Raw genomic sequence first — 70,427 nt, forward strand, 5'->3', positions numbered from 1 at the left:
GCTGATGACCACGTGCAGTGAGTATTTTATTTTATCGTCAAGGTGTGCAAGTCTGTTTGTCAGCACATGTTTATAATTTAAATCCATTATGTAAAGGTGCTGTAGATTCGGGCGGGTCAGTGACACTGCAGTGGACGTTCTCCTCTGAAATAGCCCTTAAACCACTGAACATCAGCTGCAAACAGAACCTCCCAGAACAAACTCACACCTCCAGGGAGCTCTTCCTTCAGTTTAAAGACAAAGAGGACATGGGTCACCAGAACCAGCACTTCAGTGACTGGGTCCAAGTGGAGCGAGCCACTCTGGGAGATGGGCTGGACTTTACTTCTCTGCTCTCTGCCTGAAAGACTGAACTCTCTGTGTCTGGTGAGTGCACACACCACAACACTGTTCTACCTGTAAAAGACCATGCTAATATTAACACATGAATATAAAAGGCCTCAGGCTGATAAAAGGCCAAGCACAGACACAGAAGATGAGGGTTTACAATATTGAACTTAATTAAATTACTCATGTCCCTCTACTAATCATGTTTTTATTCTCTGCAGCTCCCAACCAACCTCCACAGTGGTTGCTGTCAGCAAAAGATGAATTAAATGATTTAAATCTGTCAACTCAGATCTGAGCCAGAGAAAAGAAATGGTTTGAGAGGAAAATTAAAGAAGCTATTTCTGAAAGGAAAGAGAATCCTTCCTAAAACAGGAACAGGGGCCTGAGACATAATCTCTACCCCATCTATAACTCCTTCCTCAGACCCAGAACAAAGAACAATAGCAGGGTCGTTAATGATTGAATAGGGCAGTTTCAGGTGAAACTGGAGACAGTAGATGTTTCCAGTTTCAGTGTAGTTAGCCCCTTCCTTCAGACAGATATAAGGCAGTGTCCAGTAGTAATCTGACTAGAACTGAAGAAGCGGCTTAGACGAGCAGAGAAACATCTTAACTCCTACAACAATTTGTCCAGATTTAAACATTGTGTTTTGCAGTGGATCAGACCTGGACGACTGAGGGATGACACAAACGTGCCTGCTGTCAGTAAAGGTTCTTGTTCATTAATGGAGACCACATTGCACTGCTGTAAAACCAGTTTCCCAGACAAGCTCTGGGAGTTAATGCAGGGGAACTGTCCGGGATGTGAAGAGTGAGGTGCATGAGCTGTGCTGATATCATGAAGTCAAATTTGCGCAGATGACTCTGACACTCTATGTCCGCTCTAGCTAAGCTCAAGCTCTGATTGGTTAAAGCGGTCACATGGTACAACATGGACAAGCATGTGAGTGATGTGAACGAGCCAAACTGTTCAATTCATTTTATTTTTGTAACGCCCAAAATCACAACAACATTTGTCTCGAAGGGCGTTCATGTTTTGGTTGATGGGGAAACCGGAGGAAACCCATCCAGACACAGGGAGAAACATGCAAAACTCCACACAGAAAGGCCTGGGTGACCCGGGGATCGAACCAAACCTTCTTGCTGTGAGGCATGAGTGCTGCCACTCAGCCACTGTGCTACCTACACACAAAAACAAACAGGAAAATCAAACAACAGGAAAAATCAGACCAGGCGAGGAGGAGAGGAAGGCGGGTGGAGGAGGAGAGGGAGGTGGGCGGGTGGAGGAGGGCCAAGCGGGGAGGAGGAGAGGGTCCAGCTGTCATCGGGGCATCTGAAAGAGTTACACTCCACCGGGGGAGTGGGACAGGGGACAACATGTGAATAGCACTGCTGATGAGAAAATAGGAGGAAGCAGAGGATAGTGCTCAGGTTGCCATACTTCCCCCAGCTTGTTATCTCCTACTGCAGCCTGTCTTATCCCGGGTTTTAATGTCCCTAACTCCCTCACTAAGTAACCTGGTCATAAGCTATACCCAAGAGGAAGGTTTTAAGCCTGGTCTTAAATACAGAGACTGTGGGGGCCTGTTTAACATCAGCAGGGAGTTGATTCCATAGCGCAGGAGCTTGGTAACTGAATGCTCTCCCTCCCACTGTACTTTTGGACACTCTAGGAACCACTAATAGTCCTGCATTCTGAGAGCGGAGTGCTCTGTTTGGCTGGTACGGGACAATAGCATCTTGCAGATAGGATGGGGCCACACTGTTTAGGGTTTTGTATGTCAGGAGGAGGGCTTTGAATTTAATTCTAAGCTCGACAGGAAGCCAGTGCAGATATTTTAGTACAGGACTGATGTGGTCTCTTCTTTTAGTTCCTGTTAGGACTCTGGTCGCTGCATTTTGGACCAACTGGAGGCTCCTTATAGTACTTTTGGGGCAGGCGGCGAGCAGAGAATTACAGTAATCAAATCTGGAAGTAACAAATGCATGGATGAGTTTTTCAGCATCGTTTTTAGGTAAAATATTTCTAATTTGAGTTATATTTCGCAGGTGAAAGTATGGGGTTTTACAAGCTAGGTTTATATGGGCTGTGAATGAGAGATTTTGATCAAATAGGACTCCAAGAGGGGCGGGTGCAAAGAGATCCGGGCGGCAGTCGAAGGCGGGGACCTCGACGACCGGATCTCCGGACATGGAGACTAGCTCTGGGGACGTGGAACGTCACCTCGCTGGGGGGGAAGGAGCCTGAGCTTGTGCGGGAGGTTGAGCGTTACCGGCTAGATATAGTCGGCCTCACCTCCACGCACAGCTCGGGCTCTGGAACCCAACTTCTTGAGAGGGGTTGGACTCTCCATTTCTCTGGCGTTGCCCACGGGGAGCGGCGGCGAGCTGGTGTGGGCTTGCTCATTGCCCCACAGCTCAGCCGCTGCGTGTTGGGGTTCACTCCGGTGAACGAGAGGGTCGCGTCCCTGCGCCTTCAGGTCGGGGACAGGTCTCTCACTGTTGTGTCGGCCTACGGGCCAAACAGCAGTGCAGAGTACCCGGCCTTCTTGGAGTCCCTGGGAGGGGTACTAGACAGTGCACCAACCGGGGACTCTGTTGTTCTCCTGGGGGACTTCAACGCCCATGTGAGTAACGACAGTGACACTTGGAGGGGCGTGATTGGGAGGAACGGCCTCCCCGATCTGAACCCGACCGGTGTTTTGTTATTGGACTTCTGTGCTAGTCACAGCTTGTCCAAAACGAACACCATGTTCGAGCACAAGGGTGTCCATCGGTGCACATGGCACCAGGACACTCTAGGTCGGAGGTCGATGATCGACTTTGTTGTCGTGTCATCTGACCTCCGACCGCGTGTCTTGGACACTCGGGTGAAGAGAGGGGCTGAGCTGTCAACTGATCACCACCTGGTGGTGAGTTGGATCCGCTGGCGGAGGAGGAAGCCGGACAGACCTGGCAGACCCAAGCGCATTGTGAGGGTCTGCTGGGAACGTCTGGCGGAGCCCTCTGTCAGGGGGGTCTTCAACTCCCACCTCCGGGAGAGCTTCTCCCTGATTCCAGGGGAGGTTGGAGACATGGACTCCGAGTGGGCCATGTTCTCCACCTCTATTGTTGATGCGGCTGCTCGTAGCTGCGGTCGTAAGGTCTGTGGTGCTTGTCGCGCGGCAATCCCCGAACCCGGTGGTGGACACCGGAAGTAAGGGATGCCGTCAAGCTGAAGAAGGAGTCCTATCGAGCCTTGTTGGCTCGTGGGACTCCTGAGGCAGCTGATGAGTACCGGCGGGCCAAGCGTGCCGCGGCTCGGGCAGTCGCAGAGGCAAAAACTCGGGGTTGGGAGGAGTTCGGAGAGGCCATGGAGAAGGACTATCGGACGGCCTCAAAGAGATTCTGGCAAACCGTCCGACGCCTCAGGAGGGGGAAGCAGTGCTTCACCAACACTGTTTACAGTGCGGGTGGAGAGCTGCTGACCTCGACTGGGGATGTTGTCGGGCGGTGGAAGGAATACTTTGAGGATCTCCTCAATCCCACTGTCACGTCTTCCGAGGAGGAAGCAGAAACTGGGGACCCGGAGGTGGACTCGTCCATCACCCTGGCTGAAGTCACTGAGGTGGTTGGCAAGCTCCTTGGTGGCAAGGCTCCGGGGTGGACGAGATCCGTCCTGAGTACCTCAAGTCTCTGGATGTTGTGGGGCTGTCTTGGCTGACACGTCTCTGCATCATCGCGTGGCGGTCGGGGACAGTACCTGTGGAATGGCAGACCGGGGTGGTGGTCCCTCTGTATAAGAAGGGGGACCGGAGGGTGTGTTCCAATTACAGGGGAATCACACTCCTCAGCCTTACCGGTAAGGGCTATTCCAGGGTACTGGAGAGGAGAATCCGACCGATAGTCGAATCTCGGATTCAGGAGGAGCAGTGTGGTTTTCGTCCTGGTCGTGGAACACTGGACCAGCTCTATACTCTTCATCGGGTCCTCGAGGGCTCATGGGAGTATGCCCAACCAGTCCACATGTGTTTTGTGGATCTGGAGAAGGCATTCGACCGTGTCCCTTGTGGTGCCCTTTGGGGGGTGCTCTGGGAGTATGGGGTCCGGGGCTCTTTGCTAAGGGCTGTCCGGTCCCTGTATGACCGGAGCAGGAGCTGTGTTCGCATTGCCGGCAGTAAGTCAGACCTGTTCCCAGTGCATGTTGGACTCCGCCAGGGCTGCCCTTTGTCACCGGTTCTGTTCATTATATTTATGGACAGAATTTCTAGGCGCAGCCAGGGGCCGGAGGGGGCCTGGTTTGGGAACCACAGGATTTCATCTCTGCTATTTGCAGATGATGTTGTCCTGATGGCTTCTTCGAGCCAGGACCTGCAGCAGGCACTGGGGCGGTTTGCAGCCGAGTGTGAAGCGGCTGGGATGAGAATCAGCTCCTCCAAATCCGAGGCCATGGTTCTCGACCGGAAAAAGGTGGTTTGCTCTCTCCGGGTGGGTGGTGAGTCTCTGCCCCAAGTGGAGGAGTTCAAGTATCTCGGGGTCTTGTTCACGAGTGAGGGAAGGATGGAGCGGGAGATTGACAGGCGGATCGGTGCAGCGTCTGCAGTGATGCGGTCGCTGTATCGGTCCGTTGTGGTAAAGAAGGAGCTGAGCCGGAAGGCGAAGCTCTCGATTTACCGGTCAATCTACGTTCCTACCCTCACCTATGGTCATGAGCTCTGGGTAATGACCGAAAGGACAAGATCGCGGATACAAGCAGCTGAAATGGGCTTCCTCCGCAGAGTGGCCGGGCGCACCCTTAGGGATAGGGTGAGGAGCTCGGTCACACGGGAGGAGCTCGGAGTAGAGCCGCTGCTCCTACTTGTTGAGAGGAACCAGTTGAGGTGGCTCGGGCATCTGCTCAGGATGCCTCCTGGACGCCTACCTATGGAGGTGTTCTGGGCATGTCCCACCGGGAGGAGGCCCCGGGGAAGACACAGGACACGCTGGAGGGACTATGTCTCTCGGCTGGCCTGGGAACACCTTGGGGTCCCACCAGAGGAGCAGGAGGACATGTCCGGGGTGAGGGAAGTCTGGGAGTCCCTGCTTAGACTGCTGCCCCCGCGACCCGGCTCCGGATAAGCGGAAGAAAATGGATGGATGGATGGAGGACTCCAAGATTTTTTACAGTAGGGCTAGAAGCTATACTCACATTGTTGAGTGAGATTATCTGGTCCGACAGAGAATCTCTTTGACCTTTGGGACCAACGACAATGACCTCTGTTTTTTCAGGATTTAAGAGCAGGTAATTCAAGGTCATCCAGGTTTTGATGTTCTTCACACAGGCACTGAGTTTATCTATTTGATCAGTCTGATTTGGTTTCATTGATAAGTACAGCTGAGTGTCATCAGCATAGCAGTGAAAATTAATGCCATGTTTTCTGATAATGTTACCCAATGGCAACATATACAGAGTAAATAGGATTGGACCAAGCATAGATCCTTGTGGAACACCACAGGCTACTTTAGAACAGGGAGAGGTGCTCTGGTTTATACTAACAAACTGGTACCTATCTGATAGATAGGATTTAAACCATTTGAGGGCGGTCCCTCTGATTCCAATGTCACATTCTAACCTCTGCAGTAGAATGTTGTGATCAATGGTGTCAAACGCTGCACTGAGGTCCAGTAGGACCAGGACTGAAGCCAGTCCATTATCAGCAGCTAGTAGTAAGTCATTTGTTACTTTAAGCAGTGCAGTCTCTGTGCTGTGGTGAGCTCTGAATCCAGATTGCAATTTTTCAAATATATTATTTATTTATTTATTTATTTATTTAGAAAAGGGACAGTGCATATTAATGAACATAAGATACATATGTAAATATGCCAGATTTTAGCCACAGGCTAGTTTCCATCTGTTGTCCCTGGACAGGTTGATGGTCACATTTAACATAAAATACCACATACACAAAATACAGTCAAATACAGAAAAAGGACAGAAGCCAAGTCAAAAACATAAACTCAGGAGGGTTACTACAACTTTTAAAGTGCTGTGTGTATTGCACAAGTCCTAAAGTGCTGTGTGTATTGCACGAGTTCTAAAGTGCTGTGTGTATTGCACGAGTTCTAAAGTGCTGTGTGTATTGCACGAGTTCTAAAGTGCTAAGTGTATTGCACGAGTTCTAAAGTGCTAGGTGTATTGCACAAGTTCTAAAGTGCAAAGTGTATTGCACATAACCTAAAGTGCAAGGTGTATTGTACAAGTCCTATAAGTCGAGTATTTTATGTAAAGCTAAAACTGAGTAACTATGAATTGTGTTCACATGTTTGTGTTGATCTAAGCCACTCCTTTAAATACCTTTTAAATGTAGTAAAAGTGGGTGCCTCCCTTACAAAAGTGGGGAGACTGTTCCACTGTACACAACCTTTAAATGACAGAACATTTTGACCAAAAGTAGTTCTTCTCACAGGAACCTCACAGTCACCCCTGCTTGTGGCTCTGGTTGTTCGTGATGCAGTTTTGTATTTAATGTGTTCTTTTAGAGGCGGTGGTGCCAGCCCATGTAAGCATTTGTATATTAGACAGGCATTTTTAAATTTAATAAAGTTTTCAAAGTTCAACAAGTTATATTTTGAAAGGATATTACAATGATTTTAAGTGAAAGGTTTTTTGTCTAGAATTTTCAAAGCTTTTTTATATAAAGCTTCTATTGGTTTTAGGATTGTCACACCTGTAAGAGACCAGCTTGTTATGCAATAGCTCACATGGGATCATACAGTGATACAAGATCATACAGTGCAGAAACATCATAGCAGCTTCATCAGTCAGAGCTCTGACTGATGAAGCTGCTATGACAGGTGGCTCTGCCGCCACCTGTCCTTCAGGTGGCGGCAGAGCTGTTTCACCACCACATGTTCTAGAATTTTTAAGAGGAAGGGAAGATTAGAGATAGGTCTATAGTTGACTAGTTCATCAGGATTTAGATTAGGTTTTTTCAAAAGGGGTTTAATCACAGCATACTTAAAGGACTGAGGAACGTAGCCATTTTCTAACGACATATTTATTATGTTATGGATGGAATCTATTATTAGGGGGAGGGCTTCTTTGAGGAGTCTGATTGGAATAGGCTCGAGCATACAGGTTGATGGTTTGGACGACATGATGACTGAGGTAATCTCCACCTCATCATCAGGAGTAAATTTATCTAATATTGTTAGAGGATCTATGTGGGATATTGGCATTACAGACTGGATTAGCTCAGAGCTGATTTTTGGAGTAGGTTTGTTGATTTTGTCTCTAATGGTTGTAATTTTGTAATCGAAGAAGTGAAGAAAGTCATCACAATTAGCAGTGTGGGAGTTTGTCAGCCTGGCTACAGTGCTGAACAGAAATCTGGGGTTATTTTTGTTTACTTCTATTAGATTTGAATAGTATCTGGTTCGGGCTTTCCGCAGAGCGGCCTTATAAGTGAGCAGGCAGAGCTTCCATGCCTTCAGAGACTGCTCAGAGTGCGAGCGCCGCCAAAGCTTCTCTGTGCGTCTTACATGTTGTTTGAGTGTCCTGAGCTGTAACGTGTACCATGGAGCCGGAGGTCTTGGTTTAATGCTTTTCTGTTTTAGTGGAGCTACAACATCGAGAGCAGATTTTAAGGTGAGCATTGTTCTGTCAACTAATTGATCAGTGACAATTGGATTAAAATTATTGTCATTGTCACATGACATATCTTTTAGTAATGGCTCAATAATTTCTTTGAACTCTGTAACTGATTTATCTGATAATGTTCTTTTCATTTTTTTCTGTGGGGCTGGATAGTCTTTTAGTATAAATTGAAAGGTAATTAAGAAATGGTCAGAGAGTATAGGGTTTTGAGGAAGGACAATTAGATCATTAATCTCAATACCATAGGTTAGAACGAGATCTAGAGTGTGATTGTGACAGTGAGTCGGCTTATTCACACTCTGGGTGAAACCGATCCCATCCAGGAGCGCGCCAAAAGCATTACTGAGGCAATCACTGCCGTTATCAACATGTATGTTGAAATCTCCAACTATAACAATCCTTTTCCAATTCAAATCTAAACTTGAAATGAAATCAGAAACCTCTGTCAGGAAGTCGGCATATGGACCAGGAGGTTGGTAAATTATTATAAATATAACAGCTTTTTGTTTTTTCCAATTGGGGCACGTAATGGAGAGTGAAAGGCTTTCAAAGGAGAGGTGTGTATAAATTCTGAATGATCCACAGGTTTAGGACATGGCTCAGGGCTCAGAAGCTCCTGGAAGCACAAACATTATCATTTATGATCTGAAATGTATTTAGTATTCCCTTGTCTCCTTCACAGCCACTCCGCTCCGCTCGCTCTCGACGCTCATGAGGGGTAGTTCAACTGATGTACCTCGCCGCTAAACTAGCACCATGTGCCATTGAGCAATTGATTTCAATGGGTGGCCATGTTTAAACCACAGGCTTGGTCCTGGGTCTTCCCCGGGGCCTCCTCCCGATGGCACATGCCTGGAACACCATCCTGAACAGACGAACGAGCCACTTCAGCTGGCTCCTCTCGACATGGAGGAGCAGCACCTCTACTCCGAGCTCCTCCTGTGTGACTGAGCTCCATCCTTCCCTCACTCCTGGAGACCCGAGATATTCTCCACCCACCTGGGGAAGGCAAGCCGCCTTTTTCTGGTCGAGAAACATGGCCTCGGATTTGGAAGAGCTGATTCTCCTCCCAGCTGCTTCACACTTGGCTACAACCCGCCCCAGTGCTGCAGGTCCTGGTTCAATGAAGCCATCAGGACAACATCATCTGCAAACAGCAGTGAGGAGATCCTGTGGTTCCTGAACCAGACGCCCTCCAGCCCGTGGCTGTGCCTAGAAATTTGCCTAGAATCCCATATTACCGGAGCACCCCCAAAAGGGCCCTTGGGGACACAGTCGAATGCCTTCTCCTGATCCACAAAACACATGTGGACTGGATGGGCAAACTCCCATGAGCCTTTGAGCGCCCGATGGAGAGTATAGAGCTGGTCCAGTGTTCTGTGACCGAGGCAAAAACCACACTGCTCCTCCTGAATCTGAGGTTGGACTACTGCTCCAGTCCCTGGAATAGACCTTACCGAGGAGTCTGAGGAGTGTGATTCCCCTGTAGTTGGAACACATCCTCTGGTTCCCTTCTTAAAAAAAACTAGACAAAACTCGACTAGCCCAAACTAATCTACACTAGACTAAACTAAACTAAAATGATGATGAGATGTGGTGAGATGCGGTGAGATGTGGTGAGATGTGGTGAGATGTGGTGAGATGTGATGAGATGTGGTGAGATGTGGTGTCTTTTACATGGAGTAGTGTGCGGTGTGAGCTTGAGTGAGTGGTTGTGTGCGAGCCCCTGTGGCACACGCCTATGAACGAGCCCACAGAGCTGTGTTACTGTGTGTTAAGTATCACATGAAAAATCTACTGAAGTAAAAGTGTTAAAGTAACTGTTTAAATAGAGTAAAAAGTAAAATAATTTTGCGCCGGTTTTAAGGACTAGCAAGGCTTCAAATGCAGTCATTTCAATAAAGATTTATGCTGAGTTTTGTTCAACAGAAACAACTGAATAAATATTTCATTCAGTTCCTGTTAGATAAAAACTGTTTTTATTTGGATATTTTTTCTCAAACTATGAATGTGTTACAAATAAACCCTCAGCCTTTTCAGCACATCTCAAAATAAAAAAAACAAAATAGTTAAATGCAGTGGAGTAAAAAGTACAGATATCTGCTCTCAATTCTGATCCCCACTGTCCTCTGTCATCTGTCCTGTGTCCTCTGTCCTCCATGTGTCCTGTGTTCTATGTCCTGTGTCCTGTCCTCAGTCCTCTGTACTGTGTCCTATGTCCTGTGTCCTATGTCCTATGTCCTATGTCCTCTGTCCTGTGTCCTATGTCCTATGTCCTCCGTCCTCCGTCCTGTGTCCTATGTCCTATGTCCTCTGTTCTCTGTCCTCCGTCCTCTCGGGTGTCCGTCTGAGCGACAGTGCAGTGCTTTGGACTCCGGAGGGCGCTGTCCTGAAGAGTTGCAGTGCGCATGCGCCGAAGAGCAGTCATGGCGCCGTTGTAACCAAAACAAAACCACGCACCTCGTTTACGCGCAAAACCTTCGCTCTGGGCCCGCCACGGCACAGATCTGACCCGGTTTGACCCGAGTCTGACCCGAGTCTGACCCGAGTCCCGCGCAGTTTAACTCAAAAAACAGAGACACGGGGCCAAAGGAACGGAACAGGTACAAACACGAGGACTAAACCGGGACTAAACCGGGACTAAACCAGGTCTAAACCGGGTCTAAACCGGGACTAAACCGGGACTAAACCAAAATAGGACTTAAGGAGCACTAAACCAGAACTGAAGCGGGACCAAACCAGGTCTTAACTGCAGTTCAGTTTCTCCTGTTAAAGATCATTTGAGATCTGTTTTTTTTTTGTTAGAACTTGTCCTTTATCATAAAGACACAGAATTGTACCTGTTGTTTGTTGTTTTCATGGTGAGCAGTCCCTCGCAGAGGCTCTGTGGCTCTGTCTGTCTGTGCACTTTAGTTTCATGTAAATGTGCAGCTGTGGTCTTCTTCGTGAACATGGGACATTCTTCTCCTGATGTGTCTCATTTAGGGATGCACTGACACAATACTGACATTGGATATATTGGTGCCGATGTTAAAAATGCTGATAAGATATTGATTCAGTCGATATTCCACTTAGATTTACAAACTGGTGCAAAGATGATTTACCAGTGTTTGCTCAAAACACCTAGTATTTTTACAAATATGTCCTGTAGTCACTTTAAATGATAAATTACAGGCACAAGCCACATTTGGATCATTTTTTGCCACACTCTCTTTGTGTTTGAAGGAAATAAACACTGATTTCAGCCTCTGCTCTGGCACTGTTTAGGTTTAACGGGTTTATTACATCAGTATATATGTCCTGCCAGGTTATCGGCTGAACTGATATTTTGGAGTCGATATCCAACCCAGTAATTTTTTCAACATTGTTGTAAATATCCAATATCAATATTGGATTGGTGCATTCCTTGTTTTTGGACTTGTTTCTGTGGTTATGAAGCCCTCGCATGTTTCAGGAGCCAAAGGACCATGAGTTTGTTTATTCAGGAAAGTATTGTGTTCCACTCAGCATCTACTCAGCTCATACCTCCACCCCGTTATCCAATCAGCTGAACTCTCCTCCTGTTCATCCAATCAGATGAGCCCTCCTCCTCTTCGTCCAATCAACGGAGCCCTCCCCCTATTCGTCTGATCGACTGAGGTGTCCTCCTGTTCATCCAATCAGCAGGCTTCTTAATGATGGCAGGGCGTGGCCGAGGGCGGGGCTTCAGGGCCAATTTCAGTTTGGACTCAGATCAGCCAACGCCTCTATACCCGGTAAGACCCAAACCTAACCCCCTCTGACCCCTCTGTACCCCTCTGACCCCCTGTATCTAGTAACAATCCCCCTTCACTCCTTCTAATTTAATATGCCGACAGTGTATTGATTGGAAACACTGACACAACTGACTCTTAACTCCACCAGGTTAAAATGACCCTTTGACTTCCCTGACCTGTACCTAGTAACAAAAAGACTCTGACCCCACACTGTCCTGCCCTGTCCCCAGTCAGACCTTAACCCCTGACCCCTGACCTCTGTACCAGGTCAAACTCTCTAACCTGTCTCTGACCCCTGAAGAGAAGAAGTCTGTTTTGGACCTGTAAAGTAATTTGTTAAAGTATCAGCTTAAGTCCATCCCCCTCTCAGGTGTGTGTGGAGGTGCTGGAGCAGAAGCCCCTCCCCCTCTCAGGTCTGTGTGTGGCCGTGTCCCAATTCGCCAAATGCTTTTGAAAGTACCCTTTGAAGTACTCCTCAAAGTGTAGTTTGAAGTTTCCGGACGAGAATGTGTCCTCCTCATTGTAGCCGCCATCTTGCTGAAGTGGGACAGGCCCACACCACGGACCGCACTTCCACCGCTGTCTTTGAGCGTACGATACGTACATTACGTACATTATTTTTAATTATTTATTATTTAATAGAAGAAAAGTCAAGATGTCGTCGTCGCAGCCGTTTCTTCTTGTTTAGATTGAATATCAATAGGCAAATATAAGTTTCAAGGTGATTTTTTTCTCAATTGTAGCTACTTCATAACTTTAATAAAATATACCTTGTGAAAACGTAATAACAGAGACAGAGGTAATAGTATCATTTTTACATTCATAGTCTATAAACCAGAGAACACTGATTAGTTGTACATATAGTGGGATATTGCAGTTTAACGATTCGGTATTTTGGCAAGTGGCTACACCACTTTAATAACAGTAGAGGGCACTGTTTCCCTTCTATGCTGTGCCAGTTCTTTTCATCTTATCATTGTAAAGCAGGACTGTCAAACACATTTTCACCGAGGGCCACATCAGCAAAATAGCTTCCCTCAAAGGGCCAGATGTAATACTTTTTGAACTTGTTAATTAACTACCTCTGTATTTATTACTTACTTAGTTACAAATACTACATATACATTTGCCTCGATGTAAAAATATGGCTGTGTAACTGTGTATCTACTAATAACACGACATTTTAAGACCATCATACCTTTTAATTTACCCTGTCTGAGGGCCACATAATATAATGTGGAGGACCGCATTTGGCCCACGGGCCTTGAGTTTGACATGTGTTGTAAGGTATTTTCTAGCAGTGCAGCGCTACATCAAGCTAGTATCTTGATTTACTAACTTGAAGGTAAATGACACGTGCCCACCAGGGGGCGCAGACCTATGGAATGTACCGGAACTTATGAAGATTTTGTGCACGTCTCAGGACTCTCTTCTATCCTTTCTGGAGAGTCCGTTGCTTCATTGTTCACATTACCTGTGTGGATCATTAAACTCTTCTGACTTTGTTTGTCTTGGTCTTTGACCCTTACAATAGAAACGAACATTCTTACATTGTTCTTATTGCAGTAATAATTTTTAATGATAATAATGTCTTCTTATTGTGTAGCAATAACTGCACATTCCTTTATTCCATGTAAATCCTTTTTAATCATCAAACACACTGTACAGATCTTTATTCAGATTTAACAGTTTCATGTCGCACTGTTGTAATGAGGTAAACCAGTACAACATTTGAACGTGTATTGCGCAACAGACTCCATTTTCTTCTCTTTTTTGCGTAGTCGCAGTGCATGATGGGATATAGCAGTGCGTGAAGTGTGCACGGATGCACGCTTTGGTTACGGCTGATCTCCATGGAAACGCTGGAAACGCAGGGCACATTTTGTCTTGCTCATTCAGTAGGGTGCATTGAAATGGGACAGGCCTTGTCGCGCCGGAAATTACGTAACTGCCCTTTGATGCACACTTCCAATGGTGAATCTAAGGCCATTTTGGCTAATTGGGACACGGCCTGTGTGCTGGAGCAGAAGCCCCTCCCCCTCTCAGGTCTGTGTGTGTGTGTGTGGGCAGGTGCTGGAGCAGAAGCCCCTCCCCCTCTCAGGTGGGGAGCAGGTGGAGTACTTATTGGCTTTGAAGCAGGAGTTCAGAGGAGCCTCGAGGAACCTGCCCAGCTTCCTCCAAACCAAAGTCCAGAGACGAGACGTGGAACGTTACTCGGACAAGTACCACAGCCCAGACCAAGACCAGGACCAAGACTGGACCCCAGGTAAGACCAGAGACCAGGACAGTGAAATGACATGAACTGTTGTGAAATAAAAACATCTGGTGAATTAGAAGGTGGGAGAGGTCTAAATTTAGTGTAGGTGCTGTTTTTGAAAAATGGGAGATTTTATGAGCTCAGTCATTTTTCCATTTCAATGACATCCAGTGTGTCCTGATACATTTCTGTGTTTGGACTTTCCTACCAACTTCACTGAAACTCCAAAATGAGAACTTTTATTTACTATGCATCTCTTCGTCCTGGGCTCTTGCCTTCCAGACTGGACCAGGTTTAGTCCTGTCTTAGTCCTGGTTTAGTCTTGATTTTGTTCTATTTTACTTCTTGTTTAGTCCCAGTTCAGTCCTGGTTTGGTACTGGTTTGGACCTGACTTAGACCTGATTTAGTTCTTGTTTAGTTTCTGGTTTAGACCTGGTTTAGTCCTGCTTTAGTTCAGATTTAGTTCAGGTTTAGTTTAGGATTAATCCCAGTTCAGTCCTGATTTAGTCCTGCTTTAGTGCTGGGTTAGTCCTGGTTTAGTCCTGGTATAGTCCTTGTTTAGTCCCGGTTTAGTCCTACTTTAGTTCTGTTTTGTGTTTCAGACTGGTCGAGATTTCCGAAAGAGCTTAGAGTGCGTTCACAAAAGCTCCGCCCCTCAGGTGAGAACAATTATTTCATCAAAGACAGACAACTGTAAAGAGTAAAGGGCAAAGTCCACAATTTGAGTCAGAGCCAAGTTTGCGTCACAGTTGTATCTTCACGTGCCCAGATGCTTCTGCACAAACACTTGTCACTTACTACGGCAACACATACACGGACAAACCACATGTAATCTATTTATCTTCTTTAAATCAGTTTGAAGTTAAATCTGAGGCCAGTGTTGATGTTAACAGCACTTTTAACTGCTCAAAAGCTCAAGCAAACAGATGAGAGCAGAGAAACATCCAGGCCCGCTGATCTGAGTGTAATATTTCATGTGTTTGTGATCACAGCTGTACAGGATTTTACCAGTGTTTTATCAAAATAAACCTTATGAAGCTTTATTTGTGAGCTCTGTTTAACTGAAATGAAGGAGAACTAAGGTTAAACTGACAGAACATTTAACTGTCTCTGGAGTAAAATCATGAAAATAAAGACATGACGAGCAATTCAACAGTAAGACTGTACTACAGTACTACAGTACAATGGTAATAGAGTATTATAGTACTACAATACTACAATAATACAGTACTACAGTAATACAGTTCTACAGTACTACATGACATCAGAAGTCTAAAGTGAAATGTTTATTTCTGTCTCAGGTCTCAAAGTCAAATCTGAATCTCAAAGTGAAGCTCCTAAAAAACCCTCCAAAACCCAAGACAAAGACGTCCTACAGAAACTAGAGGTAATTGGACAAAACCAGGACTAAACCAGGACTAAACCAGGACTAAACCAGGACTAAACCAGGACTAAACCAGGACTAAATCTGGACTAAACCAGGACTAAATCTGGACTAAACCAGGACTAAACCAGGACTAAACCAGGACTAAACCAGGACTAAACCAGGACTAAACTAGTACTATATCTGGGACTGGGACAAATACATGGAGAAAATAAGGTACAGCGCCTTTTAATTCTAATGAGTGTTTTCTGTGTTTAGAGTCTGGAGCAGAAGGAGACCCACAGCGATGAAGAGGAGGAGGAGGAGGAGGAGAAGAAAGGAGAGGAGGAGGAGGGAGAGGAGGAGCAGATCGAAGAAGATGAATTTGAAGAGGTCTGTGACCCCTGAGAGAGGATAAGAGGAGTAGCACAGAAGAGAGAGTGGGAGAGAGAATGGGGAGGAGGACAGAAGGGAGGACAGAAGGGAGGACAGAAGGGAGGACAGAAGGGAGGACAGAAGGGAGGACAGAAGGGAGGACAGAGAGGAGGACAGAGGGGAAGAGAGAGGGAGGACAGAGGGGAAGAGAGAGGGAGGACAGAGGGGAAGAGAGAGGGAGGACAGAGGGAAGAGAGAGAGGAGGAGAGAGAGTGGAAGAAAGAGGGAGGACAGAGGGGAGGAGAGAGAGGAAGGAAAGGAAGGAAGGAAGTAGAGGAAGTAGAGAGGAAGGAAAGAGGAATGAGAGAGGGAGGACAGAGGGAGAGGAGAGAAGAGAGTGTAAAAAAACGGGATAATCAAGCAGTGACGAGGAGCAAGGGGATCAGGAGGAGGAAAGACAGGAAGGACAATAGAGAAGTTAAGAAAGGTAGAGAAGGAGAGAGGAGCCAGATGCTGCTCCACAGACACAGTGGACTGCACAAAACAGGATATGAACAATAATATAAATAATATTTTAAAAATACAACAATCTCAACCAAAAGGAGACAAAACTCTTAGATTCTCACTTTCCTCTGTTTTAGGAAACGGATTACATCATGTCATACTTCGATAACGGAGAAGAGTTTGGAGCCGACAGCGACGACAACATGGATGAAGCCATTTATTAATGTAGACTGGTTTTAGTGATTTTAACGTGATTTTAGACAGATTTTTATGTCATTTTTAGTGTTTATGTCTGTTATATATGTCACTTGTTTAAAAAAAACTAAAACATTTTATCTGAAAATGTAAAAAAAAAAAAGATTTTATTATGATTTTTAATAAACAACTGTTCCAACAACTGCTCCTCTGGCTCTGCTGTCTGCTCCTCTGTCTCTGCTCCTCTGTCTCTGCTCCTCTGTCTCTGCTCCTCTGTCTCTGCTCCTCTGTCTCTGCTCCTGTCTACTCCTTTGGCTCTGCTCCTGTCCGCTCCTGTCTGCTCCTCTGTCTCTGCTCCTGTCTACTCCTTTGGCTCTGCTCCTGTCTGCTCTTCTGCTCTTTTTGCTGTTTTTCCTCTTGAGGTGCGCTTGTTTCCAGCTCACTCCGCAGGGGCGGGGTTCCACGTCACATTTTACACTCAGCCACTTCCGGGTCTGTGCTGAGCGTGCGCACGTGACCCGCTTCCGGACACGCCCTTTCGCGCCGTCACTTTCATCGAAACAAACGCATCCCGAGCCCGAGCCGAAGCCTGACGGAAACCCCCGAGCCCCAAACCCCTCCTCCTCGCGCACCGGGAGCAGTGCCAGACCCGGACCGAGACCAGGACTGAGACCAGGACCGAGACCAGGACTGGGGCTCAGGATAGTTCAGGATAGTTCAGGACATTTCGGAAGGGTTCGGGATGTCTCGGCTCCTGGAGAAGAAAGCGGACAAAATGAAGGAGAATAACGCAAAGGTGAGAATTTTAACGGTTTTTACACACGCGCGGTGTCGGGACAGACACGCACTGACTTCTCCAGACCCACGGGACAGTTTGACACGGTTTTCAAACACTTTTCCCCAGTTTTAGCCTTTTGTCGCTGCTTTAATGACTCTAGCGGCTGAGTTCCGCTTTTCGCTCGCTCCCTCCCGCGGCGCAGCCCGGTTTATACTGCGCTCTGTGCCCCTCCGGACCGCTCCGCCGCGGCTCCGCTCCGGTGCGTGCGGTTCTGGTTCGGGCTGTCAGAGTTTTCTGTGTTTTTGTGGTTTTATGGTTTTTACTGCGGTCCGTTAGAGACAGAAGCGTGGCGCTTTGTTTCTCTGAAAGGAAACGAGGAAGGAAGCAGCGGGGGAGGGGCTAGGACACGAGTGAGGAGACAAATGGACAAGGAGTCAAGGAGAGAGGAGGCAAGGAGAGAAAAGACAAGGAGAGAGGAAACAAAGAGAGAGGAGACAAAGAGAGAGGAGAGAAGGGGAGAGGAGACAAGAAGAGAGGAGACAAGAAGAGAGGAGACAGGAGGCAAGGGGAGAGGAGGCAAGGGGAGAGGAGGCAAGGGGAGAGGAGGCAAGGGGAGAGGAGGCAAGGGGAGAGGAGGCAAGGGGAGAGGAGGCAAGGGGAGAGGAGACAGGGAAGGAGACACAACAGTCGCCCAAAGTGATCAGATGACGGACACATGGCGTGTGCGGGTGTGTGAGTGTGTGTGTGCGTGCGTGCGTATGTATGTATGCGTGCGTGACTGTGTGTGTGTGCGCGCGCGCGTGTGTGTTGTAATAGCCTAAATCTGAAATGGAGAGATCCCGGTCCGCTCCGTGTCTGATAGTTGCCAGTAGTAGTAGTGACGTAGGAGGAGTTGTACTTGTTGTAGTAATAGTAGTATATAGTAGAGTTGTTGTAGTAATTGTAGTATATAATACAGTTTTTGTAGTAATAGTAGTATATAGTACAGTTTTTGTGGTGATAGTTGTATATAGTACAGTTTTTGTAGTAATAGTAGTATATAGTACAGTTGTTGTAGTAATTGTAGTATATAGTACAGTTGTAGTAATTGTAGTATATAGTACAGTTGTTGTGGGGATAGTTGTATATAGTACAGTTGTTGTAGTAATTGTAGTATATAGTACAGTTGTGGGGATAGTTGTATATAGTACAGTTGTTGTAGTAATTGTAGTATATAGTACAGTTGTTGTAATTGTTGTTGCAGGAGAGGGAGAAAATGGATGATATCACTGCTAAGTTTAACAGAAGCAGAAGCTTTGACACAATCACAGACCAAACAGTCCTGGTTTAGTCCTAGTTCAGTCCTGGTTTAGTCCTAGTTCAGTCCTGGTTTAGTCCTGGTTCAGTCCTGGTTCAGTCCTGGTTTAGTCCTGGTTTAGTCCTGGTTTAGTCCTAGTTCAGTCCTGGTTTAGACCTGGTTTAGACCTGGTTTAGACCTGGTTTAGACCTGGTTTAGTCCTGGTTCAGTCCTGGTTTAGACCTGGTTTAGACCTGGTTCAGTCCTGGTTTAGTCCTGGTTTAGTCCTGGGTTAGTCCTGGGTTAGTCCTGGTTTAGTCCTGGTTTAGTCCTAGTTCAGTCCTGGTTTAGACCTGGTTTAGTCCTGGTTCAGTCCCGGTTCAGTCCTGGTTTTGTCATGGTTTAGTCCTAGTTCAGTCCTGGTTTAGACCTGGTTCAGTTCTGGTTTAGACCTGGTTCAGTCCTGGTTTAATCCTGGTTTAGTCCTAGTTCAGTCCTTGTTTAGTCCTAGTTCAGTCCTGGTTTAGACCTGGTTTAGTCCTGGTTTAGTCCTGGTTTAGACCTGGTTCAGTTCTGGTTTAGACCTGGTTCAGTCCTGGTTTAATCCTGGTTTAGTCCTAGTTCAGTCCTTGTTTAGTCCTAGTTCAGTCCTGGTTTAGACCTGGTTTAGTCCTGGTTTAGTCCTAGTTCAGTCCTGGTTTAGACCTGGTTCAGTCCTGGTTCAGTCCTGGTTTAGTCCTGGTTTAGTCCTAGTTCAGTCCTGGTTTAGACCTGGTTTAGACCTGGTTCAGTCCTGGTTCAGTCCTGGTTCAGTCCTGGTTCAGTCCTGGTTCTGTCCTGGTTTAGTCCTGGTTCAGTCCTGGTTCAGTCCTGGTTCTGTCCTGGTTTAGTCCTGGTTCAGTCCTGGTTCTGTCCTGGTTTAGTCCTGGTTCAGTCCTGGTTGATGACTCTAAATAACTGTTGGCGCCAAACTCCACATGATCCAATAAATTCAATCTGCTCCTGTTTACTCTGCAATAAATTTATATTTATATTTCATTTAATAAGACTGTCCCTGAGTGTGGACAGGGACATTTCTCCTGTACATGTGTGACAGGGACATTTCACCTGTACATGTGTGAGAGGGACACCTCACCTATACATGTGTGAGAGGGACACCTCACCTATACGTGTATGACAGGGACATTTCACCTGTACATGTGTGTGACAGGGACATTTCACCTGTACATGTGTGTGACAGGGACATTTCACCTGTACATGTGTGTGACAGGGACATTTCACCTGTACATGTGTGTGACAGGGACATTTCACCTGTACATGTGTGTGACAGGGACATTTCACCTGTACATGTGTGTGACAGGGACATTTCACCTGTACATGTGTGTGACAGGGACATTTCACCTGTACATGTGTGTGACAGGGACATTTCACCTGTACATGTGTGTGACAGGGACATTTCACCTGTACATGTGCGTGACAGGGACATTTCACCTGTACATGTGCGTGACAGGGACATTTCACCTGTACATGTGCGTGACAGGGACATTTCACCTGTACATGTGCGTGACAGGGACATTTCACCTGTACATGTGCGTGACAGGGACATTTCACCTGTACATGTGCGTGACAGGGACATTTCACCTGTACATGTGCGTGACAGGGACATTTCACCTGTACATGAGTGACAGGGACATTTCACCTGTACATGCGTGACAGGGACATTTCACCTGTACATGTGTGTGACAGGGACATTTCACCTGTACATGCGTGACAGGGACATTTCACCTGTACACGTGCGTGACAGGGACATTTCACCTGTACATGAGTGACAGGGACATTTCACCTGTACATGCGTGACAGGGACATTTCACCTGTACATGTGTGTGACAGGGACATTTCACCTGTACATGCGTGACAGGGACATTTCACCTGTACATGTGTGTGACAGGGACATTTCACCTGTACATGCGTGACAGGGACATTTCACCTGTACATGTGTGTGACAGGGACATTTCACCTGTACATGTGTGTGTGGACATATAGGGGACATGGGGCTGGGTTGGAAGGAGGACAAGGGGACAGAGTGACAGGGGCAACAGGGGCGACAGGCGGACAGGGAGCAGCTGATGGAGGACGTGGATCATGAGACATCTCTGCATAAAAGACTCTTTGAGACTCAGCCCTCAACGGTGAATAAACAGTGAATACAAATCAGAACCAGGACTAAACCAGGAAAAAAAAACAGGGTAAAAACCTGGACTAAACCAGGACTGAACCAGGACCAGGACTAAACCAAGACTGAAGAAGGACTGAACCAGGACTAAATCAGGACTAAACTTGGACTAAACCAGGACTGAACCAGGACTAAACTTGGACTAAACCAGGACTGAACCTGGACTAAACCAAGAATACACCAAGACTAACTAAGGTCTAAAACATGACTAAACCAGGTCTAAACCAGGACTAAACCTGGACTAAACCAGGACTAAACCAGGTCTAAACCAGGACTAAACCAGGTCTAAACCAGGTCTAAACCAGGACTGAACCAGGTCTAAACCAGGACTGAACCAGGTCTAAACCAGGACTGAACCAGGTCTACAGCAGGTGTGGTTCTGAGGGATAAAGGGGCATTTCAGGGTCTGAGGATCATGTTTCTGTTTTTGTTTTGGTCTCTCAATTTCATTCTCGACTTTTCAGATCTTTAACCACGTTCTAGTGGTTTCTTCTCATTGAGCCTGAAGTTGTTTTTGGAGTGATTCATGTTTGAGTAATCTTTATCCTCCAGTATTCAAGACGTCATTGCTCCTGTTTTCCCCTACCACTGTGAACTGTATCTATCCATAGTTGGCGCCATAAGCAACAGGAAGTAATCTGATTCTTTTATGAAATTGTTTTCGTTTAAAATGATTTAAAAAGTGCAAATGATAATGTTAGGGATGAGACGAGATTTTGACAAAGCCTGTAATAAATAAATTTTGTGATCCTGTTAGTTTTTGTTACGAAAATTTCAAACTCCATTTCCATACTAAGGAGTGGACTCGAGTTTCAGATGACATCACAATATTCTAATGTAGTTTTAGGATCGATTAGTATCTGATTTTCTGTACTTTTGACAACCCTAGACCCCGTTCACAATTCTGGCTAAACACTGTATTTTGGAACTTCCTTTTACCTTTTGTTCTGTAGACTACCGCTTCATAACATCACGAGGTGGAACAGAGCTTTGGAGATGTACACAGATTGGGTTCCACCTGTCTCTGGGTTCTTCTCATCTGTCTCTGGGTGTTCTTCTGACCTGTCTTTTCATTCTTCTTACTTGTCTTTTGATTCTTCTTACCTGTCTCTGGGTTCTTCTCACCTGTGTCTGGGTTCTTCTCACCTGTGTTTGGGTTCTTCTCATCTGTGTTTGGGTTCTTCTCATCTGTGTTTGGGTTCTTCTCACCTGTCTCTGGGTTCTTCTCACCTGTCTCTGGGTTCTTCTCATCTGTCTCTGGGTCTTCTTCTGACCTGTCTTTTCATTCTTCTTACTTGTCTTTGGGTTCTTCTGACCTGTCTCTGTGTCCTCACCTGTTTCTGGGTTCTTCTATCCTGTCTTTTGATTCTTCTGACCTGTGTTTTTGGGTTCTTCTCACCTGTGTTTGGGTTCTTCTCACCTGTGTTTGGGTTCTTCTCACCTCTGTTTGGGTTCTTCTCACCTGTGTTTTTGGGTTCTTCTCACCTGTGTTTGGGTTCTTCTCACCTCTGTTTGGGTTCTTCTCACCTGTGTTTTTGGGTTTTTCTCACCTGTGTTTGGGTTCTTCTCACCTGTGTTTGGGTTCTTCTCACCTGTGTTTGGGTTCTTCTCACCTGTGTTTGGGTTCTTCTCACCTGTGTTTGGGTTCTTCTCACCTGTGTTTGGGTTCTTCTCACCTCTGTTTGGGTTCTTCTCACCTGTGTTTTTGGGTTCTTCTCACCTGTGTTTGGGTTCTTCTCACCTCTGTTTGGGTTCTTCTCACCTCTGTTTGGGTTCTTCTCACCTGTGTTTTTGGGTTCTTCTCACCTGTGTCTGGGTTCTTCTCACCTGTCTCTGGGTTCTTCTCACCTGACTCTGGGTTCTCTGCTGCAGAACAAAGAGAAGGACAAAGGTCTAAAGCTGCGTGAGAAGGAGGCGCGGGAGCGAGAGGTGCGCTCAGGAAACGGTCATCTGTTCACCTCCATCACTGTGTCCTCCACCACCCTCTGCTCCTCCTGCAATCGCAGCATCACAGCTAAAGAAGCTCTGAGCTGTCCAGGTGAGGGAAACAAACACACCTCAAGCACAAATGCACCACACACCAAACCCAAACACACACACACACCAAACCCAAACATACACACACGCACACCAAACCCACACATGCACACACACACCAAACCCAAACATACACACACACATACCAAACAGTAGCAGGTAATGGTCTGAGCTGTCCAGGTGAGGGAAACAAACACACCCCACTGAGACCAGGGCTGGGACAGGGATGAGGAGCAGACTGATCTAAAGGACAGATGGAGTAGGATTACACCAACACCCCCAAAACAAACCCACGCTAGTCCTTTTGTCAGATGCCCTCTCATCCTCTTATAAGTTGGATAAATAACACGGTAAAGTAGTAGCAGTAGCTGCAGTAATAGTAGTATTAGTATTGATAATAGTAGTATTAATAGTATTGATAGTAGTAATACTGTGGTCCTGAGAAGTGGGTCATGTTGAACATGTGTTGAGTGAATCCAGGTCAAAAGGAAAAGGAGGGGTCACCTCCTTTGTCTGTGGCTCCTACATCCTAACCCCCTCACACCCCCCCCCCCTCACACCCCCACACACACACCACACACACACACACTTAAACACACATAAACACTGAGGAGTTCTCCTTCAGGCAGGTTTATTTGAATACAGACAGATACAACAAACACAGATTAACAATTAAGTACTCCAGACCAGGACCAGATTAAGATCAGGACCAAACTAGATCAGGACAAAATCAGGACCAGACCAGGACTAAACCTTGGCTAGACCTGGTATAGACCAGGACCGAACCAGACCAGGACTGGATCAGGATCGGACCGGGACCAAAAATAGGTCTGGTTTTGGGAGGGGCTCTGTTTGTGGTTTCACTTACTCTTTGGACTCCGCTAAATTAAAAGCCTGGCTCGCTCCCTGTTCACCCCAAACCGGGACCAGGACGTACCCTGGACCAGAACTAGACCAGAACTAGACCAGAACCAGACCAGGACGTAACCAGGACTAGAACTAGACCAGAACCAAACCAGGACTAGACCAGGACCTAACCATGACCAAACCAGGCCCAGACCAGGACCAGACCAGAAGCAGACCAAGGCCAGGACCAGGCCAAGACCAGACCAGGACTAGACTATTGGTCTACTCCTGTTTATGTGAAAGTGGGCGGGCTTTAGTGCTGCTGGGCTCCTGTGATTGGTCCTTTTCTGGGTTTTATAACCAGGTTTTTATAATCAAGATTTTTTTATTTTTATTGAATCATTTGTGTTTTTTAGGATGTAACGTGACGATCCACAACCGCTGCAGAGACAGTCTGCCCTGCTGCGCCAAGATGAAACAGAAGGTAAGACTAGGGCTACACCAGGACTACACCAGGACTACACCAGGACTACACCAGGACTACACCAGGACTACATCAGGACTACATCAGGACTACACCAGGACTACATCAGGACTACATCAGGACTACACCAGGACTACACCAGGACTACACCAGGACTGAAGCAGGAGTTTGTGGTTGATGGTTTGTGTCTTTGTTTTTACAGCAGACAAAGTTGACGTTGTCCAGAAACAGTTCTGCTCTTCAGACAGTCTCCATGAGAACCAAAAGTGAGTCACACGACACCACCTCCATTTCCTCCTCCATGTCAACCTCCTCCATCATCAGACCTACACCTCTACCAGACCCACATCTCCTCCTCCTCCTCATCCTCGTCCTTCTCCTTGTCCTCCCCTTCCTCCTCCTCCTGCTCCAGCAGACACACACCTCCACCAGACCCACATCTCCTCCTCCTCCTCGTCCTCGTCCTTCTCCTCGTCCTCCCCTTCCTCCTCCTCCTGCTCCAGCAGACACACACCTCCACCAGACCCACATCTCCTCCTCATCCTCGTCCTACTCCTCGTCCTCCCCTTCCTCCTCCTCCTGCTCCAGCAGACACACACCTCCACCAGACTCACATCTCCTCCTCATCCTCGTCCTTCTCCTTGTCCTCCCCTTCCTCCTCCTCCTGCTCCAGCAGACACACACCTCCACCAGACCCACATCTCCTCCTCCTCCTCGTCGTTCTCCTCGTCCTCCCCTTCCTCCTCCTCCTGCTCCAGCAGACACACACCTCCACCAGACTCGCATCTCCTCCTTGTCCTCGTCCTTCTCCTCGTCCTCCCCTTCCTCCTCCTCCTGCTCCAGCAGACACACACCTCCACCAGACCCACATCTCCTCCTCATCCTCGTCCTTCTCCTTGTCCTCCCCTTCCTCCTCCTCCTGCTCCAGCAGACACACACCTCCACCAGACCCACATCTCCTCCTCCTCCTCGTCCTTGTCATTCTCCTCGTCCTCCCCTTCCTCCTCCTCCTGCTCCAGCAGACACACACCTCCACCAGACCCACATCTCCTCCTCGTCCTCGTCCTTCTCTTCGTCCTCCCCTTCCTCCTCCTCCTGCTCCAGCAGACACACACCTCCACCAGACCCACATCTCCTCCTCATCCTCGTCCTACTCCTCGTCCTCCCCTTCCTCCTCCTCCTGCTCCAGCAGACACACACCTCCACCAGACTCACATCTCCTCCTCATCCTCGTCCTTCTCCTTGTCCTCCCCTTCCTCCTCCTCCTGCTCCAGCAGACGCACACCTCCACCAGACCCACATCTCCTCCTCGTCCTCGTCCTTCTCCTTGTCCTCCCCTTCCTCCTCCTCCTGCTCCAGCAGACACACACCTCCACCAGACCCACATCTCCTCCTCCTCCTCGTCCTCGTCCTTCTCCTCGTCCTCCCCTTCCTCTTCCTCCTGCTCCAGCAGACACACACCTCCACCAGACCCACATCTCCTCCTCATCCTCGTCCTTCTCCTTGTCCACCCCTTACTCCTCCTCCTGCTCCAGCAGACACACACCTCCACCAGACCCACATCTCCTCCTCGTCCTCGTCCTTCTCCTTGTCCTCCCCTTCCTCCTCCTCCTGCTCCAGCAGACACACACCTCCACCAGACCCACATCTCCTCCTCCTCCTCCTCCTCCTCGTCCTCGTCCTTCTCCTCGTCCTCCCCTTCCTCTTCCTCCTGCTCCAGCAGACACACACCTCCACCAGACCCACATCTCCTCCTCATCCTCGTCCTTCTCCTTGTCCTCCCCTTCCTCCTCCTCCTGCTCCAGCAGACACACACGTCCACCAGACCCACATCTCCTCCTCCTCCTCGTCCTCGTCGTTCTCCTCGTCCTCCCCTTCCTCCTCCTCCTGCTCCAGCAGACACACACCTCCACCAGACCCACATCTCCTCCTCATCCTCGTCCTTCTCCTTGTCCTCCCCTTCCTCCTGCTCCAGCAGACGCACACCTTCACCAGACCCACATCTCCTCCTCATCCTCGTCCTTCTCCTCGTCCTCCCCTTCCCCTTCCTCCTCCTCCTGCTCCAGCAGATGCACACCTCCACCAGACCTCCTCCCCCTTCTTCCCCCTCTTCCTCCTCCAATAGACCCACATCTCCTCATCCTCCTCCCTCTCGTCCTCCTTCTCTACCAGACCCACATCTTCTCACCCTCCTCCCTCTTATCGTCTTCCTCCTCCTTCTCCATCAGACCCACATGTCCTCGTCCTCCTCTCCCTCCTCTCCCTCCTCCCCCTCATCGTCCTCCTCCTTCTCCACCACCAGACCCACAACTCCATCCTCCCCCTTCTCCATCTCCTCCTTCTCTTCCTCCACCTCCATCAGACCCACACCTCCATCACCTTCACTGCTCCACGCACTCTGATGCTAAAGCTAGTCTAATGCTCACCCTGCTGTATCATAATGTCATTCCCCAGTTTGAGTCATTTGCTGAATTTGCGTCAGTCATGCTCGTCATGTCTTTATTTTCATGATTTTACTCCAGAGACAGTTAAATGTTCTGTCTGTTTAACCTTAGTTCTCCTTCATTTCAGTTAAACAGAGCTCACAAATAAAGCTTCATAAGGTTTATTTTGATAAAACACTGGTAAAATCCTGTACAGCTGTGATCACAAACACATGAAATATTACACTCAGATCAGCGGGCCTGGATGTTTCTCTGCTCTCATCTGTTTGCTTGAGCTTTTGAGCAGTTAAAAGTGCTGTTAACATCAACACTGGCCTCAGATTTAACTTCAAACTGATTTAAAGAAGATAAATAGATTACATGTGGTTTGTCCGTGTATGTGTTGCCGTAGTAAGTGACAAGTGTTTGTGCAGAAGCATCTGGGCACGTGAAGATACAACTGTGACGCAAACTTGGCTCTGACTCAAATTGGGGAATGGCAGGCCCACACTGTCTGTCTCTGTGGAAATGTTTAACCTGTTTCAGAGCAGCGCCCTCTACTGTAGACATCATTAAAGTGTCTCTCTCCTGCCCCCTGTAGGTCAGATCCTGAAGGAGCGTCCCACGTCAGCGATTTACCCGTCGGACCTGAGGCTCTCCAAACGGGTGCGCTCGGGTCTGTCTCTGTCCAAAAGCGTCTCCACCAACAACATCGCAGGGTGAGTAGACCACCAGTGGGGGGCGCTGTGTACCCCAGCCTACTCCAGGGTAGTCCATCAACTCTCAGTCCAATTACCGTTCTTTTGTATAAACGCGGCCCCTCTCTCTGTAGCTGTTGTTGTTTTAGGTCACGGGACGAGGCCATGTCTCTCCTTATTGTCTTATTGTTATATATTTTATTCTCAGTGCTGGGGACGAGGCCGTGGGGCTGCGCAGAATTCTGTCTCAGTCTTCAGAGTCTCTAAACTTCAGGAGCAGAACTTTGTCCATGGAGAGCCTCACAGATGAAGGTAAACAGTGCCACCTGCTGGAGACCTGTGGGAGATACAGCCTGAACTCCAGTTACCAAACTACAGGGTTAGGGTTTAGGACAAGTGCTGTCTTTTCCTCCGTTTGAGTCTCCTCTGTGGTTTGGTAGGTTTAAATTAGAGGTTGCTGAATGCTTGTATGTGTCTCTCAGGGGAGCAGTGGTGGAGCCCCCTGTTGGAGGAGCTGCAGAAGGACACTCGGGGCCTGCACTTGGACAGTTGGTCTTGTGCTGTCGACCCAAACTTCCTCCAGACTCAGCACAAGGACGTGATCAAGCAGCAGGACGTCATCTATGGTAGGGCATCTGTGGTAGGGCATCCACGGGAGGGCATCTGGGGTAGGAGTTCTGGTCAAATGCTGAAATACTCACAATTAACCTGCACTTAAAGTTCAGTGTGTTTGTTCAGACCTCAGAGCTGATGTGTGTGTGTTTAGAGCTGATGTGTGTGTCCTCAGAGCTGATGTGTGTGTGTCCTCAGAGCTGACGTGTGTGTGTCCTCAGAGCTGACATGTGTGTCCTCAGAGCTGATGTGTGTATGTTTAGAGCTGATGTGTGTGTGTCCTCAGAGCTGACGTGTGTGTGTCCTCAGAGCTGACATGTGTGTCCTCAGAGCTGATGTGTGTATGTTTAGAGCTGATGTGTGTGTTTGTGTGTTTTTTAAGTTGGTGTGTATGTGTGTGTGTTTAGAGGTGGCGTGTGTTTGTGTGTGTTTAGAGCTGATGTGTGTGTCCTCAGAGCTGTTGTGTGTGTTTAGACCAGGTGTGCGTGTTCTCAGAGCTGTTGTGTGTGTGTGTGTGTGTTTAGAGCTGATGTATGTGTCTGTGTGTGTGTTTAAAGCTGTTGTGTGTGTGTTTAGAGCTGATGTGTGTGTTTCCTCAGTGTTGTTGTGTGTGTGTTTTGAGCTGATGTGTGTGTTTCCTCAGTGTTGTTGTGTGTGTGTTTAGAGCTGATGTGTGTGTGTCCTCAGAGCTGTTGTGTGTGTGTTTAGAGCTGATGTGTGTGTGTCCTCAGAGCTGTTGTGTGTGTGTTTAGAGCTGATGTGTGTGTGTCCTCAGAGCTGTTGTGTGTGTGTGTTTAGAGGTGATCTGTGTGTGTTTAGAGCTGATGTGTGTGTCCTCAGAGCTGATGTGTGTGTGTTTAGAGCTGATGTGTGTGTGTTTAGACCTGGTGCATGTGTGATCTCAGTGTTGTTGTGTGTGTGTGTTTAGAGCTGATGTGTGTGTCCTCAGAGCTGATGTGTGCATGTGTTTAGAGCTGATGTGCGTGTCCTCAGAGCTGATGTGTGTGTGTGTGTTTAGAGCTGATGTGTGTGTCCTCAGAGCTGATGTGTGTGTGTGTGTGTGTGTGTTTAGAGCTGATGTGTGTGTCCTCAGAGCTGATGTGTGTGTGTGTTTAGACCTGGTGCATATGTGTTCTCAGTGTTGTTGTGTGTGTGTGTTTCCTCAGAGCTGATGCAGACGGAGCTCCATCACGTGCGGACTCTCAGGATCATGGAGCTGTTCCGCAGGGGGATGCTGGAGGAGGTGCAGCTGGAGCCGGGGTTGGTCCACTCCCTGTTCCCGGTCCTGGATCAGCTTCTGGAGCTTCACTCCCCCTTTCTTCAGGAACTGCTCCAGAGACGAGAAGCTGGACTCCAGGAAGGAAGCACCAACAACTACACCATACGGAGACTGGGAGACCTGCTCGTCAGACAGGTACTACTATAAATACTACTACTTCTACTACTGTGTAATAACAACTGCACCACTATTGTACTACTGCAAAAATGGCTACTACTACTACTGTGAAAATTACTACTACTGCTAATACTGCTATTAGTACTACCACAATTATTACTGCTATTGTTTCTTGCTCCACTGGAGGGCGCCCCCTGGTGGCTGCAGGGTTTGGGCTGTTTAAACACTGCTTTAGGTGACAGTGAGTTCTAAATGTTCCGCTGTGTTGTTGTGAGATTGAGCCTGTCTGTGTCAGGCACTTCTCACAGTCTGAGAAGTCTCCCTGTGTGTCAGATGCCCTCCCATTCTCCTATATCTCACACTTTGATCCTCACAGTTTTCGGGCTCAAACGCAGAGGAGCTGAAGAAGGTGTACTCTGAGTTCTGCAGCCGACACCCCAAAGCCGTGCAGCTGTACAAGGAGGTGTTAGCACGAGACCGCCGCCTCCAGCAGTTCATCCGGGTCAGTCCACGTCTGTACTTAAAGAGCAAATATTAGAATAATTTCTGATCTGTTTTAACTGTTGTTTCTTCATCACAAACAGACCTGGAGTTGTGTTCTGTTTCACACACGTAACACACAAACCCTGCAGATTTAGACTCAGTTCTTCTCTCAAACTGCAAACACTCCACCTTGTTCCACATTGTTCTACCGTGTTCCACCATGCCCTACATTGTTCTACCTTGTTTCACTTTGTTCTACCTTGTTCTACCCCCGTTTCACCTTGTTCCTCCTTGTTCTACCTTTTTTCCACCTTGTTCCTTCTTGTTGTACCTTGTTCCACCTAGTGATGTCATGTAGTAACACAGGAAGAGCTCCACTGTGTTTCTCTCTACTGAACTAAAGGTAAAAGGAGCTGTTAACATGAAAAATACCACTTCATGATATCACAAGGTGGAACAGAGCATTTTGAGCTTTGGAGATGTGACAGACTAATAAAGTGTTACTCAAACATGTGTGAATGAAACAAAACACAACTCGGGGTCTATTTTTGATGCTGATCAAGGCAGGGCAAGTTTATTTGTACAGTACAATTCGTACACAAAGTCATTCAAAGTGCTTTACAGAATAAGAAAGACATTAAAATCACACAAATCAAAACATAAATAATCACAAATAATCAGCATAAAACTAACATTAAAACAAAAGAGTGCAGAATAAAAACCTTTCAGTCACATGCACAGATAAACAGAACTGTTTGAGCCTGGATTTAAACATTGTCAAAGTCGAGGCCTGTGTCACATCTTCAGGAAGACTGTTCCAGGTTTTAGCTGCATAAAACTTAAACGCTGATTCCCCATGTTTAGTCCTGACTCTGGGCACCAGCAGGAGGCCGGTCCCTGAAGTCCTCAGAGTGCGAGATGGTTCATGTGGCACTAACATGATGGAGATATACTTTGGACCTAGGCCATGGAGAGACTTATACACAAGCAGAGCTGCTTTAAAGTCTATTCTTTGAGCCACAGGAGCCAGTGCAGAGACCTGAGCACAGGACTTATGATCAGACCGCAAGGCCTTTAGTTTTATTTAAAAATCTGTTTCTGAACCTTTATAAACCGCTAAATTTTGACAATACATTTTGTTGAATTTTGTATTTTAAACGTGCCTTCAGATACAGTAGATATTTGAATTTTCCATTCATTCATTTCCATGGGATTGAACCGCTGAGCTCCGTAGTGTCTGAGGGAGGGGCTAAGGGAAGGGAGGAGGGGATAGGGGGACATTTGTACACTGATGATGGCTAACTTCCTGTTTCCCATGATCCTCAGCGTGTGAGCCGAGGGCCGCTGCTGCGTCGTCACGGCGTCCAAGAATGCATCCTACTGGTCACTCAGCGAATCACCAAGTACCCTGTCCTACTGCAGAGGATCCTGGACTGCACCAAAGGTCTGCTCCTCTGTCTCTGCTCCTCTGTCTCTGCTCCTCTGTCTCTGCTCCTCTGTCTCTGCTCCTCTGTCTCTGCTCCTCTGGCTCTGCTCCTCTGCCTCTGCTCCTCTGCCTCTGCTCCTCTGCCTCTGCTCCTCTGCCTCTGCTCCTCTGGCTCTACTCCTCCTCACATCTGGTCTCTTGCAGCAGACCCTGAGGAGTCGTCGGTTCTGTCTCGAGCTCTGAAGCTGCTCAAAGACCTCCTGAGCTCTGTGGATCGGGAGGTTTTGGAGCTGGAGAGGACTCGCAGACTCCAGGAGATCCAAAGCCGTTTGGACCCTCGCGCCGAGACCCGAGTCCGAGGAGGAGTATTCCGATCGGGGGAGCTGCACCGCAGACGCCTGCTGCACGAGGGGGCCCTGCTCTGGAGGCTCCAAGGCTCACGCATGAAAGGTCAGATGCCCTCTCAGCCTCTACCTGTGTGTCAGAAGCCCTCCCATATTCCTGTAGTGTAGTGTGATGGGGGCAGGTTAAATGTCCTGTAAATGAAACTTCATATGTGTGTTTTGTTTCATTCTTGTGTTTCAGATGTGCGTGTGCTGCTCATGAACGACGTCTTGGTTTTTCTTCAAGACAAAGATCAGAAGTTCACCTTTGCATCTCTTGTGAGTTTACTTTTTCGTTCTGTTGGTTTGATTAGACAATACTACATTCAATAGTTTATTTCACTTGGTGTGTTATTTACGATGGATATTTTCGGCTCAAGTTTGTCAAACAATGCAGGATGGTTGTGTAGTAAATGTGTGTGTAAGTTGCTGGTAAGTAACAGTACTGTCGGAGCCATATCTTTTTTTGGGCAGACTCTGCAGATTGGTGGCTCATCTTGTTGGTCTTGTTTTTCAAATCCATAATTCCACACATCAGACTTCATCTTCTTGAGTTGAGGATATAAATGTGCGCCGTCACTGGCCATGAACATGAACAAGTTTCACTGCTATGACAGAGCGCCCCCTTATGGACAAACACCCGAACTAACATCTAAATATTGTATTGAAACTGGAAACATGAGTCAGTCTACTGCCGTAAAGGCGATTATAATCATGTGCGATGATGTCGATTATAAAAAAAATGCCACGAACGATGAATTGTGGACTTTTGTTTATTACGATTAACAATATTATCGTTTATCGTCCCATCCCTATCTCAGTCACAGCGTTGTTTATTTGTTTGTGTTTGTTTGTTTATCCAGGATAAGTCCCCTGTGGTCTCACTCACCGGGCTCATCGTGCGGGACATTGCGAATCAGGAGAAGGGTTTGTACCTGATCAGCGACTGCACTCCTCCTGAGATGTACGAGATTCACACCAGCTCCAAGGAAGAACGCAAGACCTGGATCAACAAGATACAACAGGCTGTGCTCAGGTACCAGGACTGAACCAGGACTGTACCAGGACTAGACCAGGACTGAACCAGGACTGAACCAGGACTAAACCAGGACTGAACCATGACTAGACCAGGACTGAACCAGGACTGAACCAGGACTGAACCAAGACTGAACCAGGACTAGACCAGGACTAAACCAGGACTGAACCAGGACTGAACCAGGACTGGACCAGGACTGAACCAGGTCTAAACCAGGACTGAACCAGGTTTAAACCAGGTCTAAACCAGGACTGAACCAGGACTGAACCAGGACTGAACCAGGACTGAACCAGGACTGAACCAGGACTAAACCAGGACTAAACTAGTACTAAACCAGGACTGAACCAGGACTGAACCAGGACTGAACCAGGACTGAACCAGGACTGAACCAGGACTGAACCAGGACTAGAGTTGATGATTTTCTATTTGCAGTTGTCCATCTCGATCTGAGTTTCCGTTGATTGAGACCGAAGACAAGGCTCTGCTACGGCGCCTGCGAGGTCAGTGATTGGCTCTCTCCTCCTCTCCTCTCCACTAACTGGCTCTCTTCTCCGCTCCCCTCCTCTGATTGGCTCACTTCTACTCTCTACTGATTGGCTCTCCCCTCCTTTGATTGGCTCTTCTCCTCTCCTCTAATTGGCTGCAGCCGAGATACAGCAGAAGGATCGGGAGGTTTTGGAGCTGCTTCAGGAGCGGTTGACTCTGTTCTCAGACCTAGTCCAAGCCACGAGTGCGGACCCGGATCCAGAGAGACCCAAGACGGACTTCAGCCGCCGCCTTTTCCGCTCGGATTCTGGCCCTGCCCCCCAGGCCGAACCGCTGCTCAATGGCGCCATCTCTGAAGGTAAAGCATTACTATCTGTCGTACTCAGTTAGCACACTTCTTTATACAGTCTGTGGTCTCTGAGCACATGCACTGAAGCTGCGACGGCAACACCACTGGGACAAACTTCATCTCTGAGACGTGTTTGAGCTCATTTGCATTTAGAATCTATTATATTTGTACCGTTAATCCTCTGGTCATGAGGGTTTTGAGTTTTCTGGTTTGTGAAAGAAGAAGCCATAGTTCAAAATAAGGTTTCAATAAGTATCAAAAATCAGATACTAATCAATACTAAAGCTATTGACAGAACAGAAATGAACCTTTCCTGAATATCTTTAGACTGATGTTGAGTTGTATCTTTCACAAGTATAAGACACATATATATAGACTCATATACACCATGGACCACTATGAACCTACTGCACACAGAGGATTACACACATATAAGACACATGGGAATAGAAAAGAAAGTACTACCATTTAATGTGGAAAATAACAGTATATTGTCTAAAGAGTGCTTTTATTATCATTGAGTCTGTTTCTTTCATGTCTTCTCCTTCGTAGACGTGTCATACTTTTGTGATCTCGTTTCAGTGGAGAAGCTGAGCGAGCTCATGATGGACTGTAAGATCCAGAGGAACTCAGACCGAACCTCGCAGCCAATCAGTGAGTCCGCCTCCACTGGCCACGCTCCTCCGCACAGCCCCCGCCCCCCACCCCACTTTTATTCAGACCACTCTTAGCTGTGTCTTAGCTGGTCGCTTTGACATTTCCTTCAGAATCATTAAAGAGGGGGTATTCTGCAAAATGTTTTTTTTTTTTTCTTTCTCCCATGTTGTGATGTTCCCTCATCAAAAACATGCCTGAAGTGAGTAATCTAGTCATCTCTCTCAAGCTCTAGTCGAACCCTCCTTACAGTTAGCAGACTGTTCAAGGCTCCGCCCACAAGCCTCCATCACCCATGCTCCCACACGACAATTCTCCATACATATACAAAAACATGACACCAAACTGCACACTACAACTTCACAAAAATGATGTGATGTGCAGTGTGTTGTGATAGTGCTCTGAAGGGGGAGAGACATGTTAATATAATGTCCTGGGTGAATTTAGCATTTTCAAAACGGTAAAAGGAAACATGGTGATATAAATATGTTATGTGTTACAGTTACACACCCATAGAAATAAAATACCCTCTTTTTTATACCCCATAAAAGTAAAATATCCCATCTTTAATTCCCCATAATAGTAAAGTACCCCCTCTTTAAAGTTTATATCTATCTTTTTAAAAATTAACTTGCAAAGTAATATTACTCAGATAGAAATACAAAGTAGTGGTCCAAGAAATTACTAGTAATTATTTTGGAAAAGTACCACTCAGTACAACTTTTACTCAGTTGGCCGGACAGTACTGTTACTTCAATAAAAAATTAAAAAAACTTAAGCAAGAGTAAAGATAAGCTGCTAGAAAAGTACTGAAAATGTCTTAGTTACTCAAGTAAATGTAACTAAATATTCCCCCACTCTGAAAACAGAAGTGTTTATTTTTCAGATGAATCGGCTCTAAACGGCTGTGTACTGGTGAACGGCGGCTCCTCACAGGTAAACGTCGTGTGTCTTTGTGTAAACTGCTGTTTCTAGATGGAAATGAAAAACATGTGTCTGTGTTTAGGACAAAAATGGAAACCAGCTTCAAGAGTCAGCCCTGACTCAGGTAAAGGCCTTTTATTGTGAAAGAACTCCCCTGGAACTGGTTATATTGTATTTGTACTTCTGATCGTGCTTTTATTTTGTAGGCCAGATCATGCTTTTATTTTGTATGCCAGAACGTGCGTTTATTTTGTAGGCCAGAACGTGCTTTTATTTTGTAGGCCGGATCGTGCTTCTCTGACTGTTCTTTTATTTTGTAGGTCCAATGGTGCTTTTATTTTGTAGGCCTGGTTGTACTTTTATTTTGTAGGCCAGATCGTGCTTTTATTTCGTAGGTTGGATCATGCTTTTATTTTGTCGACTGAATCGAGCTGGATCGTGCTTGTCTGACTGTTGTTTTATTTTGTAGGAGGTGTGTCGGCGGCTGGTGGCTCTCAGTTCACAGCTCCATGCGCTGCAGGTACAGACTGTACAATGTATATTTATGACTCTTTATCAAGAGGACTGTTTTCATTCCTTTTTAACATTTACTCTGTTTGCCCCGCCCCTAGGCCGCTGTCATTCGTCAGGATTCGCTCCTGGAGCTGTCCATCAGGTTAGGGCCCACCCCTCTGAATGGGGGCACGGGGCAGGATGGGGAAGCGGGACTTCTGCGCCGCCAGGTGACTCTTCTGCAACAAGAAGTTACACGGCTCTACGCTCTCGTCCCATTGCCCGAGCTGAGACGCCATGCTCGCGCTCCATTGGCCGATCAGGAAGAGGACGCTATGGATGGGACCAATGAGAACACGTCTCAGCGGTCGGACAGCCCCCGAGGTACAAGAGGCTTTTTACTAGTTAAAAGTGAACTGGGTTATGGTTAGGCAAGAGTTTTACTCATGTTTTAACGTTTGTGTTTCACAGATCTGCAGGATATTCCTGAAGAGAGTGAGACCTGACCACCCCTGGGGTCACATGACCACACCTGAGGTCACCTGAGGTCTCATGACCACACCTGAGGTCAAACATAAACTAATTTCCTCTTATTCACTGTTGACTTTTTAAGAGCTGCTCTGGACCGTCTGGAAGTTCTGCTGATTCAAAATGAAAAACCAAAAAATGTTTCATTGGACCTGGTCTCAACCTTAAGAGGACCTGGGTTCAGGACTCTGTGGGGGCGGGGCCAATGGGTGGGGGAGCCCTGCGGCCCCTTCCAAAAGTGACGTTACAGAGATGAATGACATCTCTGTTCAATTTCAAGGCAGCAAAAATATAAACATTGATTTTAATGTTTGTAAATTTTAGATAGATTTAAGTGTTTTTTTAATTCAAATATTGAAATTAACGGTAAAGAAAACACCAGAGCGAAGGCGGTTCATCAAAGTGGACTGTTGCATGCAGTGACCTGGTGTAACCATGGCAACTGGAACAGACCAAACCAAGTGGAGACTGTAAACTTGAACTTGTAAATGAAGCAGTTGAGTCTAGTTTAGTACTTCCAGTGGAAACCTTCAGTTTGTGCTTTAAAAGCTTTGTATTTAAAGCTTGCTGTATTTAAATGGTTTGTTACATTTCTGAGCTGTAGCTGAGACTAAACCAGGATTTCATTAGTGAATCCGGTGGTTCCTTTGGGACTGAGGTGGGGATAATCCTAACCCTGAAGAAGACCCTAACCCTGAAGAAGACCCTAACCCTGAAGAAGACCCTAACCCTGGAGAAGACCCTAACCCTGGAGAAGACCCTAACCCTGAAGAAGACCCTAACCCTGAAGAAGACCCTAACCCTGAAGAAGACCCTAACCCTGGAGAAGACCCTAACCCTGAAGAAGACCCTAACCCTGAAGAAGACCCTAACCCTGGAGAAGACCCTAAACCTGAAGAAGACCCTAACCCTGGAGATGATGCTGGAGCTTAAAACATTTATTCAAGTGAAACATGAAGAGCATTTCATAAAAAAGTGAAGACTGTAACGATAAATTAGAATGTTTTAAATCAACGCTGTTCATCTTTAAACTCTGCTGTAAAACTGTGCACGTGAGAGCCGTGCACATAAGGACAGTGCACGTGAGCTGCAAGAGGACAGTGCACATGGCAGATTGTTGCATGTGCTTTTGTTTAGTGCTTGTATGGAGGGATGGGACGATATTAAAATTTAGATTCACAATCGCGATTAACGATATTATCACCATAATTATGAAACCAAGGTTCAAGTGTTTTTTTTTTGCTGCAAGTGAAGTTAACAATGAATAAATGATAAATGTGTCAATTATATAACTCTTGACATGAACCAACCTGAGAAAGACCCAGAAAAATGATCTGATGAAGGACACGCTGCACCAACCATCAGCTGTGCAAAATGATATTTAGCCAATGCTACCATTATTCATACAAATCCAAACTAACACAAACTACAATCAGTAGCTTATTGTGTGTTATTTATGATGGATACTTTCAGCTCAAGTTTGTCAAAAGATGCAGGATGGTCTCGTAAATGTGCGTGTAAGTTGCTGGTGTTTGCCCTCAGAGCCGTATCTTTTTTTGAGCAGACTCTGAGGATTGGTGGCTCATCTTGACAAAGAACCATCCTTAATTCAGAATAGGCACAGAAGCTAACATGTGTCATTGCTCTGATGGAGCGCCTCCTTGTGTTTAAACACCAGAACTAACATCTAAACATTATACTGAAACTGGAAACATGAGTCAGTCTGGTGCCGTAAAGGCGATTATAATCATGTGCAATGATCACAATTATTAAAAAAATGCAACAAACGATTAAATGTGGAACATTTTGATCGCGATTAGCCATATCATTGTATATATTGTCCCATCCCTACTTGTATGTTTATGGTGCTGTTTTAGAGTAGAACTGATCATGTGACATATTTTATAAAGTTATTCAAAATAAAGTGTTTTATACAAAAATAAAAGTGTCTCATTTCTCCAGAGACTCAAAGTTCAATGACCTTGTTTTGACCTAATCCTATTTTTACTCTTCTACTTTTTATATAAGCCAAACCCCCTCACCTGACACAAAGGGAGGGCATCTGACCCACAAGGACATTTCAGAACATGTTTGTACAGATCTAAGGTGCAGGTTTAGCAGCTTTAAACAGAATAAGACCCCATGAAGACACAGGGAGGGCATCTGACACACGGGGACATTTCAGAACATGTTTGTAGGGCTACACTGCAGAGTTAGCAGCTTTATTTTTGCACAGAAAGACTGGCTATTTTTGCTGGTTACAGAAGACACTTTACTGACAAAATAACAGCTGCCTTTGTGATCGGATGATTGTGACGTTCTATGAGAGATTCAGAACAAATCTACAAATGGGATGACACTGAAATTTAGTGTCGCGATTATCATGGCCAAAATAATTGTGATTAATGAAAATATAAAGATAATAAAGTTTCTGACAGTTTAAAATATTATGGATCTGAATAATTATAATTGTAATCTTATGAATAAGTTCCATGTTTAAAGAACTGTTAAAGTATTGCACTTCAGTGAAAATAACTGCAATCTAGTGGAGAATATTCTAGATGAGCAAAAAGTCTCCCCGCTAGGAAGAGAGTCCAATTCTGGGCCCCTAAACCCCGGGACAACAGACCCCTTTGTCCCCCCTGTCAAAGTAGGATTTTTTTCTGCACATCCTGGTGATACAATGACAATTACCTTTGCTGGCGATCATCACAATTATATAAAATGTCCCGCGATTATTGTCGACCCTTTTTATCACGATAAACAATATTATTGTTTTTTGTCCCGTGCCTAAACAGCAGTAGAAAAGACGTAATGCATGGAGTACTACTGTTTTGCGATACATGGCTCACAGTTAGAGATGTCATCATAACAAATGTCACTGTTGGGATTATTATGATCAGAATCGTACGATGAACAGGCTTCACTCTTGAGTCTCGGTCATAGTCTGTAAAGAAGTGGACTGAGTGAGTGTGACATCACCGTGTTTGGCTTGATTTACACACACAATAGTGAAATAAAAATATGTCATGTGGGGTTAATACGAACAGTTTAAGACAAAAATGATGAGTTTGACAGCAGCAGTTTACGGAGGGGACACGTTTTTTCAATGTAAAGTGAACTGGAGTCAGAATCAGTGGAGCCAGAAGCGCGCACATGCTCACTTCCTGTTTAGAACACGGCGGCTAGCAGGTTAGCTATGTCCAGACATATGTATAATCTCTAGTCTTGGTGCAGAATTTCTCCATTTTATTCAAAAGTCTGTCGCTTGTTAAGCCCAGACTGGTCCCCACTCCCTCTGTCATGTCTCGAGACAGAACCAAACATGATTGTCCAATCAGATTTGTTTATTTCAGTGACGCATGTGAAACAAAGGAGCTCACTCGTCACTCATCATTTACAAATAAGATGACATCTCTCTCCTCAGATGAACAGTTTAGTGCTTCAGTTATTGATTCTGCAAAAATCCTCCATGTTTTTCAGTCCTGTGATATTTTGTCCTCATCAGCAGCCATATTTGTTTTGATATGGACAGACCATACGTGTCCCTGATTGGCCAATCTACCTGTCAATCACACCCATCTGAAACTCTTCAGTGTTTATTCTGGATCCCAGGCAAAAAAGTCACAGATGAGCCAGTACAGTCAGCCTTTGGGTCAACGGACGGAAATGATCCTTTGGCTATAATCTGTGTTTACGTTCATGTTGTATCATGTCTGTTCATGAGCATGCACCGTCACAATCAAATAAATAAATACAAACATAAAAGAATACTCTTTTATTAAAACATTTTCAGTAGTTTGATCTCATTTAGACAAACTTTAGTACATGAGCAGTTACATTCAGACGCCAGAGAAATATCACCATTCAATAAAACAGCCCTCCTGCAGTGTGTGTGTGTGTGTGCGTGTGTGCGTGTGTGTGCGTGTGTAATTAATGCATAACAAATAGTGCAAGGAAAATAACTCTTTGTAACTCTGTAAAAGTATTAAGAATATTCAGAACACAGTGCTCTGATTGGACCATGTATCAGACACATTACAAAATACATTTTAATTCAGGTATTCAGTATTCTGCAAATAAATGTATTTTCAAAGTACTCTTCACTGGGAGTAACTTAGACAACAGTTACTCATCCACAGGACTAGGGGCATTAAGTGAAATTTGAAAGTACTGTTATGTTGTTTGGAGCAGATGGAAGACTATGGAAGAAGAACTTGGACTATCATTGAGTTAAATGGCACTGGTTCAATGTTTTTTTGTTTATGTCAATGAAATCAAATTTTCAAATTTTATTTTGTTTTTGAAACAAAATTGTGTTTCATATGACATCACAACATTCTCAAAGGTTTGTGTTGTAACACAAGAAATGATCAGGTTCAACATTTGTGGATTTACCTTTCGGATATTTCAAAGTAAAGTACAGGGTAATGAGTAGGGAGAGGAGTATGACATCATCAGAATCCCACCAATGAGAGTGGAGCAGGAGCATACCAGCATGTATGTGAGCTGTGCAGAGGGAGACCGCATAAATCTCCAAAACACAACTCCAGGGATGCTTTTCAGGAGGAAAATACATTAAAGCTCCACTGTGGAACATTTCATCCCATTAGAACAGGGTTAAAGCCCCACTGTGAAACATTTCATCCCATTAGAACAGTGTAGCAGAGCATATGGAGCATCACATTCACACTGCTCATATTAAAGAGCATTCATGTCTTTTATTCCTATGAGATCCACATTCTGGCTTTAATTTGAATCCTCATTTGTAACAAGCTGCTAGTTTAAGGCATGTGCTCGTCTTTAAGTGGCTCCCAAACGTTTTGGTCTCAAGCAGCTCTTAAGCACTGAGTCCCCCTGACTTGTGTACTAGTAATGATCTAGTATAGTAAGTTATTGATACTCTGCAATGACATCACACTGAGTGAGTTCTACATGCATGTCTGTGGTGGAATGTTCAGCAGTTACCATGGAGACGCAATGCACACATTAGCAAACACATTGAAAATAGTTTTAAGATCTGAAAACTCAAGAAAAAAATACAAAATGTATTTAAAGAGCACATTTTCAGGAGCCTGTGATCAGTCCGAGTGTTCATGGTCCTGTTTAGGAGTTTGATTTTACACAAAAAGGTGAGAGTGACTCACTGAAAAACTGTTGGTTAATGCTGGCTTGTGACTGTACAGCTATTAGTGCTTTTTAAAGATAAAAAGTTTAACCACCCCTCTGCACAGGCCTGGATTAAAAGGCCCATATTACACTATTCTCTGATCTCTGTTATAATATAGTTTCCTCATCACAAACAGACCTGGAGTTGTGTTTTCTTTCATTTAAACAGGTTTAACACACAAACTCGGCATATTTAGGCTGAGTTCTTCTCTCCGTTTCACCTTGTGATGTCATGTGGTAATATACAAAGTGCTCCACTGTGTTTTTTTCACTCCACAGCTTCATTAGAATCATTTCAGCCCTGAAATTGCCCATGTCTACTGAACTAAACAAAACAAAAAGTAAAATTTGAAAATTTAATTTGAAAACTACCACTTCATGACACCACAAGGTGGAACATCGCATTTTGAGCTTTCGATATGTAGACAGACTAATAATGAAGTGTTACTCAAACATGTGTGAATGAAACAAAACACAACTCCAGGTCTGTTTTTGAGGAGGTAACAACATTAGAACATGGTTTTAAACTAACAGGAGTCAATTTTGTGTAATATATGTTCTTTAAGATTTAAAAAAAAATCCACCTCTTCTGTGTAGGCCTGGCTTAAACCAGGAATAAACCGAAAACAAAAAGAACTAAACCAGGACTAAAAGAGAACTAAAAGAGAACTAAAAGAGAACTAAAAGAGAACTAAAAGAGAACTAAATGAGAACTAAATGAGAACTAAATGAGAACTAAATGAGAACTAAACCGGGACTAAACCAAGACTAAACCAGGACTAAACCAAACACTTTTGGTCCTGCAGTGTGTGGGGATGAGATAAACATCTGTAAACTCATCACTATTGTCCTGATGTTGAAATATTCAGATCCTTGGCCTCCAGACTTGTGTGATTTGAGCACATCTTCATCGGCGCTTCCATAGACCCATAGACTTCTCTTGAATCCAGGTTTTGTCTCTTCTGTGGCAGTTAATTGAATATTTTTTTGACCAAGTACTCAGCGCTCACAGTCCTGCCCACTGCTGTGGTAAACGTCCCATTCATTTTTTACCATAAACTTCAAATAACAGGAGTTTAAAGGCGGAGACTAACCAGTGTTGGTAATTAAGGCCCATGACACGGTTGTTTTCAGTCCAAAAACCACAATTAAAACTTAGCGCAGGGTTTCTCAAACTGCGGAGCATGTACCACTGGTGGCACGCAAGCTCCTCTACAATTCTAATGTTTGCTTCATTTAGAGTAAAATGTATCTGTGTTTGGTCCTCCTTTGGGTAATTTCATGGTTAAAGGTAGAGACAGACTGAGATATCAGCGGACTCATATATCTGGCCGATATTTGCACTTTTTTGCATATGGGCTTTAAATCTTAAATCTCCAGCAGAAGTCGATCTTTTACTTTGGTTGCTTAAGCATAAAGCTTTATTTGAACACTTTGGAACGAAGAGGGCACTGCACAAAATGTGTCTACACAGCTCTATATTATATTTGTAGTAAAACAAGGTTGTGGGTCAGTTTGTAGTACATTCAAGTGAGATCATTTGGGGGAAATGCCCAAAATAAATCGGGCAAAAAATATCGGCAGAGCTTCGGTTGCTCTGGATTCTAAAACAATTGTATCGCATCGGCCATTAAAAAAAAAAAAAACATATTGGTCGATCTCTAGGTATAGGTTCTGTAGCAATGATGTAGCCCAATTTTACACCCAGTTTAGGCCTGGATCAGTCCTGTTGTAGACCTGGTTTAGGTCTGGTGGCTCTTGTATTCTCTTTATTTGGTGGTACTTGGGGTGAGAAGTTTGACAACCCCGGATTCAGCGGTTATAAAGATTCAAAAACAGACCTGAAATACACTTATAGGTCTTGTAATAGTGAGTTTTTATTTGATTTTACTATACTTGCATAGTGTATCATTTTTGTATCATTCCTATTCTCTTGAACTGTGCGTTGCAACATTGTAATTTCCCCATTCTGGGACAAATACTTTTTTTTCTGAAAATCTATGGGAAAAATGAATGGGACATTTACTTGAGGCAGGGGAGGCAGGGGAGGCCTGGTCACTGCTGATGTCCATTTGATGTGGTCTTTCTCTACTCAGATAAAAGATGAGATGAGTTGTTCCTTAGCTCATGTGTCACAGACACACATTAAAAGAGACCAGAGTGTTGCTGCGTGTCATCTGACGGAGTGCGGGGTCCAGACCTCGTCCTCTGAGTCCGAGTCAGCTCTGGTTTTACCTGCCTCACCCTCGGCGATGGAGCCGTTGATGTCGTGGAGAGGGACGTAGGAATATGGCCGATCAACGACAGAGGAGAGAGAGGATGACCTGCAGAAGCTCAAGAGGTGCAGAGACAGACTGAGGAAGAGAAAGAGGAGGAGGAGGGAGATGACGATGATCAGCCACGAACGCCTAAAGGTGAGAGAGAGAGAGATGAATGTTTGAATGTATGTGGTTTAGTCAGAACAGGTCCTGTTCATGAACCTACAATAGTAATAAACACCACACCAAACTGTCCTTCCTTTTTGATGGGAGCGTCTGTGTGAGGCTGCAGGTCACACTCTCACTCCGGTGTCCACATAACTGTATAAGTGTTTTGCTAACCCGGATACTATTACATTATCTCTGATGTAGGATACAGTCACACACACAATCACCAAATCAGAACTGGGACAAAACAAACACTAGGCAGCCTCTTCTCCACTGGCACAATTCCCTTGGGTGTTGGAGCGGGTCTTTTTGGAGCGGGTCACTCCAGCTCAGTTGTGTTTCCATGCTATGGACTCCAGGGGCAGTGCTCTGCTCTGTGACTCACTGATTTCATCCAAACATAACTCATGTTTTCTTTATAAATAAAATGTAAATCTTTCCTGAATTATACTTTTAATCATATGCCCGATCTCAGCGATTGACAAAAAGACTTTCAGTGATTCTTGTGGCGCTGTGAGACGTGGCTAAAGCTAAGCACAGCTAAGCACAAAACTACTTCTAGTTCATCATGACGTTTTCTGCATTTACTTCTATGGGCCTCGACACCACGTTTGAACCTCTCTTTATGTAATACATTGGGGTCTGCTAGTGCTAGTTGCATTATGCACAGGAAACACTGGAAATGTAAGACATGCAAGTTTGTTTTGCAGAGCGTACCAGCTCAAGATATAATTAACATGACTGGAAATACGGTGGTTTGTCACAAGATCACGTCAGAGTTTGGAAGGTAGGAAGGTAGTACCTCCAGTGGTCCACTTAGGACCCCTCAAATGGGGTGGATCACTGTAGACAGTGGAAACACTAATGTCACCAGGGGTAATTCACAGTAGCACAATGGTTAGCACTCCCAGCTCTCAGTAAGAAGGTCCTGAGTTTGATTCCTGGACCAGGAAGAAACCTTTGGGGTTAAAACTGGTCTCACATGTTTCTGGTCTTGTCTGTGCTGCTGCGTGCATATGTAGAGGGTAAAGGGTCAAAGGTCAGGGGTCAGATGTGTCAGACACTCACTCGGACAGGTATCGCAGCTCCAGTGCAGACCTCTCGTCTCGTCTCCAGGAACGAAACATCTGATTGGCCACACACTGCCCCACTGCAGAGAAACACAAACACATAAACCACAGCTTTAATGATGAATGACTATTTGAGTTGCTGTTGGTCTGTCTGAGTTATTAGACAGTTATAACATGTATTTGAGCAGTATCTGTGTGCAGTGTGACTGAGGGACTATTAGGTATAGTTGGTTATAACCAGTGAGCCTGGGCACACTTCAGGCTTCACTGATTCTGACTCCAATTCACATTCTATTGAAAAAAATGCTTCTCTCTGTAACTGCTGCCCTCAGGCTCATCATTTTGGTCTTAATATGTTGACTGTAAAATGCTCTCCAGGATCCTACTGTTTTTATTTCACCATTTTGTCCGTAAATTAAGATCTGAACATTGATAAGACAAATCAGGTGCCCTTTTTCCCCAGGTTGCTCCCGCTAGTGTTAGCAACAGGTTTGACTGACAGTGTTGCTAAGCACCTGCCCTCTGCTAAACCAGTGTTGCGGGAGGGAAGGGGCGTTACCTTCAACAGCGTCACTCCAGATTGGCTCTGGTTGCTATGAATTCATGTACTGGTTCATGATAAAGTACCTGTGTGCAGTGTAGTATTGGTCTCTGGGGTGATAGAGGCGTTGCAGTGTCCGCTCTGAGGGTCACAAAAGCAGGAGTCTGAACAGTTACACAACTCAGAGCAGGACGAGCCGAATGAGCCCAACGGACACACTGATGAGAGGAGAACATGGTATCAATCAAACAAAGTATCAAAACATCTCTCATTTTAGACACACTGAGGAGAGGAGGACATGTGGAGGTTCAAAAGAGACAGACTTGTATTTAGTCATGTTCTGGTTCACACACAGGGTATATTTACATGACCAGTACAAATCAGATAACTGCTGTAGAGTAATCAGATTAGATCAGATTTTTGATGCTCAAGAAAAATCTGATCTTCAAAAACACCTGATGACACGCATCAGTTGATCAATGGATTGTTCAATGTAGAAGGCAAAGTATAATGAATTTGTGTTTGTGCCTACTATAAAGTTATAATCTATGACACCCGTGGATCATCATGTTATAATTTGCACAGGTTAAATCACAATAGTCATCTAAATTACTTAATAAAAGAAACAAGTCCTTTAACTTCCGCGGTGTCTAATGGGAGCTGATGTCACCATAAATGTCATCACAACAAAGCGTCGCATACTGTTTTTTTTTTTTTTTCATTTTGACTATGGGACCCTTCCGAATCCTAGGAGTATCACAGGTTAAGAAACTAAAACTGGAGAAGGAAGTGCGTACGTCACAGTGGGCGTGTACATCACAGTGGGCGTGTACCAGTGGAGGTGAAATCGGGGGTAGATTGACATAATGGTGTCTTGAAAATAAGATTAAAGATAAAAAGAGTAAATAAGATTAAAGATTACTCAAACATGAATCACTCCAAATAGAACTTCAATGAGGGTGAATAAGAAGAAATTACAAGATGATGGTTAAAGATTTGAAAAGTCCAGTTTGCAGAAAAAGTCTGATTTAAATAATTATGTCAATCTTCAACTTTGTCTCTTTCATTCTTGCGTTAGCCACAGTAGTTTGCCCTTTTGGCATACATTTCCAAATGTGAACAATCAGTTTACATCACATTAACATAATCTGATAACTCCAGAATCATGATCAGATTTATGGTGTGGATGTGAACACTGAAATGGTGTGACCCTTGTACCGTTTTCACACATGTTCCCGGTGAATCCAGGAGGACAGGTGCACAGTCCATGCACCGGGTGACAGGTGCCCCTCAGACAGGTGCAGGTTTGATTACAGCCATCACCATAGCGACCAGAGGGACACTCTGAGGAAGAGAAGACGTTTGAATTAGACGACTCATTAAGTCCAGGAGCGATTCAGCAAAATATTCACACCGTGGAGTAATTCAATGGATTTAACAGATACTCCTTATTATAAAAAACTAGGGTGTGTTAGTTTGAGCATCAGAACCGACTCTTGGATGAGTGGTCAAAAGTATATTTTCTTTAGTGATACCTCCGATCTTTGCCTTTTATATTTTGGATAATAAATATAAAAGTTAACCACTCCTTTGAAAATAGTGAGGTGCAGATCTGAGCCAGAAATGGTTTGAGAGAGGAGTTAAAGCAGCTATTTTTGTTAGGAAAGACGATCCTTCCTTGAACAGAAATGGGGGCCTTAGAAATCACCCCCCGTATACAACTCCATCCTCGGACCCAAAGCAAACAAAGGAAACAAACAGGACAATAGAGCTAGCCTGGCCCATTAGGCTGAAACTGAAAACAATAGCTATTTCCAGTTTCAGTGTAGTTAGCTCCTCCCTTCAGACAGATATAAGGCAGTGTCCAACAGCAATCTGACCAGAGCTGAAGAAGAGGCTTGGATCAGCAGCAAAACATCTTCACTCCTACAACCTTAACCTTAACCTTGGCTTTTACTGTGGATCAGACCTGAACGACAGAGGGATTACACAGACGTACACAGACAGTAAATATAAAAAATTACAGTCTAAGTGCTGTTACCTTGGCTGCACTTGTGTCCGGTCCATCCAGCATCGCACACACAGCCGTCTGAAACACACACACAAGGTTTGGAGGTTTATCATCTCCTCTTTGTACTCTCATATTATCAGGACTATATCAGTATTATTACCAATATTAATATCAGTAGCATTAGTATTATTAGCAGTAGTAAGAGCAGTATTAGTACTAGTATTATCAGTACTGACTGTGAGTACAGATCAAGGCGCCCACAGCCCCTCTCTCTCACATGATCAGTATTATTATCATTAACAGTTGTATTAGAGTAGTATTAGTAGTATCAGTGGTATTAATAGTACCCGTAGTATTCGTGGTATTAGTAGAAGTACATACCCTGAGTACAGATCCCGTGGCGCCCGCAGCCCTCCGTCTCACACTCTGCTCTCTCACAGCTCTCTCCGCTCCAGCCGCGTTCACACTCACAACGACCGGATACACAGCGGCCGTGTTTACTGCAGTTCACCTCACAGCGACGGGGGTGCACACACAGCACAGTAGAGACAGCTCGGGCACAGCGCCACCTGTTCTCTGGTACACTGAGGTGCAGACAGGAACATTCAGTATAAGAAAAAGCATAAATCAACCTGCCTATCCTTCTACAACGGAATGATAGTTTCAGACGTTGTGCAGGGATCGGTATAACTCCATGGGAGATTTATGAAAGAAGTCTCCAAACTTCTAATCCACAAGTGTTGAACCTTTGGGAAACTCCACAAACTTGTCATATTAATCTTATGGTTTAAAGTCCTTTCAAATGACGACAATGAAGTCTTTGGGGATGCACCACTTTATAAAGCTATACTGGAAAAATCATTTGTGTATTTACACTGACTTTGTGCCAGCATTATTTTCATGTGGATAGGCCCAGTAATTACAGAGATATTAACCATAAACCAGGTCAACACATCTGCAGACAGTTACACAGCAAACTCCACCTGCATTCAGACCTGTCTCCAGCTCAGGTTAAACTCTAAGCGTTTTACAATGTGCTGATGTCACGTGAGCCCAACCCATTTTGGATTATGTACCCAGATTATAGAATGACTAACCAACACATGTGCATTAGCATAAGCCTCACCAGTGGGTTGCTTAAGCAGCCAGTCCCTTCTAAATCCTGTTAGAATCCAGAAGGGTATGTATTGGGACCACAGAGCATGTCAAACCTGCATCCTAAATTGGGACAGTCCAACCATAGACTCATTTGTCTGACATGTCTCTCAAATGCAGAAGACATCTCCATCTCCGCCGTGTCACAACTAGATATATCACTTCTTTTACATGAGATAAATAAGAGTTTTGTGCTTCGATTGATTCTGCAGAAATCTGCTGTTTCTTAGTTCTTCATGTTCTCCCTTTTTTACTCCTAAACCGCCGTTTGTTTTGACATTTGAATGTTTTGTCAAAGTGGTTGTTGCTGGTAAGTTCCGAGTTGTACTTACCAGCCCGTAGCCTGTAGAGTTAGCATTAGCCTCACCGGTGGTCAAAGGGGTAGCGTTAGCATTAGCCTCACCAGTGGTCAGAAGCGTAACGTTAGCATTAGCCTCACCGGTGGTCAGAGGGGTAGCGTTAGCATTAGCCTCACCGGTGGTCAGAGGGGTAGCGTTAGCATTAGCCTCACCGGTGGTCAGAGGGGTAGCATTAGCATTAGCCTCACCAGTGGTCAGAGGGGTAGCATTAGCATTAGCCTCACCAGTGGTCAGAGGGGTAGCATTAGCATTAGCCTCACCAGTGGTCAGAGGGGTAGCTGGCCAAGGCTCCATTCTTCACAAACGTGGAGGATCCGCCTCCATCCAGGTTTATGGCGTTTATGACTCCGTTCTTCTTCAGAAAGTCGGCCATTTCCCACAGATTCATTCTGGAACACAGAACTGAGTCAAACCAAAGATGTCTGCTGAAATGAACGTTATCTGCAGCCCTAGGAAATTTGGACACGACTGGTGTCCAAATTTATTTAATTTTAAGGATTAATATTCTGATCTGTTGACTAGTCAAGCCATTACTTCTGTTGTACATGGGTTGATAGTGTATTTAGAAAGGTTGAAATATGGTGATTAAAGGCTTCTCATTAGTGTTGTCACGGTAATAAAATTCCAAGCTCGATTTCAATACTAAGGAATAGACTTGATACTCAATACTGATTCTAATACCACGATGATAATAAACACTCTTTTTTTTAGACAATATACCGGTGCTGTGATTTTCCACATTAAATGGTAGTACTTTCTTTTCTAGTCCCATGTGTCCTTACATGTGTGTACTCCCTCAGTGTGCAGTAGGTTCATAGTGGTCCATGGTGTATACTAGTCTATGTTTTCACTGCTACGCTGACGACATCCAACTTTACATCTCCACAACATCCATCAACCCCACAATCCACTCCAGTCTCACCCACTGCCTAACTGACATCAAAAACTGGATGAATCACAACTTCCTCAAACTTAACAGCAACAAAACAGACTTCATCATCATCGGTCCACACAACATCGCCAAATCCTCACAACACTTCACCCTCCACTTTGACACCACACTCTCTCCATCCTCACTCATCCGTAACCTCGGTGTGCTCCTCGACCCCACTCTTTCATTTGAACCCCACGTTAAGCACATAACCCGGACTGCATTCTTTCACCTCAAAAACATAGCCCGTCTCCGCCCATCACTCACCTTCTCTGCCGCTGAAACTCTCATCCACGCATTCATTACATCCAGAATCGACTACTGCAATAGCGTCCACTATGGTACACCATCCAAAACCCTCAACAGACTACAGTACATTCAGAACTCCGCTGCCCGCCTCCTCGCCCACACCCGCTCACATGAACACATCACTCCTGTCCTCCACAAGCTCCACTGGCTCCCTGTCCCTCAGCGCATCCACTTCAAAATCCTTCTTATCACATTCAAAGCTCTCCACAACCTGGCCCCTCCTTACCTCACAGACCTGCTCCACCACCACACTCCATCTCGCTCCCTCCGCTCCTCCAGCTCCAACCTCCTATCCCTGCCCTGTAGGACCAAGCTCCAAACCTGGGGGGACAGAGCCTTCTCCATCGCTGCCCCCACCCTCTGGAACTCACTACCTAAACCCCTCCGTGACTGCTCTGACCTCCCCACCTTCAAGAAAGAACTCAAAACTCACCTGTTCAAAATCGCTTTTAATGCTTGATTTTATGTTGTAAATTTTTGTGATGTTTTATTATTGTATCCACTGTGAAGCGACTTTGAGTGTCCTGAAAAGCGCTATATAAATAGAATTTATTATTATTATTATTATTGTGAAAGATACAGCTCAACATCATTCTAAAGCTGATCAGGACAGGTTGACAACTATGATTATTTTTTATAGTCCACTACTTGTGATTAGCCAATTAATCATTGCCACCCTAAAGAACAGCTTAATTTATTTGTTGCCAAGATTTGTAATTAAAGAAGAGGAAAGGTCTCAAGCCTACAGGGTCAGTTTTATCACAGCGATGCCGTAAGCTCCAGTCAAACTCATCGATAAATGGATTGACTAAAGGTCTTCAGGTCAAAACTAAAAATAAAAAAATTAATGGTGGTACAAGTCATCAGGTGCTCCTCTGCGTTTTTAACGTGGAACTAATCACTAAATAAATTTGCTACTAAACTGTGTATATGGTGTTTAAATAGCGTTGTCTATTGTCCTTAGAGCTTTTTGGATCACTTTAGTACAAACCAGGTAAAGTTTCAGTTTTCTTGTCAAAAACACCTACACCTAAGTGTGTGCTGCTTTCAGTGGCTTTTGAAATTTGCAGTAGTTGGTGACATCACACAGGACTGCCCTGATTACAGACAGGTGATGATGATTACAAACATCTGGCTGCAGGGGCGGAGTTTGAAGTGTGGATGCCTGTTAGACCAATCACACTGTTCCTTATACCTCCAGACCACGCCCCTCCTCCACCCTCATTCTCCCCTTTAGTCCTCCAGACGCTGTACACGCCCACTGTGACATACGCACTTCCTTCTCCAGTTTTATTTTCTTAATCTGTGATACTTGTAGGATTGGGCAGCGTCGCGCAGTCATTTTGGTACAAATGAAAAAAATGGGCTGCTCACTAGTGTGATGTGCAGCTGTCCATAGGGGGCGCCGACAGCATGTGGGGACAGCCCAATGGGAGCTGATGTTTACGGCAACATCAGCAGCCAATCCTCTCTCAATAAAAGCATGTGGTTTGGAGCAGAAGTCTTTGGAGGAAGAAATAAAAAAAAAAAAAAAATGCAAATCCTGTTTACTAAATTAATATCTAAAGTCCTTCTGCTTTAAATGAGACAAAGTATAATCTAATTGAAAATTGAGATCAGAAAACAATATGGATTCATCTGTTTGTCATATGGCCCAGCCCAACTGCTCTCACTGTAATAAACCCAAATGAGTCCAGGGCACTGTTTAGGCTTTGGAGAGAGCTCCTTTATGGTCGTAAGTCCTGGTTCATTTCCTGTTCACTCCGTCCTCAGTGCAGCTCAGAGTTTTGTCAATATTTGGAATGAATAAAGCAAACGTATCAGAGCAAGTTTGTTTAGATCTAATCAAAGGCTCAAATTAAAAGTGGAAAAGTAGTGTTAGTCGACATTCTGAACATCCTAATTATTCACAATGATGAGTTTGTAAGCGCTTCCCACAACTCTCAGAGACCAAAAATTAGTTTGACATCATGGTGACGCTAACAACAACCAGCATACTAACAGCACGCTTCTTGCTTGTTAATACAATTCTTTTTAATAGATACAAACAGTACACAGCAGACTTATCTTAACCTCAATATATATGTACTGGGGCAGGACATATTTTGCTCAAATACTTGGAAAAACATATGTTTTTGTATTTGTGAATATGTTCAAACCGGTGCTGAGAAGCGATATGACAGCCGTGGAGTGAATCTAAAAAGATTTTCTCTAGACAAGAGCTCACCCTCTGACTCCAGTCTGTCCATCGATGTGAACCAGCACCACTCTGCCCTGAACATCATGTCCCACTGCTGTGCGAGCGGAAATGACATCCACAAAGTGATGAAATGCTCCTGTACAAGAAAAACACACACAAGAGGGTCAGAGGATGAAGAGGATCAAAAAGAGAGGAGCAGAGGGGCAGAGGAAAGGGTCAGAGGAGCAGAGGAGAGGGTCAGAGGAGCAGAGGAGAGGGTCAGAGGAGCAGAGGAGAGGGTCAGAGGAGCAGAGGATGTCTTCAGTACCAGTCTCTTGGGTTTTGTCACATTCGGCCTGCAGACTTTGGTTGATATAAACTTGTCCGTCTCTCAGTAGCCACACCACTCCACTGACCAACTGCACAAAAGGGTTCCTCTGGTCCAGAACCTCCTCCTGAGAAAGATACCTACAACAGAGAAGAGAGAGAGGAGGAGAGGAGCAAAAGTGGAGGGGAGAGGAAAAGAGAGAGAAGAGGAGAGAGAGGGAGGAGAGGAACAATATAGTGTGTTACACTATAAAGGAGAAGGAAAAACAAATGATCCTGCACTATAGGCTCTGTGCACAGCATGCTAGCTAGCTCACTGTGTCTCATAGCTAACGCTAACTTTTGTTAAAAGTGTAAAATATAAAATAAACAACCTATTAAAGTGAAAATGTCTTAAAGACTACCCGACTCTTTGTGTATGTAGATTACTTGAGTTTGTGTCCACTGCCTTATCTTTAAATATTTAATCATTTCAGTGTGACCTCATAGAGATTGAACAGGACAGGAAGCAGTGACGCTAACAGTGAGGCTGCCAAGAGCTGTTGTGCACCCATTCCAAGACCCTAAGAGGACCGTGCCTGTGGAAAAGAGACTCAAGTGTCTCCAAATGGCTCCATTATCTTTAAACTGAAATAACTCATGACAAGAGTCAGGAAAAAAATGCTAATGAAAACAGGCTGGTTTAAGGTGCCAGCCTCAGTACATGTGACCTGCCTGTGGTGAGTCGCTCTGATTTAAGCTTGAACCAGGACAAATGCGATGGCCAACTGGAGTCTGGACTAAACTGGGGCAGAGGTTTGGCCTTAAACCAAAGTTCAGCTGAGGAATGTAAACAACCTGTCAAAATAAAGGCCCTGTCAAAATAAAAAGCCCTACCAAAATAAGGGCTGTGTACTTTTTGGCAAAAAGTTGCATGGTGGGGCATCATAGACTGACAAATTGAAAAAGTTCCAAAGCATGGGTACATGGCCAATAAATAGCACCCTATTTTGGTTTTATCTGTAACTAATGATTCAACATTTTGTAGTGTGCACATTAACTGTCTCACCCAAACACAAGGCTGCCATCTCTCCTGATCCCAAACTGAGCGTTCTGGACTCCGGTGCTCCTCACCACACGCCCCTCGCTCACTACGTTTCCCAGACACTGCCCCTTGCTGGTGTTGAAAAAGCCCGCGTTCTGGGCATAAATGCAGCCTCCTGATTGGGCCGTCAGCTCTACTGGGGTCACATGGTTCCGCCCACAGCCGCCCACTCCTCCGGGCTCCACCACTGAGAGGGTCCTCAGGGGGTCCTGCACTACAGTCATGTGACCTGCAGGGGAAGGGAGTGAGTGATGCACAGTCTCACACTAATCACATTAACATTTTGCACACCGGAAAGAGGACATTTTTGTAAAATACTGATATTTGGGCTTTAAATTTGTTTACATTAGCATGTAGAACCAATATGGAGCCAGGTGGCAATTAAAGTGAAAGTCTAATATGAATTGGCGCGATTATCAATTATTTTGTGCTGACTCATTCCTTCCCTAATTATCATTCAGATTTTCACAAGGGAACACTGTTATCATGAGACAATATGATTTTGCAATAAAAAAAGGACATGCTAGAGGAAATCTCCAAAAGGGAAATTCACAAATAAACCTGATCATATATGTTCATTTATTTTAGCCATTTTAGTCATTTAACTGCATTAGTGTTGTCACAATATTGTTTCAAACTCATCCAGTAGGTTCACAGTGGTCCATGGTGTGTATACTAGTCTATGTGTCTTATACTTGTGAAAGATACAACTCAACATCAGTCTAAAGATATTCAGGAAAGGTTAATTTCTGTCCTATGAATGGGACTTTTTAGTATCGATACCTGCAAACAATGAATATCTAGTTTTGATACGTGTTAGTATTGATTAGTATCTGATTTTCGATACTTTTGACAACCCGAAACTGTATTATATAGAATTGGTTGTCATATGTAAAGCTCAGATAAAGGAGGAAAATGCTTATTTAATCATAAAACGATGGAAGATTGTGATTGTAGTAGTAGTAGTTGTAGTAAATCCATGATAATTGCTGCTTGTGACTGACCGTAGACCCAGCGCAGAGGAGAGGACTCCTTCACATCGCTAACAAACACAGCAGACTGGGCCTCTTCTCCTTCACTAGAGTCGGACCTCCACGTCTCATGGGTGCTGTTCCCATGGACCACAGGCTGACAGTCTCTGACGTAGCGGTGGGAGTGGGAAGGACCATGACCGTGAGAGTACGGGAGGAGCAAGTCCAAGCCAGGTCTGTGGAGAAAAGAGGGACGATAAAACTATACCGTTACACTGCACCATCAATACAGTTACTCAAGTAACAGTACTGATTACACTGTTACACTGTAACTAACCCGGGTCTGAGGAGGGAGAGAAGCAGATCAAATAAAACATGACACAAGTGCTGTACAGGGGCTGCCCATCTTTAGTGTATGAACTGGAACATACATATATATATAAATATATATATTAAAAACATTTTGGAGAGTTGGAGATTTAAGGATGACAGCAAATGTATTTTAGTGGAAATATAAGCCAAATATGGGCCAACAGGTCTAACTTTACAAAAAATAATGATTAATAATATGTATTAATAATACTTCCCAGGATGCATAATTATTATGGCGTCTTGTAATTGCATTTTGTATCAGAAGCTTACAGACATGTCTTTATTCGACTACTACACTTACTATGTAAGTACTAGACTGGACTGGCTGGACGTGCCTCACAGTACTATGTGAGGCACGTCCAGCCATCATGGTCTATTCCAGTAGAAATATTAAATAGAGCAGATACAGATAACGTTTTGACAGTATTATAGCTCCATCTCCTGGTTTTATCTGCAACGTTTTTCTCAAAGTGAAACCCAAAGAAAGCAGAACAAACGTTTTGAAATATTTCCGAAAACTAAACCACTAAATGCGCTGAACATCAACAAAATGAACATCTACGCTTCATTAGGAGCTCAAACTTTTCATGAGTCCAAATATCCTCTTGTTTTGCAGTTACATTTCGCTGCAAAAGACCAAACCTGTGGAAATCTGTCAAAGCTTTAAACAAAAAAGTAATGTCATCATGAGCTAGACCTTTTCAGCTGACCAAAGAGCAGAGGGCATACGAGGTAGAAAGTAAAAAAGTATTTGGGTAGTACTACTCAAGAAAGAGTAACTTAAAGAGTAACTGTCGGAATGTACCATATTATGAATAAAATGTGTGCATGAATGTAATATGAAGGTCCAAACATAAAACAGACACAAAAATGAGCCAAACTAAATCAAATCTGAAGGAGCTGCAAGAAACATAAATGTTCACATAATTTCATATTATCAACATAAAGATCAAGTCACTTTATATATATAGAAATAAGTCACTTTAGACTCACTCAGAGGGAAGAGGAACACAACCTTTACTCAAAGTAAGAGTACTGTTACTGCAATAAATATATATTCCTCAAGTAGGAGTAAAAGGGATAATGATAAGAAAGTACTCTGAAAAGTACAATTTCTTTTAAAAGTTACTCAAGTAAATGTGAGTAAATGTAAATGAGTAACTGTAGTGAAGCCATATATGGCCTTACAAAGCCATAAAGGGCATGGCCTCATCGTATCTACAGACTCTATAGTACCATATTATGCAAACAGAGCACTCTGCTCTCCAAAGGCTGGACTGATGGTTCTAGAGTCTAAACGCACAGGAGGAGGGAGAGCTTTCACTGACCAAGCTCCTGTGTTATGGAATCAGCTCCTGCCCATGTCAAAGAGGCCCCACAGTCTCTACATTTAAGACCAGACTTAAAACGTTCCTCTTTTACTGAGCTCATGTCCAGGACAGTTAAATGTTAAAGTTCATTCACCTGTGGGAACTTTGAACACATTCAACAACAAAAACACAACTCACACAAAGCCCATATGTTATAATATAATTATTAAACACAAACTGCCGTGGCAATATTTCAAGGAATTAACTTTAAATTGTGGCTGTACAGAAGGACGATAGTTTATTTAAGCATCATTTATCGCGTGTTGTGTGAAATCTCTAGATAAGACGTTAGCCGTTAGCCGCCGTTAGCTCGATTCTGGAAACTCACCGCGGGTTTTCTGACGCGTGAAGCCGGACACAGAGCGCCAGCAGCGGCCACACGAACCGGAGCCAAGCTGCGGCCATAAGCGGAGCAAAACTAACCGGCCACGGTGCTCGCTCCCCCGGTTACAGCCCGCATCCCCTGGTGGCAGCAGCCGAGCCCCGAAATGCCGAATAAAACCGAGATAAACGCGAAATGTCTGTGCGGTACTACAAAATAAAAGATCAAATAACTTTATTAACTATCGAAAAACACAGACTGATGGTCAGTTTGGTCAAAATACATTAAATATTAAAATTTATAATACTGAAAAAAATACATCAAATATTGAAAGTTACCTGTTAAAAATGTTGCTGAATTTAAAAGCTTTTATTTTGATATTAGATGGAAATGTTCCTAAAATCGTGCCGTAACTTGACAGACAAAGGTCACATGACACAAGCCTTCCACATGGACCAACACGTCACCTGTCTAACTGTCAAACTCAAACTACTACCAGGGACTGCAGATGGAAATTAGCTATTTAGCTATAATCTGGTGCAGAACATCTCTGTTTTATGCTTAATGTCTCTGTACATGGTCCCTTAAATAAAGACTAAACTAAACTAAACTACACAAGACCTTTCTAGCTTAAAAATAATAAATAAATATATAATATACAAATAAATAATAATAATACAAATAAAATAATAATAATATTACAAAAAAACTACTACACTCACCCGATCTTTCTTTAATAAAAATAAATAAATAAATACTGATAATACTAATAATATTAACAATAATAATACTAATACTAAAAAAACTAATAATAATAATTACAAAAATAAAAAACTACTTCACTCACCCGATCTTTCTTTAATAAAAAAAATAAATAAAATAATAATAATAATAATAATAATAATAATAATAATAATACACATGAAATAATAGTAAAAAAAATATACTACAATCACGCATCACCCTACAAGTAAATAATATCCATTCATTTTTCTCATAAACTAAAAAAATGTATATTAAGAGCTAGCAAATTACCACAAAACCTATAATTTCATTTCAAATCTGTTTCTAAAACTTCATAAACCTCGAAGTTATTAAAATATTTAGTAGAATCTGTCATTTTAAATGGCCCTTTTGAGTTTATAACAACCGCATTATGGATATTAATTAGCACATAGCTGGTTCGCCTCTTAATATTTGCATTTAATATTTGTATTTGCATATTTGCATTTTTTTTTTAAAAGTCTGTTTGAAAGATGAATGTAAAATTGCCTTCTGAGACCTGAGTGATCACTGTGGAGCTCCAGTATGGAAGCAGAGGTACTGTACTGTACTGAAAATGTTATGTGTCTGTACTTTACTTAAGTACATTTTTAAGTGTATACTTTTTTACTTTACTTCACTACACTTGAGAGCAGTATCTGTACTTTCTACTCCACTGCATTTTTGAACTGTTTTTTTTTATTTTATTTTTTTATAGTTTGAGACCTGCTGAAAAGGCTGAGGGTTTATTTTGAACATGTTCACAAGAAAAACAGCTATACAATTAAAAATAGCTATTGAAAAAAACAACGATTACTTCTATTGTTTCTACTGAACAAAGTTCCACGCAAATTTGTATCAAAATCAAGACATTTGAAGCTTTATTAGACCTCAAACTACGCGCAAAATACTTGAACTTTTTACACATTAAGCACATTTTTAAACAGGTACAGTACTTTGATACTTTTGTGGATTTTTTCATGTGATACTCACTACTAGTACCGGTACTTAATACTACTTTTCCTTTTACTTGAGTATTTTTTTGTTTTTTACTCCAGTATCTGCACTTTAAAAAAAATAAAAAAATAAATAAAAATATCTATATCTATATCTATATCTATCTATCTATCTATCTATCTATCCATATATATATATATATATATATATATATATATATATATATATATATATATATATATATATATATATATATATATATATATATATATATATATATATATATATCTATATATATATATATATATATATATATATATATATATATATATATATATATTTGTGATGATGATGACGATTATTATTATTATGATTATTATTATTAATAATAATAATAATAATAATAATAATAATAATAATAATAATAATAATAATTTATTTTATTGCATTTTTGGCAGTTGGCTCCTGTCCTCAGCATCGTCTAATCTACTAAATGTAGTCTGTGGGTCTGTGCTTACTAGAGCTTCTTGGGGAAGAGTAGAAGTGTATGGAGTGAGCTAGGTGAAGATTTGGGAGTTTAATCTGCACGTATTACACATAAGAATAACATTCCCGAGTACTTTTCTGTTTAAATAGTCGTTTTGCATGGATTCCTGTGCAGCTGTAATATTTTGAGTGTTTGAGTGTTGAGTTTGGGTCAGCTATTTGTGCATTGGTGTATTTTCTTTAAATGTGTTTAGTACTTTTTCCTTGAAAAGTGCACAGATAGAACATAGGCTATAGTTCCATGTGTCTAATGCTTTTGTTTGTTTTTTATGCTAGACAGAATTCTTATAAGATTGGTGGATATATTATTTTCAGATGGAAATGACGTATAGCATATGCAGTTCTACATGTCACCACCAGGCTGCAGTGTTGTATGATATCAGATACTGAGTAAATGCCCCTTTTGAGCACCATCATGTCTTTGAGGGTCAGTATGTTAAGAACCAGTACACTGAGTATTCTGAGCTGACCCGTGCTGTGAGCGTCTCTATAGCGCTCCTTTTAACAAACACTTTTTTTTTTTGCTTTTTTTTTAAATATTTTTTCATGAATCATTCAGTCAATACATTTCTGAAGTCTTTAACATGTCATATACAGACAAATATTTCCCAATAGACATACACAAATATTCTGAAATCCATTAAAATCTCAAATGTGTAATCTGCGCTTAAACTAATGAATATAAAATGTGAACATATTTATACTGAGAAACACTGCCAGCAGGCAGGCATATATATATATATATATATATATATATATATATATATATATATATATATATATATATATATATATATATATATATATATATATATATATATATATATATATATATTAAGCTATTTATCTATTATCTAGTTTTATTGCATGTACCATTTTCCTTCTGTTCTTTAACTGTGCGGTGCAATACCGGAATTTCCCCACTGTGGGACTAATAAAGGCATATCTTATCTCTTATCTTATCTTATATACAAGTGTCAATTTTATTCAGAGCAGCCGTCTGTGCTGGCTTTGTACTCTCCTGGTTAAATTGCTGTTCTGAAAGAAACATTTTGTGAATCACAAAACTGTTATTGGTTAGTTGTTAGTGTGGTTAGTGTGAGATTATTTCATAGGAAATGTAAAGAAAAAATAAGTTATGCAGCTCCTGTTAAGATTTTTTATTAATTTTTTATTTGTATTTATTTATTTATTTATTTATTTTTAACAAAATCACAGGCGTCAAGGATGGTCATGTCTGTCAGTTTAGATTTGTGATCACTACCGGCTTTAATTAGGCCTTCATTTTGTTTTTAAGAGAGCTCTTTAACATTTTGGGAAATCATGGAGCAGTTTGTTTTTTTCTTTCCAGTTACAGCTGAGGACATTATTTGGTACCAGCTGGATTTTTCTTAGGGCATGAATGTCATTAAACTCACTGCAGTGATGAGGCAAAAATATAAAACAAATAAAATGTTTTTAAAAGAAATAAAAAGAAATCAAGATATGCAGAACATGAGTCATTTTCTTGTTGACACTGTTTTCAATGGTTCATCTGTTAAATACATATTTTCTGATGATGCACAATTTACACCTCACAGTTTGACTGATCAGGTCCAAGGACACACAAACCACAGACGTACAGTTGACTTCTGGAGTCACACTCTGTACTTCAACACAATTTTCTGCAGTGAATTTGTTTGTTCAGTTTGTTTGTTGTTTTATTTTGTGAGTGAATTAGAGAAGCAAAATGTTTCAAAGTCAAATGTTGGCCAGTTTTACCAGTTAGTAACCCTAGATAGGAGTTTTACCGAGTGACTGTTCGCTAAATAGCAGGGACTTCCACCTGTTTGACTGTTCACTAGCTCATTACAACTAGAGGGGAATTTCACCCATGACTGTTTGGTAGTTAACTGAAATGACTCCTAAACCTCACTCTGGAGAATAACTTCAAGCCCCCATACTAGATAAAGCAAAGTGCAGCAAAACATGTTCACCTTTACATAGTGTTTCACAGCTTAGTCATAGGTGGAGCTACAGTCATCACAGCTCCATGGACTAGACCTGGATCAGGGGCAGGGCAGTCGGCACAGCAGGGCATCACTGGGAATGGGAACGGTGCTGTTGTGTAGTTCCACAGTGACTTTCAGTTGACTTGGTTCCTCAGTTGAAATCCATTTCTGTCCAGATCCTCTTGAAGTTTTCCTACCCATTTTTCTTTTAGCACTTGTAACTTCCATCAGATTTGTTTCAGTGAATTAAAAGGATGAGCAATCTTTCAACTGTGAGGAAATCAGAAGTGGGGGAGGACCATTGTTGTTTTAACAGGAAATAAAAAACAGGAACACATCACTCCAATTCTTGCGTCTTTGCACTGGCTCCCTGTTCATTTTAGAATTGATTTTAAGATTTAATTTTTTTTGTTTTTAAAGCTTTGAATGGACTGGCCCCAGGTTACATCTCAGACATCATCCAAATTTATAGGGCCAGCTCCAACTCGTGGTGCCTAAGACGAGACTTAAAACCAGAGGAGACAGAGCCTTTTCTGTGGCTGGTCCAAAGCTCTGGAATGTTCTTCCTCGTCACGTCAAAACAGCTCCACTGTAGAGTGTTTTAAGTCTCGTCTTAAGACCCACTTTTACTCTCTGATTTTTAACTCTGCGTGAGTCGTATGGTCCTCTGTCTTTTATTGATTTGTTCCTATTGATTTTATTTGCTTGTTTTATTGGCCCTCGCCACTCACGAAGTGATGGCGAGGGGCATTGTTCTTCCTGGGTTTCTTCTTCTTCTTATTATTATTGGCCCTCGCCACTCACGAAGTGATGGCGAGGGGCATTGTTCTTCCTGGGTTTCTTCTTCTTATTATTATTATTTTTTTTCTCCCCCTGGGATCGCAATTTTCACCCCCTGAACGTCAACGAAAAGTCTCACATGGGGGTATCAAATCGACCGGCTTGGCAAAAAATTCAAGAAAATATGCATCACGAAAATGACCCACACACACTGGCTCGACAGCGCCACCTAGAAAATTCAAAATTTTAAAATGAATTGGGAGCCGACACGCATTTTTCGCCCTAACTCGACGAAATTCACACCAGTGATAGAGCTCATGGAGACAAGCAAAAAAGCCAATCATAGTGTGGCCCTAGGACGGACAGGAAGTCGGCTATATTGAATCGAAAATTCGCCAAATTTTTCGCAGCGTGTTTTCAAAACGCTACTAGTCTCAGGTTTTTGGTCCAAATGAGCTCAGATTTCACATGCCACATCCAGACACATGGGTTTTCAAAAGTTATCCATGTTTTCTCCAAATTCCACACGGTTCACCCGTACGGCGCCACCGAAAAACGCCTTCGTTTCCTGTTTTTTCGATGTCCTCTCACGGCCACAGGCATTGCCCTACAGAGCTCACATTCACATCACATATGCGAGATTGGGGCATTAATAGAATGCAATATTAATTTTAATCAAAATGAACACTATAGCGCCCCCTACCATAGGGGTGAATCGCCAACATTATCGGATTCCTTCGAAATTCTTGGAATCAATTCAGGGTCTCAGAAGAAACAAAAAATTACATTATGGCCATGGGTTATTTTCCACTGTTGGCCACCAGGGGCGCAATAAATTGAAAAGAAATTGGCACTTGGCACTTTGACTTGCATGTCTATGAATCATATCTACTCCTAGGTTTTTCATCCGAATTACATCAAACTCCACATACAGCATGTACACATGATTATTGTCAATAACCATCCACATTTTGGGGATATTCTTTATGGTTTATGCACAGCACACTGTCAAAATATGACTGCTTTCCTGCATATTTGATTCCCTCTCACAGACACATGGATCAGACTAAAAAGCTCAAATTCTAATCACTGATGCGGATTAAAACTGTGAATAGAGAACCATTATAAACATGTGGCCAGTGACCTCCATAGCGCCCCCTACTGTACAGGTAAAAAACTCAACTTTGTCCGATTGGCATGAAAGTTGGTGAGATCATTGTGGACCTCAAAAGAGGCAAAAAAGTCCATTACACCATGCCTGTATTGTGCACGAGGTTGCCGGTTCAACGCCGTGGACCTCCATTATAATGTGTGGGTCACACATATTTATATAGAAACTGTGTGAAGGGGGGCGGATTGCGGCCGTGGGGTGGCCAGGCGGGGAAAATGGTGCGTGGGGGCGGTGGCCGGCCCCGGGCGGTCGCATGGGTGGGCGGTCGCGCGGGGGGCGAGGGCCATCATCGCCGCTTGCGGCTTTAATTTTTTTTTTTTTTCCCCCCCTGGGATCGCAATTTTCACCCCCTGAACGTCAACGAAAAGTCTCACATGGGGGTATCAAATCGACCGGCTTGGCAAAAAATTCAAGAAAATATGCATCACGAAAATGACCCACACACACTGGCTCGACAGTGCCACCTAGAAAATTCAAAATTTTAAAATGAATTGGGAGCCGACACGCATTTTTCGCCCTAGCTTGACGAAATTCACACCAGTGATAGAGCTCATGGAGACAAGCAAAAAAGCCAATCATAGTGCGGCCCTAGGACGGACAGGAAGTCGGCTATATTGAATCGAAAATTCGCCAAATTTTTCGCAGCGTGTTTTCAAAACGCTACTAGTCTCAGGTTTTTGGTCCAAATGAGCTCAGATTTCACATGCCACATCCAGACACATGGGTTTTCAAAAGTTATCCACGTTTTCTCCAAATTCCACACGGTTCGCCCGTACGCCGCCACCGAAATATGCCTTCGTTTCCTGTTTTTTCGATGTCCTCTCACGACCACAGGCATTGCCCTACAGAGCTCACATTCACATCACATATGCGAGATTGGGCCTTGAATGGAATGCAATATTAATTTTAATCAAAATGAACACTATAGCGCCCCCTACCATAGGGGTGAAACGCAAACATTATCGGATTCCTACGAAATTCGGGAAATAAATTGGGGGCATGACGTGGACCAAAAAATAATATTACGGGCATAGGTCATTTTTCACACTTGGCCACCAGGGGCGCAAAGACTCCAAAAAAAATCATTTAAAAATGCCTGACACGCACATGCATTGGTCTACACAGCTCAAATTCACATCACACGTGTGATGTGAGGGTATTAATAAAATGGATTATTAACTGTAGTAAAAATGAACACTATAGCGCCCCCTATCATAGGGGTGAAACGCCAATATTATCGGTTTCCTACGAAATTCGGGGAATAAATCAGTGGCATCAGAAGAAACAAAAAATTACATTATGGCCATGAGTCATTTTCCACGGTTGGCCACCAGGGCCGCAAATACTAAAAAAAAAATCATAAAAAAATTTCTGACACGCACATGCATTGGTCTACACAGCTCAAATTCACATCACACGTGTGATGTGAGGGTATTAATAGAATGCACTATTAATTGTTATCTAAATGAACACTATAGCGCCCCCTACAGTATTGGTAAAATACACAACTTTGTCCGATTGGCATGAAACTTGGGGAGATAATTGTGGGCATTAAAAGGGTCAAAAAAGTCCATTACACCATACCTGTATTATGTACACGGTTGCCGGTGCAAAGCCACAGACCCCTCTCATATAGAGTCAGAGCCACACAGCTCAGGGCCACACTGCATATTAACATTGTTCTTCGTTTTTCCGCCAAAACAATCGCATTTTTCACCCCCTGAACATTCACGAAAAGTCTCACATGGGGGTATAGAATCGACCGGCTCGGCAAAAAATTTCATAAAATTGGTGTCGGGAAAATGTCCCATGCCCCCTGACTCGACGGCGCCACCTAAAAATTCACCCCTATGGGAGAGGAGCCTGGTTTATTTTGGAAAACACACACAAAAAGCAGAACAGTGATAGAGAATGGGGGGACAAGCATAAAAATGAATTGAAGCACTGCTCTATGACAGACAGGAAGTCGGCCATTTTGGATCAAAAATTCGCCACTTCATTCGCAGCGTGTTTTCAAAACGCTACTAGTCTCAGGTTTTTGGTCCAAATGAGCTCAGATTTCACATGCCACATCCAGACACATGGGTTTTCAAAAGTTATCCACGTTTTCTCCAAATTCCACACGGTTCGCCCGTACGCCGCCACCGAAATATGCCTTCGTTTCCTGTTTTTTCGATGTCCTCTCACGACCACAGGCATTGCCCTACAGAGCTCACATTCACATCACATATGCGAGATTGGGCCTTGAATGGAATGCAATATTAATTTTAATCAAAATGAACACTATAGCGCCCCCTACCATAGGGGTGAAACGCAAACATTATCGGATTCCTACGAAATTCGGGAAATAAATTGGGGGCATGACGTGGACCAAAAAATAATATTACGGGCATAGGTCATTTTTCACACTTGGCCACCAGGGGCGCAAAGACTCCAAAAAAAATCATTTAAAAATGCCTGACACGCACATGCATTGGTCTACACAGCTCAAATTCACATCACACGTGTGATGTGAGGGTATTAATAAAATGGATTATTAACTGTAGTAAAAATGAACACTATAGCGCCCCCTATCATAGGGGTGAAACGCCAATATTATCGGTTTCCTACGAAATTCGGGGAATAAATCAGTGGCATCAGAAGAAACAAAAAATTACATTATGGCCATGAGTCATTTTCCACGGTTGGCCACCAGGGCCGCAAATACTAAAAAAAAAATCATAAAAAAATTTCTGACACGCACATGCATTGGTCTACACAGCTCAAATTCACATCACACGTGTGATGTGAGGGTATTAATAGAATGCACTATTAATTGTTATCTAAATGAACACTATAGCGCCCCCTACAGTATTGGTAAAATACACAACTTTGTCCGATTGGCATGAAACTTGGGGAGATAATTGTGGGCATTAAAAGGGTCAAAAAAGTCCATTACACCATACCTGTATTATGTACACGGTTGCCGGTGCAAAGCCACAGACCCCTCTCATATAGAGTCAGAGCCACACAGCTCAGGGCCACACTGCATATTAACATTGTTCTTCGTTTTTCCGCCAAAACAATCGCATTTTTCACCCCCTGAACATTCACGAAAAGTCTCACATGGGGGTATAGAATCGACCGGCTCGGCAAAAAATTTCATAAAATTGGTGTCGGGAAAATGTCCCATGCCCCCTGACTCGACGGCGCCACCTAAAAATTCACCCCTATGGGAGAGGAGCCTGGTTTATTTTGGAAAACACACACAAAAAGCAGAACAGTGATAGAGAATGGGGGGACAAGCATAAAAATGAATTGAAGCACTGCTCTATGACAGACAGGAAGTCGGCCATTTTGGATCAAAAATTCGCCACTTCATTCGCAGCGTGTTTTCAAAACGCTACTAGTCTCAGGTTTTTGGTCCAAATGAGCTCAGATTTCACATGCCGCATCCAGACACATGGGTTTTCAAAAGTTATCCACGTTTTCTCCGAATTCTACACGGTTCGCCCGTACGCCGCCACCGAAATACCCCTTCGTTTCCTGTTTTTTCGATGTCCTCTCACGACCACAGGCATTGCCCTACAGAGCTCACATTCACATCACATATGTGTAATTGGGGCACGAATGGAATGCAATATTAATTTTAATCAAAATGAATACTATAGCGCCCCCTACCATAAAGGGGAAATGCCAACATTATCCAATTCCTATGAAATTTGGGGCATCAATTCATGGTCTCAGAAGAAACAAAAAATTACATTATGGCCATGGGTTATTTTCCACTGTTGGCCACCAGGGGCGCAATGAATTGAAAAGAAATTGGCACTTGGCACTTTGACTTACATGTCTATGAATCATATCTACTCCTAGGTTTTTCATCCGAATTACATCAAACTCCACATACAGCATGTACACATGTCGATTGTCAATTATCATCCACGTTTTGGGGATATTCTTTATGGTTCATGAGTAAGATGCCCTCAAAATATGACTTTGTCATTGGATTTAAATTCCTACACGACTTTTCCTTAAGTGCAAATGAAACCTGTCTAGTCCTAGGTTTTTCATCCAAATTTCCTCAAACTCCACATACAGCATGTACACATGATTATTGTCAATAATCATCCACATTTTGGGGATATTCTTTCTGGTTTATGCACAGCACACTGTCAAAATATGACTGCTTTCCTGCATATTTGATTCCCTCTCACAGACACGTGGATCAGACTAAAAAGCTCAAATTCTAATCACTGATGCGGATTAAAACTGTGAATAGAGAACCATTATAAACATGTGGCCAAAGACCTCCATAGCGCCCCCTACTGTACAGGTAAAAAACTCAACTTTGTCCGATTGGCATGAAAGTTGGTGATATCATTGTGGACCTCAAAAGAGGCAAAAAAAAGTTCATTACACCATACCTGTATTGTGCACGAGGTTGCCGGTTCAACGCCGTGGATCTCCATTATAATGTGTTGGTCACACATATTTATATAGAAACTGTGTGAAGGGGGGCGGATTGCGGCCGTGGGGTGGCCGGGTGGGGAAAATGGTGCGTGGGGGCAGTGGCTGGCCCCGGGCGGTCGCATGGGGGGGCGGTCGCGCGGGGGGGCGGTCGCGCGGGGGGGCGGTCGCGCGGGGGGGTGGTCGCGCGGGGGGCGAGGGCCATCATCGCCGCTTGCGGCTTTAATTAGATTTTATTGTTTTATTGGTAATTGTTTTATTGCTTTTATATATATATTTATTATTTTAATTTTACTATTTGATTCTAGTCTAAATATTAATTTACTTAACTAGTTATTTTTATTTATAATGTATTTGTGCAGCACTTTGGAAACTGAATTAGTTTGTGAAATGTGCTTTATAAATAAAGTGGATTGGATTGAATTTTATCTGCATCTTGGTGTTATAGCAGCTTGGTGGTACACACATGACATTTTGGAGATAAAAAGAATGAAAAAGTCCAATCAAGTAATTCAAATATGGGAATTTTAGCTTTTGTGAGATGAATCAAAAAATGGTATAGGATCAGAACTTTGGCCGTTGTGTATGTTTAGTTAAGCATTTTGCATTTACAACATACATTCTCCTTTGATTTACCAGTCTTTGTAGATGAAGTTTTCCTTTAATGAAATAAAGTCTGTATTGCAGAAGCTCACCAAAACCTTGTTTGAATCCAGCAGTGGTGATCCAGGACAGAAACCAATGTCCATCCATGTTCTTTTTTGAAAGCTCCATGTACACATCAGGACAGAAACCAAAAGGAAGACAAAATTCCATCTTCACTGTGGATCCCACTCTTCTGACACCATTATTGTTGTGGAAAAATAACTATTCTAGATGAAAAGTAATTCATTTGTGAAACCCGGTGAGTTCTGAAATACAAAAAAGGTTTATTTTTGTTACAGAACAGGGCCCAAACCTGCCGCAGCCACAGACTGGCAGCCTTTCGACATCCCATGTGTCTCTGGGACTTGATAATGAGATGGATAGAAGTTCATTATAGTGAGATGATGAACTTTTACACCTGAACTTTTACACACAGATCAAATTCATTTAAACACATACGATAAGAATATTTTCCATCCCCTGCTCTCTCCTGTGTCCCTCTGTAAATCCTCTCCTCTGTGTCCTTCTGTAAACCCTCTCCTCTCTGTGTCCCTCTGTAAACCCTCTCCTCTCTGTGTCCCTCTGTAAACCCTCTCCTCTGTGTCCCTCTGTAAACCCTCTCCTCTGTGTCCCTCTGTAAACCCTCTCCTCTGTGTCCCTCTGTAAACCCTCTCCTCTCTGTGTCCCTCTGTAAACTCTCTCTCTGTGTCCCTCTGTAAACCCTCTCCTCTGTGTCCCTCTGTAAACCCTCTCCTCTGTGTCCCTCTGTAAACCCTCTCCTCTGTGTCCCTCTGTAAACCCTCTCCTCTGTGTCCCTCTGTATCCCTCTCCTCTCTGTGTCCCTCTGTAAACTCTCTCCTCTCTGTGTCCCTCTGTAAACCCTCTCCTCTCTGTGTCCCTCTGTAAACCCTCTCCTCTCTGTGTCCCTCTGTAAACCCTCTCCTCTCTGTGTCCCTCTGTAAACCCTCTCCTCTCTGTGTCCCTCTGTAAACTCTCTCTCTGTGTCCCTCTGTAAACCCTCTCCTCTCTCTGTCCCTCTGTAAACCCTCTCCTCTCTGTTTTCTATAGTTTAATCAATGAGTGTTGATGTGGCATTGAACTGTTCATTGGAGGTACAGGGCAGAAGTCTCCAATGTTAGGCCCTAGAACAAGGTTACATACTTACACCCAATTAGACCTTAAATTTAATAAGTTTGCTTAAAAGCGCAAAACATGTAATTTTTTATTATTTTTATCATGGCCGAAAATGGAAAATTAGAATCCCGGCTCTTCCTTTTGTGCACTGATCTATGTTCATACTAATTCATTCATTGTTTAATAATCTTTTCTCACCACACAGACCTGGACTTGTGTTTAGTTTCATTCACACAAACCCTGCGTATTTAGGCTGAGTTCTTCTCTCAAACTAAAAACACTCTGTTCCACCTTGTGATGTCATGAAGTGGTAATACATTAAGTGCTGCCCTGTGTTTTTAAACTCCATACACTTTGACTAGAATCATATGGATGATTTCAGCCCTGGAATTGAAATTGCCAATGTCTACTGAGCTGTGAACTTAAAAACTACGACTTCATGACATCATAAGGTGGAACGGAGCATTTTGAGCTTTGGAGATGTACAGACTAATAATAAAGTGTTACTCAAATGTAGAGAGAGAGAGAGAGAGAGAGAGAGAGAGAGAGACAGAGACAGAGACAGAGACAATAACTTTGAAAGTGTAGAGTCAGTTTATGTCTGCAGATTTGTATCGAAAAGCTAGTGAACTATGAACTAGTAGCATTTTTCAAGACAATAAAAATCAGGTTTAAGATGATGCAGTACTTTATTTGGCTCTTTGAAGGTACAAGATACAAGAAAACAAAAAATGTTCAAATACAAACCACACAGTATTCAAAATGAGACTAAATTAAAAAAAATCCATCTAAGGCTTTACACATCACTACAGGGGCTCACTACATTTAAACTTGTTTAAAACAGCAAAGCAAACATGGGGGGGGGGGGGGGCTAGTTTGAGATCACACTCTGCACTGTGGGCCCACCTGATCCATAACGGTCTGTACCATTGAAGTGCACGGGGAATCCTCCCACACAGCCGAGGATGATGTGTCTATGGAGGGTCACTGACCTGTACTCACAATTGGGATACACGGAGTTCTGAGTCCAAATACACCGATTTACATAAAACTGTTTTTTGCTCCAATATAGGTTGTCTTCTTTGTGCATTCCTTCCTCTCTGCACACGTTTCTCACGTCTCTTATATTTGCAGGTCTGGTAAATTTGTTACCCATGATGACACTGTTACAGCGTTTACAATCTCGCAATTTTAGGACTTTCAGGAAATTGTCCATGAATTCTGTACAATCAAATTCCCCGGGCTGGTTATAAGTGTGCTGGAGCTTGAACTTGTCGAACCTTTCCTCAGGGGTCTCCTTTGAAGACGATGACAGGGCCAGCAGGAACAGAGCTGACAGGAGCTGAGCAGACAGGAGCAATCCCATATCTGCAGAAAGAGAGACACATAGAACCACATTTACCTCAGACTATGGCACATTTGATTTTATCATACCTGTGTAATGTTACTGTGATTTGA

General features: G+C 43.8%; 3 protein-coding genes across 5 annotated transcripts; 2 read left to right on the forward strand and 1 right to left on the reverse strand.

Moving 5' to 3' along the window:
* The first annotated feature begins 10,356 nt into the window (after positions 1-10,356).
* On the forward strand, positions 10,357-16,591 carry polr3glb (RNA polymerase III subunit GL b). Of its 2 annotated transcripts, none has more exons than XM_033980789.2 (7): positions 10,357-10,547; positions 11,521-11,699; positions 13,770-13,965; positions 14,560-14,616; positions 15,259-15,344; positions 15,600-15,713; positions 16,337-16,591. In XM_033980789.2, exons 2-7 carry the CDS (start codon positions 11,619-11,621, stop codon positions 16,421-16,423), a joined length of 621 nt encoding a protein of 206 aa, XP_033836680.1. In that variant the 5' UTR covers positions 10,357-10,547; positions 11,521-11,618; the 3' UTR covers positions 16,424-16,591. The 2 variants fall into 2 exon arrangements, with proteins under 2 accessions (XP_033836680.1, XP_033836681.1); XM_033980790.2 differs by having other exon boundaries at positions 10,374-10,547; positions 11,452-11,699; positions 16,337-16,492.
* Positions 16,592-16,991: 400 nt separating this feature from the next.
* On the forward strand, positions 16,992-37,869 carry arhgef2 (rho/rac guanine nucleotide exchange factor (GEF) 2). Of its 2 annotated transcripts, none has more exons than XM_033980722.2 (21): positions 16,992-17,190; positions 22,554-22,719; positions 23,981-24,048; positions 24,251-24,314; positions 27,073-27,190; positions 27,378-27,481; positions 27,652-27,795; positions 28,948-29,195; positions 29,554-29,679; positions 30,987-31,104; positions 31,294-31,536; positions 31,672-31,748; positions 32,333-32,505; positions 32,938-33,005; positions 33,152-33,349; positions 33,923-33,994; positions 34,881-34,930; positions 35,001-35,042; positions 35,388-35,438; positions 35,530-35,794; positions 35,882-37,869. In XM_033980722.2, exons 1-21 carry the CDS (start codon positions 17,137-17,139, stop codon positions 35,914-35,916), a joined length of 2,484 nt encoding a protein of 827 aa, XP_033836613.1. In that variant the 5' UTR covers positions 16,992-17,136; the 3' UTR covers positions 35,917-37,869. The 2 variants fall into 2 exon arrangements, with proteins under 2 accessions (XP_033836613.1, XP_033836612.1); XM_033980721.2 differs by having other exon boundaries at positions 16,993-17,190; positions 31,291-31,536.
* Positions 37,870-39,702: 1,833 nt separating this feature from the next.
* LOC117383540 (N-acetylglucosamine-1-phosphodiester alpha-N-acetylglucosaminidase) lies at positions 39,703-56,697 on the reverse strand. Its single transcript, XM_033980736.2, has 12 exons — positions 56,541-56,697; positions 54,504-54,706; positions 53,464-53,728; positions 52,417-52,556; positions 52,137-52,245; positions 48,930-49,058; positions 47,537-47,739; positions 47,186-47,233; positions 46,363-46,488; positions 45,231-45,362; positions 44,602-44,683; positions 39,703-43,515 (listed from the first exon to the last, which is right to left on the reverse strand). The coding sequence occupies exons 1-12, from the start codon at positions 56,615-56,617 to the stop codon at positions 43,281-43,283; spliced, it is 1,749 nt and encodes a 582-aa protein (XP_033836627.1). The 5' UTR covers positions 56,618-56,697; the 3' UTR covers positions 39,703-43,280.
* Between the last annotated feature and the right edge of the window lie 13,730 nt (positions 56,698-70,427).

The sequence above is a fragment of the Periophthalmus magnuspinnatus genome, chromosome 16 (genome assembly GCF_009829125.3).
Source record: "Periophthalmus magnuspinnatus isolate fPerMag1 chromosome 16, fPerMag1.2.pri, whole genome shotgun sequence".
Lineage (NCBI taxonomy): Eukaryota > Metazoa > Chordata > Actinopteri > Gobiiformes > Gobiidae > Periophthalmus > Periophthalmus magnuspinnatus.

What these genes read in the sequence shown, in the direction of transcription:
- polr3glb (XM_033980789.2), top strand. Translation starts at nt 11,619, where the DNA reads ATGATGGCAGGGCGTGGCCGAGGGCGGGGCTTCAGGGCCAATTTCAGT. An exon ending in AGCCAACGCCTCTATACCCG is followed by an intron (nt 11,700 to 13,769) that starts GTAAGACCCAAA and finishes GTGTGTGGGCAG; the next exon opens with GTGCTGGAGCAGAAGCCCCT. An exon ending in GGACCAAGACTGGACCCCAG is followed by an intron (nt 13,966 to 14,559) that starts GTAAGACCAGAG and finishes TTTGTGTTTCAG; the next exon opens with ACTGGTCGAGATTTCCGAAA.
- LOC117383540 (XM_033980736.2), bottom strand. Translation starts at nt 56,617, where the DNA reads ATGGCCGCAGCTTGGCTCCGGTTCGTGTGGCCGCTGCTGGCGCTCTGT. An exon ending in CAATACTACACTGCACACAG is followed by an intron (nt 44,684 to 45,230) that starts GTACTTTATCAT and finishes GTTTCTCTGCAG; the next exon opens with TGGGGCAGTGTGTGGCCAAT. An exon ending in GAGCTGCGATACCTGTCCGA is followed by an intron (nt 43,516 to 44,601) that starts GTGAGTGTCTGA and finishes TCTCACCTTTAG; the next exon opens with GCGTTCGTGGCTGATCATCG.
- arhgef2 (XM_033980721.2), top strand. Translation starts at nt 17,137, where the DNA reads ATGTCTCGGCTCCTGGAGAAGAAAGCGGACAAAATGAAGGAGAATAAC. An exon ending in GCAGCAGGACGTCATCTATG is followed by an intron (nt 27,796 to 28,947) that starts GTAGGGCATCTG and finishes GTGTTTCCTCAG; the next exon opens with AGCTGATGCAGACGGAGCTC. An exon ending in TCTGCTACGGCGCCTGCGAG is followed by an intron (nt 33,006 to 33,151) that starts GTCAGTGATTGG and finishes AATTGGCTGCAG; the next exon opens with CCGAGATACAGCAGAAGGAT.